The sequence below is a fragment of the Rhipicephalus microplus genome, chromosome 5 (assembly GCF_043290135.1).
Source record: "Rhipicephalus microplus isolate Deutch F79 chromosome 5, USDA_Rmic, whole genome shotgun sequence".
NCBI classification, from domain to species: Eukaryota; Metazoa; Arthropoda; class Arachnida; order Ixodida; family Ixodidae; genus Rhipicephalus; species Rhipicephalus microplus.
Window position 1 is genome coordinate 133,926,227 of NC_134704.1, and position 72,089 is coordinate 133,998,315.

Sequence of the window (72,089 nt, forward strand, 5' to 3'; positions counted from 1 at the left end):
AAGCTCCTCGTAGCACCTTGTCTTGCATGTGGCGTAACCGAGAGAAGAAAAGATTAAAAAACAAGGAGGGCACTATCTCTCGAACTGTATAATAGGCGATGCTGTCTTATAGAAGTACCTACAAACTGCAGTTGAGTGGGGATATTCTAGATGACGCTGTGCCACAACTCTCCGACTGACAGCTGCGCGGGTTGTGCATGGATGCGAAACAAAAGAGTACTTTCCTCATGTTCCTGGAAAGTCGTCGTACGTGCCGGATCGTTGGTGGCCCATGGACGAAGCAGGGTGGAGGGTGCGTTGTAGACTCTTGCGCTCGGCTGTCTTGGCTCGTATCTCGTCGGAGTTACCCGCGCGCCGTCTTCATTGTCCAACGCTATCGGACGCATGCAGGCCTGTACGGACGGAAGGACATGCAGATGGATGGAAGGGCGGACGCCGCATGGACAGACAGACAGACAGACAGACAGACAGATGGATAGCCGGACGGATGAACGTATGGTTGGATGCACGGATGGACAGACAGAAGCAGGAATGGACGCACGGACGTACGCACGGAGCAACACATGGAAGGATGGACGGACCGAAGCACGAATGGATCATTGTGAGCAAGGCTAGAGCTGACGAGGGAGCGGTGCTCTTTTAATCCTCAAACAAGTAGCCGACCGGACGGCTGTCTATGCCCGCCAGGTATTGTCCCTCCTAGCAGAGGTTGAGACGTCGTGTCGCCACGACACCGTAAGTCGTTCGAGAGAGCACAACAAATACAGCCTCTTCCTTGGGAGAGACAGCGGTGGCTACCGCAAATCGCCCCGCTAATTAAGCAAACATATCGGCGGACCCTTTTATGTATGCTGTCATGAGCTTGGGACCTCTTGACCAGCGGCACACACGACGAGGAAGAGCCCCGCTGGCGCCATCTTGGAGTGCAGTGACCACGCCTCAATATTGGACGTTCACGTGGGCCGTGCATGCTCGCCCCCTCACCAGTTGTGTGTGATCCGTGATTGGACATTAGCATCTGCACGTGTTCGCCGATCTAGGGATCTGGGGTGAACATACTCTTTATTTGAGCCACCCGGCTCATTCGAGGGAGTGCCATGTAAAGGAACACCAGATTCGAGAGCTCACCAAGTAAGAAAGAGCTCGTCATGCACGAGAGCTCACCATGTACATAATGTAAATAAACCTTCTTCAAGTCTCTCTTCCTCTGGCCTCGATCACTTAATTCCGGACCTCCGGTGCCGGCAAACCCTGGTCCCAACAGGATGTACGAACGCTTTGCCCAACTCACCATCATTCACCCTGTGGATATGCTTTGGTTTGTTTTAGTTCTGAAACACTAGCATGAATGAGCGTCGTTATATATACCATCAACCGACTTTGTTGTGTGGGTGTGCGGGCCGCATGTGCAACACTAGCACAAAAAGCGCACATGCGCTAACAAACGTGGTCGAACTACACCTCTCGTTCTCTTCAAGAGTGACGTCCTTCTGGTCGCCTGCTTCTTGCGCTCATTTGGGCTTGGGTTTCGGTAACACTGTTGAGGTTGGTTCTATTTGATTACGTCACACTAGTCATTAAACACGGCTTTTACATATCTAAATGCTATGACAATTTATTCACATTAGGACCTTCGATCGTGCCACGTAACAAACTCAGTGTAAAATATAATTATACAACTTTACTTAAATAGTGTTCTTAGTCCTTAGTCACGTCCTCAGTCACGTGTCCTTAGTCACGTGAAATGCCTTGCGGCCGCAAAAATGTTACCTCTAAAGTTGTAGAACAAATATCTTATTTCGCTTATTTTACGAGATTTGGGGCACATTTCTTGAAACACCCGTAGTATACACGCACATACATACATACAAGAAATACGACAGCGAAGCCAACACTGATGGCAAACCATTACTGATGGTGCTCATTCTGTCATCATAAAATGAAGAAGAAAAACCTGTGTGTTTGCAGACAAGCGTAGTTAAATGGAAATCTTGCGTGGGCAAATATGATCAATGAGGTAATGTACCCGTCGGAAAACCATTGTATGAAGGTATGTTTACATATATTTAAGGAGAGAAAACAAGAAGAAATAAAGCATTCGGTAAAACCACATGCAGGGGGGTTTACCTAAAATGCTCCTGAACTACTTTGGCGGCTTAAGCGTTGCTGAAGACATGCCGCTGCCGTCACGCTCTTGTTTGCTCCCAAGTGCAGGTCTCAGCGTACGTGGTGTATGTAAATGACCGCTGTCAGGCCGACGGGGTGATCCTCCCATGAAGCAAGCACCTTAAGTAAGCCTGGCTATGCTGCTGCGTTGCAACATAGCGTGGCTTTCATCTCTCGGGCAACGCTTACACGAGACGAGATTTGGCCTAAAGCTCCAAGTGCGCCAGGCTGATGATTAAGTTCTTGGTGCAACAAAAAACGCTAAAAAAGTGCGTGCGTTATCAGGGTTGCTTAGTAGTGTATATAAACAGGGTCACGTTCGCTTGCACTGTGAAAAAGTATTTTCATCTATTTTCTATTTCCGAGAACTTTGCAATAAACTTGAACAATAGGAGTTGTAAAATAAAAAATGACAGCATATTCACGGAGTGAATGTTGATGAGTAGGTGAAACTCTGGAGGTACATCAAAAATCGGTAAATCAAGCTTGAATTTTTTCCTGTTGATGCCATTTCCACGGAGTGAATGAAGATAAAGAAGCTCAGTCTGTCCATCCGTCCATCCATCCATCCATCCGTCTCTGTCTGTCTGTCTGTCTGTCTGTCTGTCTGTCTGTCTGTCTGTCTGTCTGTCTGCCTGTCTGTCTTGTACTAGGAGTGGCTACGATGGACAAAGGGGCTCTGCAACACTTTTTGGACATGGTCTAAAAACGCTGCTGCTCGGTTGTAGGGGTCTCGAATATACGCGAGCCGAATGTATAGGAAGCCAAAGCAACGCATGGTGGAGCTGCGATTGTGGACAGGCCGCGCCATCTTTGGCAGAAAAGTAGAAGTCGGGGATGTATATCACGCTTTTTCCCTTCCCGCCAATGCGTTGCCGCTCGCATACGTGCTCGTGCAGAGAGCGCGCGCTGCGTTTGAGTCACCTCACAATGTACCACCTGCTGTGCGGCTTCACAAAGATCGCTGAGCTGGACAAGCACTTCCGAGAAGTGAATCTGACAAAAGGAGTTAAGCTCGTAATTAACTTTATGATGTGGAGCAGACGACGGAAGATGAGGACGCCCGTCACTGCGAAATGGATTTCTCAGGTCCTCCGTGATAATACCATGTACAACGTATGCCTCGAGGTAAGTCTAAATATGCCGACACATAGAGTTTTGTACAATAATACCTAGAGTGGAATCTGTCGCTAGTGTCTACGCAGACACCTTCAGCGGCGCTTGTACCCGCATGAGAATGATAGGAAGTACAGGCTTCAGATCTTCAACGGATGGATCACGTTCCTGATATTCGCTACGCTTTTTTACGATTGTAAAGCAAAGTAATATGAAGTTAAAATCAATTGAAGCTTGCTTCGTTTTTGTACGCAAACATTATTGCAAATGGTTCTTTTGACTAAGCGGTAGAAAAATAAACCTAAACAAATTTAACCACCAGGGTATGCATTGCTCTTCCATTGCGTTCCAGATTTAGCATCAAGATGTAATGAAGTCTTCTTCACAACATTTCAAAACAAACATTCTTGGTTTGCCCTCAAAAGTACGCAATATCTATTTATGGAAATTACAACACAGTATGAAGTGAGAAACACTTAACTTTTTGTCTGCTGTGATGCCAGGTGCGTCTGTTCAAGTGGTCTGCCACCAACGCACCTCTCATTTGGTTGTGAAGTCGAGAGGAGAGCGTGGCGGTTGGTCTACTTCACGGCGCCGTGGTTTTGCTGTTGATTTAAACGAGTTATAACAAGACCTGCTAACAAGAAACGTGAACTCGATGTAATATCCTACACTGGCATGGAACGCTACATCTATGCGCAGCGATGAGTGGATGACGATTCGCTAAAACTGTCAAACACAATTTATACAGCTGCAGCGTTGCAGTACTGATGCTGTTGCTGAGGACCTCACATAAATGGCTCTCACCCACACAGGAGGATGGGCCAAGAACCGGGCAACAGGACACTTAAATGAAACTAAATTGAAATAAAGCCGATCTTTAAAATTAGTATTGTGTTGGCGAATAGTGTTGGCAAATACCGTAATAATTCAATTTTTGCAGTGCTTACCCGTTAAGACGGAATATGACGTCTTCATAACACGCCTACAAGCCAAGATCCTAAGGCGCTTCGCCCCTAACATAAAAAGTGAAATGCGTGTAAAACAGGGACAAACAATCAAATACCCAACGTGCGATGCAAAACATGTATATTTATTGCCTCAACTTAATGCAAGGAACAACCATGGCCTTGACCTGAATTCCTGAGACATTACTGTCAAACGTTAACGTGTATTTCCAAAAATATTACCACGCAGTTGCGTTTTACTAAAGTACGCTGTTCAAGCCGATTGCGAGGAAGTGGCCAATAAGTTGGTGGGCTAGCTGATAGTAAAATAACATAGAACTGCTGTGGCATAAATTTTGTTCCCAGGTGAAGCAATAAATGTGCTAGTGGAGCTGGTGCGTGACTGATCGAAAATAGATACCTAATAGCGTGTCATAAAACACGGCTAGCATGAAGTAATGGTTTGTTTTGGAAGGGTATACTTTCAAAACCGCCAACACTGTCTGTAACCCAAATATGTTAGTTAGATAACACGAAAAGTTTGTTCAGTTCTCAATAAGCCGCGAAAAACTTCGCAATGTGAATCATGGCCTTCTCGTACTCCACGGTAACGAAAACGTCTAGCCTTGAAGGGCGCGGCTTCCTCGTCGGGAGTAGGCACGTTTTTAAGACGCCCCAATACTCTCTCAATGCTCTTGTTTGCGGCCAGGCTACGCACTATAAGCCGAGATTGCGTGTGTTATCTCTGTTAGTGCGCTTGACTTAGCTCCGCGGCTTGTCCAGGTAGAGCAGTATCTGGATGCAATGCGACGTGATGCTTGCTTCCTCTTTATTTCCCTCGTTCTTTCACTACTTTTTTCTCTGTCGCTGATGATCTCTCTATCTTTTTTTGTTCATGTTCTCTGCACTACTATTTCCTCTTTTCCTTCATCCTCACCATCACAACAATCCTCCTTATGCTGACATCACTTTGCTATTGCCTTTCTAACCCCTTAAGGCTGCTATGCAATGTTTGCGAACCTATATGGCCGAGTGGTCCAGACGCTCTCTATCAGGTCGAGCTTAGGCGCTCGGTTCGAATTAGGCCGAGGAATATTTTTTTTTGTGCAACACTTTCTACTTTCTCCTTCTTACTATCTTTTCCTCCCTTGGTGTCTTTCTTTATTTCTGCCTTTCTTTCTCTCTTTGTGCCCATTCCCATAGTTCCAGTAAGTTGCGCGATTTGACCAAACACTGCGGCACATAGTTGTTTATGATTACGATAGTGTTCAGGTATGGTCCTACCTTTTACACCATCCTATACACGGGAAACGCTTTCTGTGGCAATGAAGAGAAGGCTATACGTGGGCGGAGCAACTGCTCTTGTACTCCTCCGCGAAGTATACAGTGTGGTGCGGCTCGCGTTTTGAATGACGGCCGCGTTCATGTAATCTTACTGCACACAATTTGATATCCCTGCTTATACAGGGATTTGTGAAAAACATTCAACACAAGACCCTTCGGTGAGTCGTCAGAATAGCTGGAGAGTGACGCGCGGTACCCTACAGACGAAGATTGGGTTTTGACTGCAGATAAAACGTGCGACGTTTTCAGACGTGCAAATACGTGAAATGACTTTTCAGAAATCAACGACAAATAATGGCGTCTCCTTGGCACATGCAGCGTCTATAGAACCTAGAATACACTTGGCGCTATACAGCGTTCGTTACATCATCTAGTATCTATAGAAAATAATGTTGTTTTTTATTTCTTTCACGCAGAAAACACGGACGCATTCGTGGCAGTATATTCTACAGCGGTGACACATACCCACTATGGCTCCGTAGCCTTCCCTTCATTGTCAGAGGAAGTTGCTCCCAGGTATATATAGCAGCTTCACTGTGAAATGCAAAATCGTTCTAACTTAACTTTTCCGATTTTCGGAAACTTCCTTAGTGGGTGTGTAAGCCAAATGGTCAAATAATGCACGCAATGATTTATATACATCTTCACCACGAAGCACTACCAAATGACAAACAAGCGCACATGAACTAGCTTAGACGCTTGGACCTTGCAGAAACCAAAGATGAAGCACAGTATTAGCGGGCACGAGACAGGTCAGTGTGTGTAAAAATAACTACAGCTGCCTTCCTTTCACGAGTTGCCTGATGCTTTATTTTGGCTGTGCGTTCTTTTTTTAAGCGTCCCACTTTTTTGCAGCGCAATCTAATCCCTCGTGGCAAGACGTAGCATCCCAAATAAATTAGCGTACACCGGAGACTGTAACCGCGTTGATTGTTATTCGCAGCGGCTTTACGAGTCAAGCCTGGAAGGTCATTGCTCTTTCGGAACTTGCTTCGAGAATTCTCTGTGGTCATCATTCTGGATAACGGACAGCTTTCGAACTGCGATGCCTCTTCGAGCACGTTTTAATCCATGGTTGGAGCAGCACGAATGGCGTCTACAGGAGAATTTGCTGCACGCGCTTAGCTTCTGCAATATTTCTGTGGTGTACTTGTAGCGTTACTTTTTAGGGGTGAAGCTCCTTCAAGTGGCACCCGTTCGTCCCTCGAAGTAGTAGTAGTAGTCATAGTGTGTAGCCAGTCTTAGATTTTGACCTCAAAGGTGGTGCTGGTGGTAGATTTCTTCTGTGCGTTGTTGAACAATAAAAAATTCGCAGCATGCGCGTTAACTAAAAGTCGAATTCTCCTGCCTCTCATTCCCACTTTGCAGCCATTGGCATGTACACTGAGCACTATCTGACAAGAAAGGGTTGCTACGTTATACTCGCTGGGTGTAAATTCCTTGGTTTTAGAAAGGTTTAGCGAGCGTTGGGCCGCAGTGTCATGAATACAGTGAACTAGTATATACTATGAACTCGAGGTGGTTATAGGTGGGAAGAAGACACGAAGTGCAAGCCGCAAGAAAGTGTGCGTGCGCCTCCTCTCGTACAGTCCTTGGAATGTCCGCTGGATACGGGTGCTTCTATATGAGGAATATATGATGAAAAGATGCGAGATGGTGGTACTTGGAGTGTTGAATAGGTGGACGAACGGGCACACAGACAGATGCATGGACGGACGCACGGATGGCTGCACAGACGGATGGACGCATGGACGGACGCAGGAGCGGATGCATGGACGAAAGCAGGGATGGACGCACTGATGAACGTGCAGACGCACGAACAGACGCACGCACGGACGGGCGGATGGACGCACGGGCGGCCACACAGACGCACGCATGGATGAACGGAAGCAAGAACGAATGGACGGACGGATGGTTCGCCCCACTCTCCATCATTCACTCCGTGGATATGCTGCCATTTTTGTAACCTCACTTCTCAATAAAGAATAACGCATGGTTACACCATTGCAAGCCTCCGCAAGTGACGCCTAGTTTAGTTATTTGTGTGCTTACTTGGATTATATGAAACCAGACTTGCAAAAAAACTTACGCAAGGCAGTGTTTCCGCTTGTAGATTAGCTAAGTCAGGCAGTGGTATTTGTTTTCGTAATACCGTGTACCATTCGGGCTTTTACTGCGATTGAAACGATTTAGGTCTCGCTTCACTACTTTTTGCAGAAGTATTGCTAACACAAACGAGGCATCTTCGTAACAAAAGTAGTAATAGACAAAAATGGACAATGAACAACATGCAAACCTATCAATAAATGAACGAATAATAAAAAAAAACCGGTGACCGTATAAACAAGTGTATTAGTGGACGTCCGCCACCTTATAGAGAATTAGCATAATTACAACGTGTTGTTCGTGTAATAAGGTTGCCTGCAAATGCAATAAGAAAGACCGTTGGGAAACATATGAGTGAAAAAATGTAGCCGAAAGGCTTATACTAATTAAAACCAGCCAATGCACAAATTATGGATTACCTCAGCCATGGGGGTGGTCGACGACAGGGATACATAGAGTGCACTGAATGCCGCCTATTTTATTTTATGTCTATTGGATCGGCCATTCATTTCATTTCCCCATATTTAGGTTGTAAGCTTCAAGTGCTTGAATAATTATGTTTCTCACAACACTTCATTGTTCGAAGAAAAAACACCCTGTACTGAATGTTCTGGCAGTGAAGCACCTGAAGTATCGGTGCCACATTTAAATTGAACATCTTATGCGCAATGACCCGGAATAATGCTGAAAAAGTGAGCTGGTATGTATAAAAAAGAACAATGTAGTTACAAATCCGCGAGAGTGCAATCGTCACGTATTTTAAATGATGCACAAATACGACTTTCATGTCCATGCCCACCAGGCAACACGCAAAAAAAGCTATTTAGAGGAGAAACACTGTTTTGAGTGGTCCATCAGGCAGAGATCTCAATGTGTTTTACAAGTATATTCTCTAGCTTCCCTCCTAGCTGTTAGAAAACAAAAATGTACCCTAATTGTTCATTCTAGACAATAATTGCATGCAGGGCCACAATTCCAGCTTTTTAGGCACATACCTCTAGTATTTTCAATGAGCATCATTAGCAGCACATCTGTTCTTTCACATGTCCTAAAGGAAATCCGCATAGAGCCAGAACATGCTCAATTTGAGATACCTAATTACAGTTTCAACCTCGTTCATTACTCATTAAACTGCCCACAATTTTTGATCGTGAGGCAGATAGGTTCACTAATAGGTTGCGGACTTTCTTTTCTACTTTTTCTATCTCTCCATGGTCTGACACTGCTACAAAATGCCTTAGACAACAAGGTACTTGCCGAAATAGTAGATGACTCTGCAAAATTGACAGGCTACAGAAATACGCACGAAAATATTATATCACTCTTTTTTCTTGGCCCTGTCCCGTGTATTTACTATATAACACGTTTCTGGGAAACAACAGCTGCTGTCAACGTGCCAAAATATTGAGGAGGAATTCTTTCAAACTCAACGATGGTGAGCTTTGCTGTCTAAAAGTGGGTCTCTGTAGGCGCTGTGACTTGCTCACGCAGTCTTCGGCCAGGGCAAGGAAATTAAAATTCGGTTTCATCCCAGGGGGTAAAGTCCGCCGTAAATTTCACAAAACCACACAAAAAAGTTATCTAAACCGAAGGCTCCCGAAATCAATACTATCATCCCTTCGACAGCTATGCAGTGTGTTCTCTGGTTCCCAGTTCCGACATGGGTGGAGCCACTAGCTTGATTGGGGAGGCCACTTGGTGTCTTCTAGACTTGTCTCTCACAACTCTAATAAAGCTCTTTGTGTGTGTAGTATTTTCAAAGGTAACGGCAATATTCGAAGTGAAGTTTTGCAGTGCAAGTGGCATATTGGTCATTCGACCATCCACAACAATTTGGCAAACAGTTGTCAAAGCAAACGTATTGAACGGCTCATTTTCTTTATTTGTTCCGTAAATAGAAAAAGGTCTCGCAGAAAAGAGTTACAAAGTCTTAGAGAGATACCAAATTAGACCCCTTCCAAACCTCGAAACCTGTTCAAGGTACTCGGCAGAGATGAGGATTCACCAGCCTCTGTTGACAATTGGCTTGTGTTTTCTTGTGTCCAATTTGTGGGTTGGCCTTTGTTTTTGTTGAAGCTAGACTACCACCGGGGTCTTGCTAAGTTGATGGATACATCGCATTTATTGATGTTTCACCACCGCTTTTCTGTTCCGCCGTATCTGTCTCTAACTGCCAGCACTGGCATTATAGTATCGCTCCGCTTGCTCGGAAAGAGCATTTAGCTTTCAGCTAGAATTATATAAAGCAGGCAGCCACAAGAGCAGTTTAAAACAGCCGGGTAGATAGATAGGTAGATAGATAGATAGATAGATAGATAGATAGATAGATAGATAGATAGATAGATAGATAGATAGATAGATAGATAAATAGATAGATAGATAGATAGATAGATAGATAGATAGATAGATAGATAGATAGATAGATAGATAGATAGATAGATAGATAGATAGATAGATAGATAGATAGATAGATAGATAAAAAAGGAGCTGAGAAATGCTTGCTGAGAAATTGATGTGAAAGGGGATCTAAGTGGTGGAGACAAAAAGACCTTCGTGGTGCACAGAGGTGGCTGAAATAAATCAAAAGCTAACAAAGTTGTGTAAGGAACTTGTGTACATTTGCACCTATCAGCCGTATTAGAACTGACCAGTGACTTGTGGCAATTGTGTACTTTCACATCGTAAGTTGTACTGCCTAACTTGCTGTGTCTTTATTGTTTGTCTTAGGGCATGTCTTCTCTACTACGAGAAAAGGTGTGGCCGTTGCTATCATAATGGTACACACCATTAATACACATTTAATACACATTTTAATAAAAAAGTCACGAAACGTCTCCTCACCCTATAACTCTCAGCCAGATAAAATAGGAGCCTGTCATCATGCTTGATATGTGATAATGGAGGACAGCTGATCAAGCAAAGAAGTGTTAGACATGCGCCGAACTTGCTGCTTTAATTCAGCGCAGCCGCTGTATTTCCACATCGATTCTTACAACCTGCGTGCTAAAAGGAGCCAATAAACAGTGGGTCGCCTGTTATATAACGCTCAGCAACCATCTTGAAGACCCCAGCACCAAACTCATAAGGCAGTTCTTCGATTTTGGGGGGAAAGTGAACTAGACAACTGGTTACTGAAGCAGGCTGCCACGCCCTCCGTCATGAACGCCACTTCTTTTCTTCTTTTCTGAACGCCATTTATTTCTTCTCCTCTGGTCACCGCATCTTTACACTCTCTCCCCAATCTCCTAGAAGCACTGAGCTGTGCTTCCGGCTAGAGCTGCGAGAATGTCCCCCCCCCCCATATTCTCCCCGCATCTTTCCCCCTCTTCTTTTTCCTCTTCTCTTTCTAAAATAATTCCGAAACCATGGTCCTTCGTGCTCCCACTGAAGCTAGCCGGAACAGACGTGCCAAGGATCTAATTATGTGTCTGATTGTAATTTTCCTAATTGTTGGCTGCTTTTTAAAATAATCGACCGATTTACTATGATTTCGCTCTAAGGCACAACAAAGCTACTCTGTGTAACTGGAATTATAAAACGGGAGGTGACGAAATCTTTTTTTCGTGCCATTGTTTTTGTGAACAAGTTGTGCATATAGCGCAGCGTTTCTGAAGAAGTCACAATAGGGATGTGCCTAAAAATAATTAGCTGCGAGGGATGACAACTAATAGATGTGCTGACTAAACTGTATTTGTTACAATACACGCAGGAGATTTAACGAATTTATTCATTCAAAAAAGTGAGAGTGCCCTCATTTCTCTTCAATGATGAATTAAGCATAACTTTTCCATTCACCGGGAAAAAGCTATGAGTGAAAGGCAGCGTACCATCGATGTAACAAGCCTGCCAGGAGACTTAAAAAAAGAAAAAAATCGGCAGATCCCGCGCATCTGGAAATCGACTTTATGCGAATTATGCGGAGGGAAGGAGACCTTGTTGCAATTTTGTTATTGTTCGACACGTCATAAAATATCTCGAAATATATGTACCAATGTTGCAGCACAGACACACAATGAAGAGTTGCAGATGTTTATACAACTATCTGTTTGCACTTGCGCAACGATGCCAACTGAAACATGTGCATCAGCAACACAGAGAAGCTGATATGAAGCGCCGATGTTTGCGAGGATACTGGCACTGAACACTGCTACATAAATCAACTTCAGTGCATGATAAGTAACCACAATTGACGTAAAACCCCACGTGATGGCTTTATCCAAGGAGTAAATATGTACTGGTTATAAAATCGGATAGGCAGCACTGCAACCACTATTGACGTTCGACGAAGATTAACGCCTATTTGAAGAGTAGTTCTGAGAGCTGGCGGAGAAAGCTTCATTGTGACGCAGAATGCTTGAGTTTGATTCCAGCTGGAAACCTGACATTTATTCTTTGAATTCTTCGGGTCGACGTTACCAATGTCGGGTATTTATTAACTCTCTTGCTTTAAAATTGCCCATGTGTGTTCTTGTCATTCCTAGTGAGATACTAAGTGTCAATCACTTGTGGCACATGCTCGCATACCCGTGGCACATACCCACCCATCGGTATGTGTACCACTGAATGGCGGAAAGTATTTGAAGACGCACGTGACGACACTGTTACATTGTTGATGTCTTGACCGGCGCATCATGTTCGTTAAACTGTCTCACCTGCCATGCTATTTTTATTTCGCGCGAAGTTGAGGGGCTGACCACGAGACTACCCAAACGTAAGCGGGTAGATAGATAGATAGATAGATAGATAGATAGATAGATAGATAGATAGATAGATAGATAGATAGATAGATAGATAGATAGATAGATAGATAGATAGATAGATAGATAGATACGCTCAAAGTCACCGAAGTTCGCTAACAATCGCTTCACATTTATTAACAGCCATAAATTTGCAATTTGGCTATTACGTATATAGACCACTTTGAAATATGAAAAAAACGAAGGCTTACTAGCAGTTATGAACGACGGGTGACCGTGAAATTCAGTTGTGGTGCCATTGAGTGGTACTCTTATCTTGATTTTTAACAATAAACTTGCCTTCTATATATGGTCGTTATTGAAACTTTTCAGCGGCCAGAATAGCAAATGAAGTCAGCAAATGCGTGTACACGTACCACACACGTTAGGGCTGGTGGACTACAGTAAACGCATTCATAGCCAGCTTCTTGGTGACGTTGACTACGCATAAAGACGGTCAAACGAAATTATATGATGTAATAATTATCCAAAGACTACCAAATTACATGACAACAATCTGCCGTCAACGGTGAAAAATCAGCGCAGCTTTCGTTAAGTCGTGCAAGGCTTGTTCGCTGCAGAACCAGTGGGCACCTAGCTGCTCCTGGGACAGCCTTGGCAACGCTTTTACCCTCTCAGCTTTTGTTTCCTCTTCTCTATATTTATATCTTCACTCGATACCTTTTTCTTCTTTCTCTCATCAACACCCTCAGATATCACCTCCAGTAGCTACCCTTTCTTACCTTCTTGCTAAACTGTGTTATACACAGGTATGTTATAATAACGTTGTGACCCTGAGCAGCCGACTGCTTAGGACACTCGTCTTCAGATCGGCGAGACGATGGTTCAAATCTTGCACCTCCAAGAGATTCTTTTTTGTCAGAAATACGTCTTGTGTCTTCATATCTTTGTGTTTTGGTTTTTTCACTCTCTTTATCTAAACACTATCTCAGCAACCCGAGTTTTGCACCTGGCGCTGGACAAATCGGCATGCGCGACGTGAGGGTGAAGCAAAAGAAGGCGATGTACAGGACGGAGAATACGACGACATTTTGATGATGATGACAATTTTTCATCATCTACTGGTGGCACACTTTGAGCTTAATAGCTCTTCTGTAAAACATTGGAATGTAGTATGCAAATTATTATGCAAGCTTAATCCTGAAGACCTTTCTCTGTGCAAGCCACCGAAAAGAAATGTGCGGCAGGTGCCCTTTGCCTGACCTGAAGCTACAGAGCATCGAGGAGCGGTTTTCCGAGAATTCAATAGGAATCTACTGGAATGCTGCAAACTTTAACTGGACGTGTTGTGTTAGCACTCTGGTTACTATTTGAAACAGTAGCATTCTCTTCTAAATGAGGCCATATGAACTTTATGCAAAACTCAGTAAAAATGCAACTACAGCCATCAACCTGAATGCGATAGTTAGACTACAGAAGGTAAACCCCGATTTCACGAGAGATGCTGCATGAGCACCTCCCCTAAATGCAATCTTGCTTCAAGCACGTAGCCCTGCCGAATAATTTCTGTGCCACTAAAAGCATACATAAGCCAAATAAGTGCATGTGTTTGTTTTTGATTTGTTCATTTGTTTGTTCTTGATTTGAACATTTGTTCTTGATTTTAACTGATTGTTTACCACTCGTGCTGCAGCCTGCTAGAAGAGAAGCTTTTGAAGTTTCTGTGGAAAACTGCAGCGCAAAAAAGATTACAAGAAAACAAGAACATAGTAAAGAACGCTGAACTTCAAACGACTTTAAAGACGCTCAGAGTCAGGTATAGTATCTGGTATGTATTGCCGTAAAGTGCGGCCTGGTAAGGTGCGACCTTCCGTTCCTATTAATCGATCAATGTAATTTGTCTTTGAGGAAGTGTATTCTCGTCAGATAGAAAGCATAAAAGGGAAGAATATTCACGATGCCCTCAATTTTTATGCTTTCATTCTGTGGCACGGATGCTTGTTCTTGACACCACCAGAGCACTTCTTGAAGAATAACAAAAAGAACTAAGAAACTGCTCCCACTGCACAAGATAGTTTGCAACATCTGACGCGGTCCTTCAGTGTTAAGTTTCAAGTACACTATCGGCGTTGCCTGGGAATAGCGTGCTTAGATACTTTTCTTTTATTAATAAAAGTAACCTTGTCAAGAACAAGAAGCAGACCAGGTGATGGCATGTCAAATTTTTCCATGCCAATGCTTCCTTCCTCTCTCCCCTTCTGTCCTCAATACACAAACACACAAATACGCACACACACACCCCACACACGCTCGCCAACCTGAAGTTCACTGTGCCCGTGGACGGGACAAGTGCGCCTCGTTCCGTTAACCACGGCGTACCACAAGGGATCGTCCTCAGAATTGCGGTACTCCAGTGTTTCTAGAAACAGCTGCATCTCCTGTGTGTGCAGTTGGATGCGCTGACGACGTCGCACTTTATGTGCTTGCGCCAGCCAGAAAGTACTCAGTGGCGCGTACCTGTATGCAGGAGGCACTCCAGTGTGTGGCCGCCTTCGAGAGGAACATCGGTCAGACGCTCTCGGTGGCGAAAACTGAGGTCCTTGCCGTGCACCCTCGTGCTCAAGCCCAATGACGTCTGGCGTGCCTTCATGTGGCTAGTGCACAGAGAGTTTGGCGCAATGACGTCCGCTATCTCAGCCACACAGTAGACAATCACCTCTGGTGGTTCCTGGTGGTGCGGCTTGTAAGTCATAAAGTGCGTCACCTGGAATCGGCCATGCCCTGACAACTCGGCTGTGGCAACGGTTGTCCCGCTCCCTTCGCCTGCAATATGTACGAGATGATGGTTTTATCTACCAAAAACTGCGCAATGCTGACCAGCAAGCTCCAAGAGCCACAGTGGTGACTCATCGACCAGGACGACCGCTGCACGATTCGCATGGATCACGCAATGACTCCTGGCTCTCCTCTGGCCGAGAGTTTCGCGGGAGTTCGCTCGTAGTCTGCGTCGCTCATGGTGGATCGGCGCGCACTGTGCCACTTGGAGCGTCTCCAACGTGCACCCGATGCTGGCTTCCTGCATGAACAGTTATACTCTGCACCAAATACTCTTGTGGAAAAACTCCTAGACGTCTACGATGGCGTTGTGGCTGACGATCCCGCGCAGTCTTCGCTCTCAACACCCTGACTGTTGAGCACCCTTTCGAGTCAGGCTGAGCTTGCCGGGAATACGATTGAAGTTCCACACTCCCCCCTCCCTCAGTGTCATGACGCAGCAGGTTGTGGCGCTAATGTACGGGTACCTGGTCAGGAGGACACATGTGTTTGCCGCTGGGTCTATCCTGCGGGATCACTCTGCTACGGCCTCCTGCATAGCTGCTCATCTCAAAATGGAGTAATAGTGTCACCTATGGTATTGGGCATCCTCAACGACAGCAGAGCTAGGCGGGCCTCAGCGGACTGCTGACCTCCTGTGTGGTACGCAGGCCGTCCCGTGCGCAGCAATCTTCTGCAATTTAAGGCCTCCCTGATCCAGCTCGCGAAGAATGAAGGAACGTGGCCCACTTCATGTTTAGGGCAACACACTCGTTCAGCTGGCGCTTCAAGCATGCGGTTGTGTTGTAGTCCTTCAATGGCTCCCTTAGCACGTCGGCATCGCGGGGAACGAAGCTGCAGATGAGCTCGCCAAATGGGCACACTCCATTGCAACCCCACTGATAGACTACGACAAGCTCATTCGACTCGGCACGCAGAGCCCAGCGACTGGTTTCACCCGTCATGAGCAAGGGCTTCTCCTAGCCCTGAAGACCGGCTTGATGTGGTCAGCACAACGGAGGCATAGCAATATCGCATAATTGCATGAAATGCGGCGGTTTCGGCATGGTAGAAACACTGTTCAGCCTCTTTGTGGGTGGGTGTATAACATACATATGACAAATGTCATGTGTCGTAAAGCATATGAGAAATATTTCATCAATCGTCCTATTTGTGATATTAGCTTTTTTCTCGGAGTGCGTGCCATTTATGGGCGACCAACACAGCAAATTGCAAATGTTCGTTACAAATTTGTAATTCGTTAGTGTCCGAAGAACGAAATGCGTGAACAACAAGTTAAAGCACCACGAAAGCCTTCCGAAAGCCAAAAACGACAGAGAGAAGGAGAGAAGACCGGGAAACAAAGCTGAGGCCTAATCATAAGGAGGGAAAATATGCAGAAACAAAAATGCAGCATGCATGCCACTCTAATATGCGTAAAATCTATTAGAGATAAAAAAGTGTACGAGGAGAACGAAACAGCAAAAGCACTTCATCACGATTAGAGGAAAAATGAGTGAATATGTGTTCTTTGCTAGGCCTGTCTTTTGCAACCATCCATATTCCCGCTTCTACAATAAACACCTCTCACCCGTAACATGATTGGGGGAGAGTGCTGGGTAACGCTTCAGAGCACCGGAAAAGTACGGCGGAAGACACATCTCTGAAGCTTCGCCGGAGCTGCAGACTCGCAGGACTTTCGCCGCTATCAGTCATCATCAACCATGACGGCGAAATCCAACCAGCTGCGTCTAACACCTATGGACACCATTTCAGGTAACCACGCCCGTTCTCTGGGAAACATAGAGAGGACGTCGATAAATGGCTCAAACACTATCTGTATAACCACTGGGACACTGCCGGCCAGCGCAACTACATACCACTTTTTCTTGAGGTAACCGCGTTGATGTGGTACGAGAACCACGAGGAGAAATTCACTACATGGGTAAATTTCGTGGACGAAATCAAAAACTGTTTTGGAGATCCGACCATGATAAAGCAACGTGCTGAAAAGACCATGAGCCAACGTGCTCAAGTCCCTCGGGAGATATGTACGTTGTATATTGAAGAAATTCTTAAGATTTGCAAGAGTGTGAATCCAAATGACTGATGAGGATAAGTTTGGGCATCTCCTTAAGGGCATTGTGGAGGATATCTATCACTACCTTATAGAAAAGGATGACTTTCAGTCGGCCAATGACATCATTTGACATTGCTGAACATTCTAGGTCCCTAAAGCTCGGCGCATTTCGGCAAAGTTTGGTAGACTCCCCTACGTCACGACGGTCGCTAGCGTCGACGTAGTCCCTCCACCCAGCGATCTGGCGTCAGCAATACGAGAAATAGTGCGCGAAGAACTTGATCGGCGGGACGCTGTTGTGCCGTCGATAGAAGATGGTCACGGTTCGTATACACCATACGGCCCCCCGCTTGCGTTCACCAACGCTGCGGGCTTCGTCGACTCAAGGACGCCGGTACAGTTGCGCCGTCATGCCTATATGTCTGATCCGCAAAACGACTCCGTGCAAAGGTCATCCCCCGATAGGGCAGCGTGGCAACATTATCCCGCTGACCATCTTCTGCAGCGAGTGGGGCGTGAAGCACCTGTGTGGTTTTACTGCGCCGTTCGTGGACATAGAGCCCGCTTCTGCTCAGAGCGGCATCGGCCACCTCATGCGCGGTATCAACGACCCCCGGCATCCTCACGCCACGCAAGTACTCGGAGAGAATATCGCTGGCCACCGAACGGCTACTACCGAACCAACTTCCAACAGACCTTCTGCAGCGATTCGTCTTCTTCTGTGCGCAGTGTGACACCACCAGCCTCCTCCTGCCAGCATCGGTCAGCATCACCAGGTCGTCGGCGTCTCACTTCTCCTCCACCAGAAAACTAGGCGCCACGGGCGATGGAGGTGAGGTCGCCTGACATCTTTAACTGCGTACAGATGTGACTCCGCCAGTTTCCATGCTACGAAATAGGGTCAGTATGCTCATGGGTGGTGACCCACATCCACGTTTGTCGAGACAGGAGCAACTGTTTCCGTCATGAGCAGAAATGTTTGGCGAAGTTTTACTGTCTGGTATTTGTGAAGAGCCCACGTGATGCCAACAGACTATCGCAGCTGTTGATGACATAATTTTGCCGGCCCAGTTGATAAATCCAGTGCCTGTTGATGTTTGTGGTATCAGAGCAGATAACGTTGACGTTATAGTTTACCCAATCCAGCTGAGCTGTGCGAAGAAGGATGTGGTTGTGCCGCATTGCGTGATTTCTGCAAGTAGTGGCAAAGCCTTCGTATGGGTGATCAACTCCTCATTCGAGCCAATTGTACTGCCTGGTGGAATGAGGCTGGCTGTGTTTGAATTCGACGTCAGGAGCAACTTTAACATTGCAGTCATTTCCAACGACAGGAAAAAGGAAAATGCGTCTGATGTGGCTTGTCTTAGTGATGACAAACTCGTAAATATAGTGAAAAAGTCGCTATCGCCGGAGAAGGGACAAGCGTTAGTTCAGATTTTCTCCAGCCTTGCATAAGTTTTTGATTTCGCACTCAATAGCCGCAGAATGTCTGCACCACTTTCAGGCACTCGTCATGAGGTTGATACTGGTTCCGCTCACCCCATTCACCAGAGACCATACAGAGTAGCTCCGTCGGAGCGTAAAGTTATTGCTGAGCAGGTGGAAGAAATGCTCTCTAAGAAAGTTATACAAGCTTTGTCAACGGTACGAGCATTGTCAACGGTACAAGAGTCCAACAAGTGCGCCACCAGGACTTTTATATCCCATACCGTCTTCATGTTTTCTCTTTTAGGTCGTCGGTATTGACTTTATGGGCCCTTTTCGTCGATCTATCACTGGGAGCCGCAAGATTATAGTCTGTGTAGACCACCTCACTCAGTATGCTGAAACCGCAGTGATCTCTGCCACGACAGCCGATCACGTTCGTGACTTCCTGCTACGCTACATCATCCTCCGTCATGGCCCCCTCGTGCCATCATCAGTGACCGTGGCGAGCCGTTTGTAGCCGACGTCGTGGAACAGTTGATTTGCGGGTCTGCTTCCCAGTTTTGTCACGCCACTTCACACCATCCACAGACCAACGATTTCACTGAGCGTGTCAACAGGACGCTCATTAACATGCTCGCTATGTACGTTGATTCCAAGCATAACAACTGGGACGAAGTTTTACCGTTTATGACCTACGCCTACAACACTGCGCTACAAGAGACCACCGCCTTTAGCCCGTTTTACCTTCTATACATCCGTGAGCCACGTACTACGCTCGACACACTTCTCTCATTTTCAGAGCAAGAAAACCCATTCCTTGCAGAGACTCTGTCGCACAGAAAAGGCTCGGCACATCGCGCGTCTCCGGACTTTACGTTCGCAGACGCGCATCGTTCAAATGCTCCGTTCAAAGGCTCGTTCAAAGGCTCGCTACGATAAGCGGCATCGACATGTGTCGTACAGCGAAGGTGCTATGGTGTGGCTGTGGACTCCATACCGCAAGAGTGGCTTATATCAAAAGTTTCTGGCCCACTATACAGGTCCCTTCGTCGTTTGCCTTAGCGACGTTACGTACATGATATCACGCCCCACATCTGCTGGCCATCGCTCCAGGAAAACTTACGTCGTATATGTCGCCCGGCTGAAGCCTTACAAAGTGCCACACTGACTAACACGCCCAGTGGGCATCGTCTGCAACGGGGGAAATGATACGGGACTTTCGCTGAAGTGGGGTAGAGAAGAAAGAAGTGAATGTGTTCTGTGCCAAGTCTGACTTCTGCAAGCATCCATCATCCCGCCTTTACAATAAACATCTCTCACCCGTAAAAAGTACGTGATACACTTTTCGTACGATACACGTCCTAAGATAAATGAAAAACAAATAAGCTCAGCAGAGAATCACCAAGCTATAAGTAAAAAATTATCGCAAACGCGCGCTGGAACATAACAGGGATACGTGCTGGACAAATGGACTTGCTTAAAAGAGAGGACACAAACTAGCACATTGAAAGTTTAGCGATGTTCTACCAGAGATCGCCAAGTTGTCTCGACTCTGATTTGGCCACTTACTCAAAGCACCGTTCTGACCCCATATGAAGACATGAGAGCGCATATCTCCTTATTAGTGGACGTCTACACACTTTGATAGATGGGTCCGGCAAACTAACAAACACGTCGATGTCCTCAGATAAAAACGGTGTTAATTTCTTTAAATTTACAAGAGAAAGTTACAAGAATAAAATGTGGTATGTAATAGTAGGTGGCTCCGGAAATTTGGACAACGTAATAATAATATTTGGTGTTTCACGTCCCAGGACCACAATATCATTATGAGAAACGCTGTGGTTGAGGGCTCCTAATATTTCGACCACCTGGTGATTTCAACAGTGTCATTTCAACCACAATGCCTTCTGTATAGTGTTAAGCCGCATAGTTTTACTTGTTCCTTTTTTCTGTGACCAAGCAAGTACTCGTTCTCTAAACCCATCCTATTTCTCGTGTTTCAAGTTCGCAAAGCTGTTAACACACACGGACAAAGAAATACTCGTGAAAACAGAGAGAGCGCTGGCTTTTGAGTGAACAGTTATTTACATTAGGTGGAACATCTGTGTGTGCATATCATCGATAAGAAAAACGAAACATGCATGAATAATTGACTTTTTTTTCAATGCGAAGCATTTCTTTGCGTACTCCAAGCACTTCTGGCGTCTATCGCAAGAAGGGCTTCTAGTGTCTATCTATTTATCTGTGTTAAAAAAACGCTGCCCTGGAGAGTGTGCGTCATGCTTTGACGTAGAAAATCGTTGTGCGGGGCTGATTTAGTATTTCAGGGTGCGCGGGAATCGTCATGATGGTGATAGCGGTAAAACTATGAGTGCGCCTATGCGCGTGCTCGTGCGCGTACCACGTGAAAGGCTCCCGAGACACGGGGACGGCTCGGCTAACCCCAGAGAGCAGTGAGCAAGGACAAGTGCGGGCCACGCCCGGGCTGCTCGTTCTGACCCTCCGTGTCCGGGCCTCGTCTCGGCGTTGAAGTCCTCGGGTGCGTCCTGGACTGGGCATCGCCCCACCTCGCCCCCACGTTGGTCTGAAGCGGCGTTCGTCACGGCCAGCTGCTGTTCTGGTCTCGGAGCGAGACGCTGTCCCAGGTCTGTTCGCGGCAGACGGGCGGTACGCTGTTCTCGGTGGTGTACAGGCAAGCCAGGCGTTGACCACCGTACTGGGATGCCCCTGGCGGTTATCTTCTAGACCGGGCCCCGCCTCGGTACGAACTCCGCAAGCACAAGGCACACCGCCTCCTGACTACCAGAGAACTCAAGGTCAAGCGCAACGTTCACGCCCCAAGAGTAGAATGTGAGTGGACGAACAAGAACATTAACTCCCTTTCGCGTAGGACCGTAAACGCGTGTATATATGTGTGAGTTTATGTTGTGTGTATCCCTTTGTCCGTCTTCGTGTATATAAAAGTATCTCGTTGTCCTCGAACGTCCTCTGTCCTCATCTGGCTAACCTGCGCCCACAGTTGCCCACAAATTTTGGCGAGCCTTGCCAGGATAGATTGGCCTTACCTTCTTGCCGAGAGCCAGGCGGGCGGGACGAACCGATGGATTTAGAGAAATTGCACGCGATCGGAACGGACATGGGTCTAACAGGATCGGCACTGCAGGAATGGGTTGACGCGGAGCGCTTTATAGAAAGAGACCTTCGTGCGCAAGTTCGCGACGAGCAGCGAGAAAAGATAGCGCTGGAGGAAAGACGGCTGCAAGCCGAGGAGGGCGTTTTGCTGTTGAAGCTAAAGTTCCAAGAGCAGAAGATTGGTTCGAACGCGGGAGAGATAGGGAGACCGGTAAGCGATGACGCAGCGTCCCCAGCTGTAATGGATAGCTGTGGCCCGCACAAGCTATTGCCACCGTTCAACGAGATGCGAGATGACCTCGACGCATATCTGCAGCGTTTTGAGCGCGTCGCGATGTCTCAGGTGTGGCCTCGGAGCAAATGGGCCTTTTCGCTCAGCTTGTGCCTGACGGGAGAGGCGTTATCCGTGATTAGTCGACTTGACTCTGCTTCCGCCACCGACTATGATCAGGTGAAGACAACATTGCTGTTACGATTCCGGTATACGGCTGAAGGATACCGCGAGAAATTTCGCAAGGCGAGACCAGAGGACAAAGAGACGGGGCTCCAATATGCTTCTCGCATAGCAGGTCATTTTGACCGTTGGATGGAGCTGGCAAATGTCGAGAAAACATATGATGCTCTTCGCGACGTAATGATTTCAGAAAAGTTCATGAAGGGATGCTCACCCACCCTGAGGGTATTTCTGAAGAAGAGGAACTGTAAGAAATTGCACTCTTTAGCGCAGAACGCAGACTGCTTTCTGGAAGCCCAAGATTTGTTCAATTTGGGCAAGGACAAGCTGTATAAGGAGAGCTCAGCAGATGCTCGTAAAGCAGAAACTGCTAAGCGCTAGTTTAAGGGCCAAAGTCTCTGTTTTTTGTGCAATAAGACAGGGCACCGGGCGTCTGTTGGTCTCGGAAAAGAAATAACCAGTCAGCAACAGGCTGGTCGAGTGGCAGAAACGGTTCATCTGCGGAGACAACTCGAACCCAGGAAAAGCAGTTGGCGTCGTGCACGCTGTCACCCAAAGAAGGAGACAACGCTGAGACACTGGAGAAACCGGATGAAGGGTACTTCGTACTCCAGACTGGGGAGACTATCCCGGTCGTGAATATGACGTCGATGCATACCCCAACTGTGGCTGATGTCGGAACTCTGCCTGTAGTGAGAGGATTGCTTGAGGGCAAAACCGTATCTGTACTTCGAGATACGGGATGCAACACGGTAGTGGTACGAGAAAGGCTTGTCCCGAAAGAGAAGTTTACGGGCACTAAAAGTCCGGTTTACTGCTCGACAGAACAGTGCACAACTTGCCGGAGGCAATCGTTTCTATTGACACACCGTTCTTCCCCGGTGTCGTGCGAGTTAAATGCATGAAGAACCCTCTATACGATGTCGTGCTAGGCAACATCGAAGGTGCCCGACCTACAGAGCTAGAATATTCGCCCAAGTCTCAACAGCATCGTGAGAGGCATCGTGATTACAGCGGAGGGAAGGTAGACAGAAAACTCGCTAACTCGCCCGTGCCCATCATCGCGGACGACACGCAAAGTGATGTCGGAAACGATTCAGGCTACTTACCAATGACAGTAGAGACAACTTGCACACCTCGTAGAACCGCAGTTCAAGTACCACTAGGTGATAGCGCTGCAGCAGTGAAAGAAACACGCGCCACAACCAGGCTACCTGTTCTGAAAGCCACTGCCACAATCATAGATAAAGTGACGCTTGAGGAATACCAAAGAAATGACCCATCGTTACGGCATTGTTATGAGAGTCTTTGTAAAAAGTTAATAGTAAAAAATCGCGAAACCTGCTTCTTTCTTGTAGATGGTATCTTGTATCGGAAGCACAAGCTACTCTCGGAGAAGGAACTCGAACAACTGGTCGTACCGAGACAACTGCGAGAGACTGTGCTCAAACTAGCCCATGAAGGTATCCTCGCGGGACACCAAGGGATATCCCGAAAAACTGACCGTATTCTTGCCGAATTCTTCTGGCCAGGTGTTCAATCAGAAACCAAGAGGTTTGTGAAGTCCTGCGATATCTGTCAGCGGACTGTCCCGCGCCATTTGGTTGGTCGGGCTCCACTAGGTACCATGCCAATCATTGAGACCCCGTTTTCACGAGTGGGCATCGACATCATCGGTCCTTTGTCACCGACATCTTCCAAGGGCAACAGGTACATTCTAACCATGTTGGATTTTGCAACGAGATATCCAGACGCCATCGCACTTCCTTCGAGTGAAAGCAAGGTCGTGGCAGAGGGACTAATGGAAATGCTGTCGCGAGTTGGTCTACCACGCGAAATTGTAAGCGACCGCGGGACAAGCTTCATGTCGTTGGTTATGAAGGAGTTCAGCCGGCTACTATATATCAGGCAATTACCGACAACTCCTTACCACCCGATGGCAAACGGGTTAGTGGAACGATTCAACGGCACGTTGAAGCAAATGCTCCGCCGAATGAGTCGGGAACGCCCGAAAAATTGGGACCGCTACCTCGGCCCCCTCCTTTCGCGTATCGGGAGATGCCACAAAAGAGTACCGGATACTCGCCGTTCGAGTTGCTTTATGGCCGATACGTTCGCGGCCCAATGACAATTTTGAGAGACTTGTCGACTAACCCAATGTTGGATGACGCGACCAAGTCAACCTACGAATACATCGTAGAATTGCGGGAACGTCTGCAACAAACCTGTGAAATAGCATCTCAGGACCTTGCGAAGACACATGTTCGTCAGAAGACTTACTATGATCGCAAGGCGAAGAAGCGGAACTTAAGCGTGGGTGACGAAGTTCTCGTGCTGCTACCCGCCGATCACAACAAACTGATACTAACATGGAAGGGCCTCTTTACTGTGACAGACAAGAAAAGCCCATTGGATTATGCTGTGGACCTCGGTCACAGAACAACTGTCTTCCACATCAACATGCTCAAAAAGTACGAGCTGCGGAATGCCTCGGACACGTCAACGACGAGAGCTGCTGCTGTAACGTCAATCCATCAAGTGGAAATCTAAGGCACAGAAAATTTAATACATGCCCCACTTGCACAAACGCAGAATTGGAAGGATGTGGCTGTAGCACCTAGCCTTAGTAGAGAACAAAGAACTCATGACGCGGGTAATACGTTGTCTACTCTATGAACATGCCTACCCTTCTTATCCCACCGTTTCGCTGTTCTTGAACTGGGGGGAAGGTGTGGTAAAAAAACGCTGCCCTGGAGAGTGTGCGTCATGCTTTGACGTAGAAAATCGGTGTGCGGGGCCGATTTAGTATTTCAGGGTGCGCGGGAATCGTCATGATGGTGATAGCGGTAAAACTATGAGCGCGCCTATGCGCGTGCTCGTGCGCGTACCACGTGAAAGGCTCCCGAGCCACGGGGACGGCTCGGCTAACCCCAGAGAGCAGAGAGCAAGGACAGCTTCGGGCCACGCCCCTGCTGCTCGTTCTGACCCTCCGTGTATGGGCCTCGTCTCGGCGTTGAAGTCCTCGGGTGCGTCCTGGACTGGGCATTGCCCAACCTCGCCCCCACGTTGGTCTGAAGCGGCGTTCGTCACGGCCAGCTGCTGTTCTGGTCTCGGAGCGAGACGCTGTCCCAGGTCTGTTCGCGGCAGACGGGCGGTACGTTGTTCTCGGTGGTGTACAGGCAAGCCAGGCGTTGACCACCGTACTGGTATGCCCCTGGCGGTTATCTTCTAGACCGGGCTTCGCCTCGGTACGAACTCCACAAGCACAAGGCACACCGCCTCCTGACTACCAGAGAGCTCAAGGTCAAGCGCAACGTTCACGCCCCAAGAGTAGAATGTGAGTGGACGAACAAGAACATTAACTCCCTTTCGCGTAGGACCGTAAACGCGTGTATATATGTGTGAGTTTATGTTGTGTGTATGTCTTTGTCCGTCTTCGTGTATATAAAAGTCTCTTCTTGTCCTCGAACGTCCTCTGTCCTCATCTGGCTAACCTGCGCCCACAGTTGTCCACACTATCTATCTATCTATCTATCTATCTATCTATCTATCTATCTATCTATCTATCTATCTATCTATCTATCTACTCAAACGCTTATGTCTGGGAACTTTCATGATGAAGCCCTACACTTGGCGTGAACCAAAATTAGTATGGGAGGGTATGATGATTTGACGAATATGACACGCTTGTCGAGGCAACAGCAATGTTACAATCCCGTCGCGTACGTCGTCAAACACTTGCTGCCCGACAGTGGCACATATTCTCGGGCGGGTATGTGTCACAGGTGATTGACACTCCGCAACTTGCAAGAATGATGGCAACATGCGCGGGTAATTTAGACGCATCAGCGTTTGAAAAGCGAACATTGGCAGATGAGAACAATAAATTTCAGGCTCATTGTAGGAATCGAGCCAGAGCATTCTGCATAGCAATAAAGTATTTTACCACAAAGCCGCGCCGGGTCTCAGAACAACTTTTTAAATAGACCCTAACGTTCGTGAAACATCAATGGTGGTTTCAGTATTGGCTGTTCACTTTTATAAACATTACATATGTACTCCTATTATTCAGCTGTCTTGTTGGGTTAGCGTCAATCGTAGGTAGCTGCCATCCCTTTAAGTTGATTAATGTAGCAGTGTCTAGGGCTACTATCCTTGCGCGTACCAGCGCTTCATATCACCTTATCGCTTATGGTGTTGCTATATCTATGTTGCTGTCGTCATCGTTGCGCAAGTTCCGACAACCAGTTACATGAGCATCTGCGACTGTTCAACATACATCTGTGCGTGCAACATTTGTACATACAGTTCTGCGTCATTTCATATCGTGTCGCAGAATAAGAAATTGACGAGAACGTCTGGATGGCCAGAATGTAATAGAAAAAAAGAATAAAATTTACCATTGAGTTCAAAAACCGGACAAATGACTGATTAGTGCATTCAGGGTTGAGCACGTTGCATTAATTGCTTCGTCGTTAATTCTAAACTATGTCTTTCTTTTTTCGCGGAAAGCTGGAACATCGTACAGATGCTGCTTGAAAGAAATGTTAACAACCAATCACTTAAAACTGGCCTCCGCAGTTTCGAGGTCGTCTGTATATCACTGCGTGTGACGCAAGTGCAAGCGAAAGACTGGGATTACAGCGTCAGAGCCGAGTAAGATGATCACCAAGCTTTACCTTCGAGGTCGTTGCGCCTGTATTCGTGAAGATATGTTCGTATGCACCCAACGCAAACATTGTTATACACAGCTTTTCCCCTTTTACTTACCTGTTCTATGTTCATCAGTGGTGTGATTATATACAAATTCCGAATCCGGACAAACGCGGTCTGTTTCATTGAGTCACACGCGATTGGCCCATACGAGCCGTGACGAATGCTGTGGCGTTCTGATTGACGTGGGCTGGGGCGTCACGGGACTGTTTTTCTTCGGTTTTCGGAGGAAGGCGAAAAGACGGTCGGTGAGACCGTCCGAAAGGAACCGGCTGGATTGAAACGGCTGCAAGGTGGCCTGGATTGGATTTAAATGTGAGGGCTTCGCGACTTTTCAGCATCCTGGTACTTAGACAACATGGCGTTTTCCACTGCCACGGTTCTTCGTCTTGCCTGTGCGGAAGCTGAAACCGAGCAGAGGCGACGGCGCGAGGTAAGAGATGCATTAGAAGAGTTCAGCAAAGAAGAGTTCCGGCAATGTTTTTGTCTTTCCAAACGAACAGTGCGTAGCTTGTGCGATGAACTTGACCCTACCATCGGATGCCAGTGAGCCAGTGGCATTTCCACAGATAGGAAGGTGTTGTGCGCGCTGCGATTTCTTGCCATCGGTAGCTTCCAGAGGAGCATTGGGCGCGAGGAACACATCAGCATGTCTCATCTGGCGGTGAGCAACACCATCTACGAGGTGACGGAGGCGATCATCACTGAGGCTGCTAGGAAAAGTGTGGTGGACTTCCCACTGACCACAGTTGCCAAGGATGAGGCTAAGGCGAAGTTGGCGCAACGTGGTTGCATCCCAGGTGTGCTGGCGTGTGTCGACGGCACGTTGGTCGCCATTCGCAAGCCAGAGGGATGGATACAGCCTGGCCGACACGACGAGCTTAATGGCCAGAAAGGGCTAATATGCCCTGAATGTCATGATCGTAAGTACCGTTAGGATCCTTTCTTACTCGACCATCGGAGTAATTGTTCAGTTTAGACGTCAGAGCTGGAAAAAGTACTAATTTGAAGAATAAGAGAGAACCTGCGGAGAAATAGGTGCGTGCTAGTTGGTGGCTCACATGGCCTCGGTAATAATAACTGGCAAGTGTTTTGTGCGTGAGCCAGTTGCTGTCTTTGTACTTGTGTGCGTGCGCAATTGAGTTGTGCATTTGAGAGGTAATCGGTAATATGGGCAGCAGACGTAGGAGAAATATATACACGACAGGGAAGTGTTTCCAACAGGAAAGTGCTTACAATCACAATTGCATGAGCTGGCTTTGGCATTTGCGAGTGTTCTTTTCCAAGAGCAACACGTAGGTTTTCACTTATTGATCATTCAGTGGAAGTCGTAGCCATGTGTACAGCAGAGAAGGGGTCGGTGCCCCCTCCTCCTCCTCAGTGTGTTACACCCTGTGTTTCCTTCTAAAGGAAGCTTCTTGTACCAATGACTGTACTAGTACGCATTATTTCTTGCATATACATAAAAAAAGGATTTAATCTAAGTATAAATGCAGAACTATTTTATATCGCTCCTCATCGCAGGTATGCAACGCATGGCTGCGCATCCTTGTCATGGACCCATCATACCCAGGTTCGTGCCACGACTCCTGGGTGTGGGAACACAAACCACTGCATGCACGCCTAGCTGCAGATTTGCCTGGCGAATATCTGCTTGGTAAGTATTAATGTGTACTAACTGGGGCAGAGCACTCAGCTTTTATGTTTCTATTGCAGGAGACGCATGGTATCCCCCTGATTCATGGCTGTAATTCCAGTCCTTGGCAGTCAACCGTGCAACACTTCCGAAGACCGATACAACAAGGAGCACGCATCCATGCGCAATGTTGTGGAAAGCTGTATTGCAGTGTTGAAGAGCAAGTTCCGCTGCCTGCAGCACTTTCGAACGATGCTCTACAACCCCGATCGGGAAGCGCAAATCATTTATGATTGCGTTGCTCTCCACAACATTGCGTTGCATGCAGGTGACTGGTCCTTGAACGAGTATGTTGTGGACATGCCACCATCTGAGTATGACGATGGAGAGCCAAGGGAGAGCCATATGCTCACACCACGCAACGTGCTTCTCAGAGACGGCAGCTGCACAGCGCTGTCTTGGGCCTTTTTTGAAGTACACAGAAACGGTGAGTTTTCATGTTTTCTTATTACACACATAATTTATTTATACTTATTCTAGGGCAACCAGACATGACAGGACTGTGTTTGTCACATTTGAATACACAAAGTACTTTTTCGGGCTTAAATATGAAGCAAAGTGGCAATGTGAAAATGCTGCATTTTCTTTAAATGGCACATGAAATATGCAACAGAAACACCCTTTTCCATATCAGTGATTACAGTCACAACTGGCTAGACTGGAGCAAGCATATATAAGTGGCACTCTGTGTTGAATGTTGCCATCATAAAATTGTGCGATCAATGCAGCAATGTCATACAATTTCTTTCATCAGAACGCATAAAAATTGCAATTACATTAGTAACAAGTTGCATGAACACATGATACATAAGTCCGTATCTTTCCATAGTGACTGACTACAAGCATTCAATTGTGCACGCCAGACTTGACGAGCAATTGTTCTCGTCAAGTTGTGCTGGTTTTTTGTTCATTGTCCAAAACATTGTATGAAAGTTGAAATTACATTTGATTTGAATTCTCGACTGCAGTCATGCTGCAATGCTAGAAAGAACGCAAATCAAGGCAGCAAACAACAGGCGAGTTGTTTTGCTAACATACTGCATGAATATTTGGCTCAGCAATCTCGCGGCTACCAAACCACACCACGTTCAAAATTTATTCCCGCAACGAGTCGTTTACAATGAAAACTAGATGAAATCAATTGCTGGCATGTTTCTGTGATGATGAACATTTTCATTTGTGAAATTGTGTGACATGACACTTACTAGCTTAGTTCTCTAAAAAAATTAAATGTAGTTGTTGTACCTTAGCCTCATCGTGCTGAAATGAAAATACCACGTTCAACTGCAAAACAGTCTGATGCAAAAAGATATCACATTACTACACTATGTGGTAATTATGTATAAAAAAGCGCAGTGAGCTAGGAAACATAGTGGGGCAATACAAATATCACAGAAACATTCACAGAAAATGTCAACTATATACTCATGGTCTCCGTGTGAATCACTAGACACCTTTGAAATGGGGGGAAAACACTGCCACTGGAGCAGCTCGAACATACATTAAGAAATGCATATATTGAACATAAAAAATGCTGTACTCCTTGTACGAAGTAACTGCTAACCTAAATCTAGTAATATGTACAAATTGCAAACGAAAACGTATAAAATAGAACTTGAACAGCAACATGTAAACATATCGAAAACACTAAACGATTATGAATGATAACACGTTAAAGACATTGCGAAAAACAAACTAAACTATGTATATGTCTCCCGAAGCGTATAAAATTGAACATGAACAGGAGCACCTAAACACATTGAAACCGACAAATCAATAATGAATGAGGACAGGAAAAAACATTAAACACATGACGAAAAATTATACTAAACTACGTATCCCTTTCTCGCAGAAAGCCCTTAGCCATGGCCCGTGCCAAGGAATGGACTACCTGCAGGACGCCCTCCTGCGCCGCTGCCGTCTTCTCCTGTGCTGCTGCCATACGCCGTGCTGCAAAAGCGATGTGGGTGGTTGATGTTTTTATCCCCCGCAGAACCTGCGATGAATCATCGTGGTGGAAACGTTTAAGTGAGCTGCCGGTAAACCCTTAACCCTCTCGTGGCTGGAAGCTGCTGCTGCTGCCAAGAATTGCAACGGGCACAACAATTTCACCTCAGTTGAAGGTCAACTGGCCTGAAGGCATCCTTTAAAAGTGTGAAGCTTCGTGTACAAGCCATGCCCTCCTCGTGCGGACCAACCAACATTTGTTGGAACTACTCTTTATTCATCTCCCTAAATGCATCTCTCACCATCAAACAGCCCTTTTCCGGGCTAACCAACCTTTGCCCAGCAGTTTATCAATGCAGATATCCGATACCGTGCCCTCGATACAATGCATGGTTCTTGCTTATACCCCAAGTTGGTTTCATTCATCGTAAAAGAGAGAGGAGAATGTTTACGCCCCTTATGTAAAATGTAAACAAAGGGTCTACTCACCTTGAGCACCTTGTCGCCCTGCTCATGGTTCTGGTTTTGGGCTCAATAAAGCACTAAGTTCTCAGATGCTTGCGTGTTATTGTGTCACTGCCATCTTCAGCCGCTTCAGTGGCCTCCACCTCCATTGCCACCGCAGCAGTGGGAACATCCGCCTGCTGGAAAGTATCGTAAGCATGATCTTTCAGAGAGTGGGTATTCGGTACTCTGGCTATCTTACAACCTTACGTACTAAGCATCTGCGGAAATGTTCTGCAGATATTAAGTAGTCATTGATATCATGTATTACCAATTCAGTGCATACACTTGCCCACAGGCATTGCGTGTTTTATGATAAATAAATACCCCTTGTGCTGCAAACTGAGATTTTAGTTAATAAACCTACCCACTTTTGAATTCTTTCTCCTGTGCTATACTGCCGTTTAACAAGGTTCCGCTAAAGGCTCCCCTTCATATATCAAACTCAGTCTTGGCACCGCTCAGGAACCCGTGATACTGTGGCGACAGAGTGCTTACCTGTTGATAGGTGAGACCAGAGACGCCACTGAAGCGTGTCATGCCAGTCAACTGTAGAACCCGGCCGCGGAAGCCAGGCAGCCAACCACCTCCAGTGTCCCCGAAAATATACACCAATGTCAAAGAACAAATCGCCCGCGCCAATTGACGGTCACTCACATTTGTACCTCTCTGATGGCGGTGGCGTCACGGGGTCCTCGTGCACCAGCATGCGCCACCAAGCATGCCACTCCTGCGCAGGCACTTCATGGTCCGACGCGTCGCTGAGCTTTTGCCACAGCCGCCGCCGGTCGGCGACGGTGACGCCGTGCTGCAGCTCGATGGCTTTCGCCACGAGCTGGGGGTGTTCGTCCATAAAGGCGAGCACCAGCGCGCGCTGAGCCTCGGAAACACGGATCAGCCGCTGCTGCTGTTGGCTACTGTGGCCGTTGCCCTCCGCCATTACTGCGCTAGACTGAGCCAACAACTTGGAAAGTTGCGCCGTTTCGGTTTGTATAGTGGTGAAGATATGGGAACAGTAACTGCTTGAAACGGGGTTGTATTTAGCGCCACTTCTTACCTACCGCTAAACTTAGCGTCATTTCAAAACAATAACGAGAAAAATATGTGTTGATTGTGCGGTATTCCTGATTAAACGTTTAAAAACTAATTCCACCACATTTTGATCGTGGGCAATAATAGTTAAACATTTTTCAACACGTTACAAACACTTTTCACTTTGCTATACTGTTCCCAAGTCGACGTCACAATGACGACGCAAGCCTCCATTTCCCTCAATGGCTGTTCACTTCCCCTCATTCTCGCGACCGCTTCAGACCGCCCACTTTTTGACGTCACCGACAGACCGCCTCCGTCCGGATTTGGAATTTGTATATAATTGCACCACAGGATTATCTGCGCAGCTCAAAGGAAGACGCCATCCCCATATGGTTACCCTATTTTGCCTAATTATATGAGGGCATCCCTAGGACTGTGCAAACTGTGCAAATGCATTTGCTCCTACAATTTACATTTCTGAAATTGGGTGCACTAACGAAGGGCAGCTACTGTTTTGGAGGACTCAATCATAATCCTTGCCTGAAATGTGCAGATAATACATTCAACACTAGCGAGAAAACACTTTTTTTAAATGCGAAGCATTTCTTAGCGTACTTCGGCGACTTTGAGCGTATCTATCTATCTAGCCGCGTAGCTTTGACGCATGCGCGTTTCAGCGCGTCCAGTGCCCTCCCGAAAAAAGGAAGACGCAGTGTTGTCTGGATAACGCATCGGATAATGCAACATGTCGCATTTCGGTGTCGGTTGCCGTTGGGCCGTGCCGACGGACGCTGGTCGCGCCTGTCGTAAGACATGAGCCACGCCAGAACGTACTCACGTTTTGCTAACGTAGCGTCGCTGTGCCCAGCATGCGCGCGTGTCAACGCTACATTGAAGTATATTGGACCCTTCATGATGCACTCGCAGCCGTTTTGCTAGCTCCACAGATACCAAATTTGGTGCTATGTGACGTCAATGGACGACGAAACGTATGACTGGTGCAATGCATGATAATCCTGACACACGTGTCATGCAAGAACATGACAACATACCACGCCCATAGCATGCTCCTGGCCGTTTAGCTAGCTCTACATATACTAAACTTGGTATCACGTGACGGGATTAGATGACGAAGGTAAACGGCACATCTAAACCTGATAATCATTACACAGTAGTCAAGTAGGGCATTATTTACCTTTACTTCGTAACGTTGTGCTGATTTTAAAGTGACATATCAACATTTCTCATTCGTGCTTCACATTTCATCGATTCGCACTGTACGTAGGATGTGCCAATTTTTTTGTTATTGCAGAAAAATTACATTCGGTCACGAACTGCAAAAATGCAAGAATGCCTAAACATGCGATGCTATAAAGTCATCAACCTATGGATCAGGTGTAAAAAGCAGCCTCCAGCACAGTACCTGGTGGGTTATAGTAATGAAATAATAATATTTGTAGGTATTCTCATTTAGAAGTTTGCCTAGGTTGCAATGATAAAAAGCTGTTAAAGTTTGATGCCACTATATATTACTTTTCAATGGTTGCTAAATCCCACGCCTAATCTTGGTCTATTTTGCTGGCTGGAGGTTCTGGTACAAATTCTTGGACGCATTTTTACTCGTTTGCACATCGAATAGGTAACATGTTTTACATGAACAAACCACGGCAAAAATAACTCGATTCAAGTGACGCGTTACACGATATTGTTCCCGTGAATTATTGTTGGGGGATGTTACATCATTTTCACTCACGCAACAGACTCGCGCTTTGTATATTTTGTTCTCTGTGCCAAACAAACTATTTCGCACTTTGTGAGAGTGAAGTTTTAGTCGAAGAGGATGAAGCGAGCGTATACTGCTTCGTCATTACAATGAATATTGTTCCTTTTACCAGGCGGAACGAAATTCTCAGAGATTCACGCTTAGGAAGGACAACATCATATATGTTTCTAGATTGCTAACTACGTGTTAAAATGTTCGCTGAATACTATCCAGTGGCCGCGCTAATAATATCGGGGGTTTTACGTCCCAAAACCAAGTTTGGAACATGAGAGACGCCGTAGTGGAAGACTCTGGTCGTTTCGACCATCTAATGTTCTTTAACAAGCGTTGACACCCCTCTGTACATTAGCCCCTACAATCTTACCTACATCGGAATGCGACTGCCATGATCGGTAATGAACCCACAACCTTAGTTTCAGTGATCGAGCGCTTAGCCACTGTTCCACCAAGGCCTACCATTATTTAAGTGTTCTCTATCATACTCATAATTAAATAATTGGAAGCGCAAACCAACGGGACACAAGAGAAGAGACAAACAAGCGCATTTGTACCAACTAGCCCGCCTGTCAATCCTTCTGCACTTCTCTAACATAAGCGGATGTTTCGAAATTGTGACTTGAAAAGAGAAAGAAAGAAAACAAATGGTGACGCCAGAAACTTACAACTAGAAATATGACCCCTCATCAACAAAAGTCACCTCTGTAATAATGTGCATGATCATTTTTTATGATATGAGTAATGGGGGCAATGAGGGAGCGCCTTCTCCTTCTGATGAGCAAGTCTTTATGAAGGCCATTTGGAATACCCTTGGAAAGAGAAGAATTCATTACACGACCCTTGTTGCTCGCGGCTCTTCTGCCATTACACCAATAATGTAGAGACAATTCAGGAAGACATAAATAATGTTCTCGCGAGATAGTTCCCTTGTGTCTTGTGAAAACAAACATCAATGCTATTCGCAAGTGAGGATAGCTATATTGCATTACAGTGCATGAACTTTTGAGTTTAAGTTTATTCTTTTTTCTGAATATTATAATCTTCGATTGTTAAGACCGAAGTCATGTTTTGATTCACCTATATGTCCAATACTCCGAAGCACAAAAATTTCGAGAAAAACACGGAATTCTGTAAACTTTCATGTCGGCAATTTTTCGCAAAACGTTTTTCGTAGTAAGTGTACGCGGAAGAGTTTTAATTCATGATGACTATATTATGCCGATTACGTGAGCTATCGGGAACATTGCGCGATAAGCGTGGACTTCTAACTCAGTGCCCAAATAATTTTTCATTTGTCCTTAGCTGTACCGTAAAAGTAACTATACGATAAGAAGCAATTGTGTTAATGAACAGCTGCTTCTTCTACCTTAGAGGGTTGCTGCGAGTTTTCAAAGGAGAATAGTGATGTTTCGGCACTGTAAGATGCGTCTGTAACACGTATGTTCTATTCGCTTTTGATATGGGTTGAGGTCAAGCTCAACTGAAAAAAAAATTGTCAGTTTAAACACTTTGGAAATTTCTTCTTTCATTCACCATTGCCTTTCTCTTGTAATACTGCTAAAAATTTCCACAACAATACCTGTGTACACCGAAGCACCAACAACAAGGGAAGTTTTGTTGTTTTAAATAAACTGCGTTTTTTATTTATTATGACGTAATGATGCCGCGAAAAATCTCTTTGGGGTTAGAGTGTTCTTCAACAAAGCTGCGAGAATTATTCGCCTGAGGGCATTATACAGGATAATGAAAGAGAAAAGTGCTAACGCTTCTGCTTTCATGTATGCAGCACCTATTTCCTCTCATTCAGGCTAAATTGCTGAATGCTTTTGAATTTTGTTCTTTTATTCGATAGCCATCTTACGGATACCAAGAGGGACCATATATTAAGTGATGTCAGCAACTCCCCTTCAAATATAGCCGTATAAGTACTCGATAGACTGTTATATACCCATTGTCGAAAAAGATCTCTGGACACTCGAGTGGTTCTGAGACGCTGCGACCTTTTAGGACGCGAATCTACAACAAAACAACGTGTTTTCGTTGTCATTTCTCAACGTACACGTGTACCTCCTCCTTAAGTAGGCCCAAGCCGTTTCGCCCATGTTCTTGACGTTAGTGTATGTCGACGAAAAAACTGTTTGCTCCCGTAAACCTACGTTTACGTAGGATCATTTGCACTCTGGTCTGCTTGACTTGTTGTATTACTGGATTACAATGTAATGGCAGTGATTGCTCTTGTGTTTTGCGTTCTATTTATAGATGCATGATTTTTACTACTGAATGCTCAATATAGACTGAGTTTATGCCACGGCCATCAACAATCGCAAACATTGACGGCACACAATGCTCTTCCTCATTTTAGGATTAACTCCCTTTTAAGTATCCTTATTTTTGCGTACTTGACTTCCTAACTGTCCTGATTTTGTAGCGAATTATGATTCGTTGCTTCTGCTCCAGGCGCTCAGGATTGCATGCCCTCTTGATGCTCTTCCGCCTTTGTGGGCTCACACAAAGTTACAAGAAGCGTGACAAAATCACTTCCTCGCTCCGGCTTGATTCTTGTAGTGCTTCTTTTATTTTTGCTAGTGTCCTCACCCTACCTCTTCATTTGTACAGAGACCAGCCGCTAAACTAAAAGCAAGTGAAACGTAGCGTTAATAGTGATCTCACGCCACCGTTCATGTGCGGTGAGCCACGCGCATAAAGATAAAACTGAGGGGAACAGTGCAAAAACGAGACGCAGGAAGAATGATCAAAACAACACGAATGCTGATGAAGAACTGTGCAATTTTATTACAACGGGGAATATATAGCTGAAAACAAAACTAAAAATGCAAATAAACCATCACGTGTCCATAAAAGAGAAAAGCAAGAAAAAACGTCTATGAGTCGAAATATCCAAGTTTACCGCTCGAAAACATAATCTCTTTTTCCAGGAGGGCAAGTGAACGCTCATGGACGCATATGTTTTTATTCATTTTGATGTGGAAATCCCCGTTCATTTCGCTCTCTGTGCTGGTGCGATAAGTTGAGAGTATCTTGCAATTTTGAAAGACCGGGGTGCAGTCGCATGAGGAACAATGGGCTGCCAAGGGGCTGCTCGTTGAAGTCCTAAGAGTATCCACGTGCTTTATGAGGCGGACGTTCGGACAGCAAGCGGTCTGTCCAGTACAGGTGCTGCCGCAGGACAATGGACTGTCGTACTACATTGCTCACACACTCCATGTACTGAGCCTTTAGTTTCTTGACGCACGCATGTTCTTTTGGGTCGTCATCATTTACTTTTTTGTGAAGGTGGGCGAGCTTACGGCGAGCTGAGGAAACGAGCCCTAAGCCTTCTTTGCTAACAATTTTCTTCTGTGCACGGCTCACACCGTGTACGTGAGGGATGACAGCAATTTTTTGTCTTTCCTTGGTTGGGTGTGTCTTGGTGCTACGTCTCGAAAGTTCGCTCAATTTATTTGTTTTCATTGATTTGAAATTATTGGTATGTGGGGTTCAACGTCTGAAATCTACCATATGATTATGAAAGACGCCGTAGTGGAAGACTTCAGATTTTTGACTAACTGGTGCTCATTAACGTGCATCCAAATATGAAAACATGGGCCTAGATATGTTGCCAAGGCACCGAGTAATTCAACCGGATATAGCCGGCGCATTTTAGTCATTTGAAGTGGGCACGAAAACTTCTGTGCACTTACTGAGGGTAGGACTGATTCAGAGCACTCTTGAGAACACGTAAGGAAACTTCGAATATCGTGAGCTTTTTGTGCATCTAATTGAATGGAAGAAGGCCCTTCTGAGACCTCCGCGCATACACCAAGCAAGTGAGCAATCCACCAAAATAGAGCAGCAGGCATAAAAGTCTTAAGCAACCGTCACTGGTGAGTTCCTTGGTTAACGTGACCGCGTTAAATACAGCCGCGTACACGCCGAATATTGCCTGAAATTCTTCTTCGATTAAACTGTCAAACCTGAAGAGCACCAGGAGATCATCCACGACTCTGAAGACCATTAGTACACTATGGCCTGAAAGGCTGTCCTGTAGCTGCCTGTGGGGGTGAGCAAGAAGCAAATTGCTGAAAAGAAAGTAAGGCAACAGTCACTTCATATACCCTGATTCTGAATATACCGACTACTTTCATGTGCGACGTACGTAGAACGTAGGTAAAACCACAGCAACTTCTAGAAGGCTAACATTTTAGTGTCACACAAATTGTGAAACCTAACTGGGCTGTGTTCATCGGTGCCCACGCTGACAGCTTGATATAGGGGATCCTGAGGCTGAATTAATGTAGAATTTCACATCCACCTAGAACACTCCAACCTGTGAGTTGCCAAGTTTGCCTGAGAACAAGTGTTCTTCATTTGGTCTTCTAACTAGGAACGGGTCATTTATGGTTAATGCCAACAGAGACCACTAGAAGTACATACCTAGTGAGTTCTGCCAAGTGTCCCTTTTGCTCACAATGCCTCTGAAAGAGCATGCTGTGCAGAATTGCAATGATCATTTTTTAGAGTTTAGCATGGAACAAAAAATTTTGGCGCATTAAACATGCACAACTCGATTATTTAAATCAATTATGCCACTTAGTAATAACCGTCAGTATGTTTCTGCTTCTATAAACAAAAAAAAACTAGAAGCTATAGTTACTTGAGCATAAATATTTTATTCATTCGGGACCACTTTCCCTGTGTGTGCTATATGTGTAAGCACGAGAGTAGCAGATATAGTAATGATAGCGAAAGATCAAAAGTGAGAGCTTTCAAGGAAAGTGGCTGTAAACATCATAAATGCGAACGCAATGCCTGCCTCCAGGGCAACAGATTCTTTCTGGAGAAACATAAAGGCTCCTCATGAGGGTGGTAGAGTGGAACGCAGCGACTAAACGGACAGCTATTGGTAGAAAATACGATTTCGTGATACCGTGAGGAACGTATATTGGCGCGAAGAAGGTCATACGGATGTGTGATTCCACCATTGGTAATGCAAATCGTTCATGTACAAAAAATTAGCAGACTTTAAAATACGTTCACCAATCACACGTAGAATTGTGTTTGTCTTGATAGCACGCCAGTGGGTCAGAGCGTTCTGATTATGGCAACGTTCTTGTAGTCAATAAATGCTGCAAGGAGCATCGATTGGCAAGCTCACTGATGAGTCGACTCAATCACACTCACTAAGACTAAAATCAAGCCGCGAGTTGGAATACCAGTGAGTGCGGTTAAAAAACAAATTTGGGTGAATATGAATGCGAGTGCATACAGTTGAGTAAAATATTGATGAATATTTGTCCGAGTGAGCTTCAAGCGCTATACATATTCCTTATTAGGTTGGTCTGAAAGACCTCCTCCTTTTATTTTAGACCTATAGCCAGGACATACACACATAAATTGATACGCAGATATTGGACCATTACTCTGTTTTAACCACTTTGCGCAGAACAATGATGAACATCACTCGCTATGTTTGATCTGACCTACCTTCTTTAATGGAATACATTTAGTTGGCTAGAAAGCTAAGCTACTTCTATAAGCCGAGTTGATTGAAGTTTTGGACTAAGCCACCGAATTGTTTGAATTTTTCGAGTCACTGTGTTTGAATAAGTCGTTTTGAATCACTATGGTTTATTAGGCGCCGTACAAAGTTCCAATTTTGTAACTTGAGGATTTACATAGACATTCTAATTACACACCTATAACGAGCCCTACCCTAAAGATGAATATTTGATATTTGATTGTGTTGAAGCTTATTACAATAGCCTAACACGTCATGCGTCATGATTCTTGCATTTTGACCACGTAATGTCGCTGTCATAAGGGCTGCCTACAACGACCCGAAATCGTATCAAATATGCCTGCAATCACCCCCGAAAATAAATTTACTCAAAACGCTTTCTTATATGCTTTCAGCAAAACAGATCTGTTAGCTCTTTTTTTGAGTGTTAACAGCACCTGAAAACTTAGTTTTTCGAAGAGCACACTGATATTCGCCTCCAGGCAACCATAAGTTGAGCTTTGGCTCAATTGTTACGAAACAGCAAAGAAAAAGCTGAAAAAGCGTACAAAAATGAGACATTGCTTCAACCTAACAGTTGCATGAGATACACAGGAAATTCGCGGAAGGAGAGTAGAAACGCAGTTAAGATAAGGGCCAGTAAAATCTCAGGAATATTAGTGAGAATAAATTTTTGCGTACATTGAAAGAACGTTTCGTGAACAGCTGGAAATGTCGTAACACCTGGCCAAGCAGATCTTTACAGCGCACTTAGTTCTGCGTAGATTCGAAGACTCCGTCCCTGCCCACGAAAAATTATCTTTTTCGTCTACTTTTACTTCTAACCTTGTTGCAAATTACTTCTAAACTCATAGCAAAAGCCAGCGCCATTGGTTACCAACGTTCAGCGCCATGAGTGAATACGGGCCCAGTATCATGCTGTTATACTGGGACGCTGGAGCGACATGTTACTGGGAGGTGCTGAGTACTCTGCGCGAAATGGCTTCACATTGTTAAAACGGGGTGTCCAATTACTATAAATAAATATATAAGTAAAATAAGCTTTATAGGGCTCATTCATATAAAAATTATGATAAAGTATAAAAAAACTAAGTGTCTACAGACAGGAATTGAACTCGATACCTTCTGATTACGTACCGACTATAAACTCTACCCACTACTATGCCACGCCAGAATATGTCGGTTGAGTTTTAGGATGGCTATTTGTCCAGACAAAGCGTCATTCGGCTTCATGTTTACAAGTTGCACGGCCCACCCAGACTCGACATTTCTTTTTCAAATAACAAATTTCTTTTTTATTCGACACTGACGAATGGCTTCCAGACATCAAATGACGTGCGGATATTGGCAAAAGCACGAAGTTTTTGAAGAATCCACGGCTTAACTCTGAAAAATCTCAAATTCACTGGAGAAGCAGCCACATATTATTGGCTGTTGCTGCCGATATATTTTTTTGCTTTGATAGTCGCTACTCGCACTTGCTACTGGTCAACATGTTCATATGATTTATAATGACTTGTTCGGTACATATGCGCACACACGATAGAGTGTGGAGTATTTTTCTCGCGCAAACGACAATATAGCCGTATACAGCCGGCTTGCCAATGTACAGATTTGCAGTTATATTGATACGTTCAACTAAAAACCACCCAAAAATACTAATGCAATCCACTGAAAGACTATGCCAGTTTGTTAGTTCACTAAGGCGTTCCAAATGGCCATCTCAAAATTACGTGTTCTTACAAAGAAGTCAGAGAAGTACCGGCTACTGCGCTCGGAAGGAAGCTTTCAGTGTATCAAATATGCCTGCAATCAATCGATGTGTCGTGGTTTCAGCCTCAAGTGCTGAAACCACGACACATCGATCTTCGTCGCTCCTAGTGCGGGCTACGCAGACGAGAAGAAATGGTTGATTAGGCTCAGGGATATGTAAACTGTACATAGTCATTACTACATTGAAAGTTGTGCGTACCTAAAGCAAAAAACGCCGGTAGCATGTAAACCGACGTGGACGGCACGATAGGCCTAATGCTCGCTGCGTGGGACGGGGCACTGTGTAAGGCCACTTTCGACGCAGCTGAACTGCGATGCTTGATGTTTCTGCATTTGAGCTTCACAACATTTTTAACTGTTACCTAAACTGTACCTTAAGTGGGTAGAAAGTCAATCATTGCCATACATGCGTTTTCGGGGTGGCGAAGTTGAGGGACAGCTGCTTTTCTGGCCTCCGTTGGCAGTATACAGTGGGCGGGCCAGTGTACGAATTTGCAGTTATATCATTACCAACAACTAGAAAACCACCCGAACAAATACTAATGCAATCGGCTGAAAACGTATGCCAGGGGGTTCGCTCACGAAGGCTTACCAAATTATCAACTGTAAATTGCATATTCTCGCTTACATATTAGTCAGGGAAGTGCCGGCTAGTGCAGCCGGCAGCTTTCGGTGACAGCCTGCGTAGCTGAACGCGCTACGCATCGATCGTCAGCGCTCCTTGTGCAGGCATAAACACAAAGCAAAATAGTTGAATTAGGTTCATGCTTCTCTAAATTATACTTTACTGCGTTTCTGACATTTTAAAATTGTGTTTATTTAAGGGAAGAAGTGCCAGTAACATGTACACCGATGCGGCCGGCACAATAGGCCTAGTGCTCGCTGGGCCGGGCACAGGGTAAGACTACTCTCGACGCGGTGAGTTGGGATGGTTGAAGTTCCTGCATTTGAGCTTCGGAACATTTCTAACTGCTACCTGAAGTAAGTAGAAGAATAAGCATGGCCAGACATCTATTTACGGTGTGGTGGAATCGAACGAGAGCTGTGTCTCTCACCTCTGCTGGGAAACCTCGCAAAGCGATCGAGAGAGCTCCTTTACGTTTCGTCAACTTGGCGGTATAAACGATTTCCAGTCTCTGTTAGGAGTGGTGCCCAGCTCCCGGCTTATAAACACTGCAACATATAATTGTCACAGCAATACACGAGTGATGCAAATATGGTGTACGTGGGGGCATGCAAAAAACGTGCATCAATTCCTGGAATACGTACGCGCACAGCAATAATTACGTATGTTTGGGATCTGTCAGGGTAGCATGAATCATTTCGTTGAATCAAGCGTTCTATATTCAACGACACCGAAGCAAACCACGGCACACGATACATAAATGTGCATGCTGTGCTGGTAGATACAGTGCATTCTCCGGTATGCACCAGCGCTTCGCAGTGAAAATTTGAGCATGTCCAGCGCTTCCCAGTGTGCACCAGCATAACAGCAGTAAAGCCAGCGCCCCTACCAGTGCGCCACAGCAATTCCCCAATGTGCCCACGAAGTGCTAGTAAACCCCCGCTGTACCAGTGTCCCCAGCGTGTACCAGTGCCAAAAAACGTACTGGAATCATGCTGGGAATGCTGTTTCTTGCAATAGGGAATAGGGATAGGAATAGGGGATGTTGTTTCTTGCAATAGGGATAGCCTTATTATTGTGTCTAACAAAGGAATTGAGCCCTTATTATTTACACTTCTTTCCTTCGCTCATTCTTTCTCTTCTTTTTTTTTCTGCACTTTGCATTTCTCTTATTCCCTCTTCCTCCGCCCTCAAGTGTAAGGTTTACAACCGAGCCAAAGCTTCATAAACCTCCCTGCCTTTCCTCTCCATTTCTCTCTCTCTCTCTCTCTCTCCTTCAATCGTAGCGACGGCCTGATTCTCGCAGGCTGGATGCTTTCGGGTAGTGTGCAAGGAATTAGTCGCTAGCTACGTGGACAGAGTATGATCACGTGCTACGTGACGCCAACACACACAAAAATGGTTGTCCACACTCACCGTCATGGCTACTGGTGATGCTGACTAACGCTCTCATGTTTAACGCACTGTTGAGGGGTCGGATAGATTGTCGCCGTAGTAGCTCACTGAGTAAGCCATCGAACTCGTTATTAGAAGGTCGCAGATTTTATCTCCGCCCATGGCATAACACATTTTCGTCCGCCTTCCTTTTTGTACATTTAATTTACACTAACTACGAATAACCTCTCCTGTACTTCCTGGATATAATTTTCTGACTGTTCCTATATAAAGCAAGACGTCTAAGATTTCAATGTCTATTTTTCGTAAAGAAAGCTATGTTTAAGCTTGATACAGTGAGCCTGAGCCTGCATGCGCTTGAGAGAGTAGAGTACTTCACAAGTGGTTATGACTAAGAGCTTAGTCTTAACCATCACAGCAAGTTCACGCTAACCAACGACGTGCTTTCCTTTTACATAAGCTCTACCCCAAGCGATAAAGAAACTACTACTCTGAATCCCAGCGTCTCCCTGTTTCCGTATGGCATTTACGTGCGAGCTGGCTCGAGCTCTCCCATTACATCCGCTATTATAAGATTGGGTTCACAAGAAGAAAATGCCTCGGAAAACTGTACAAGTTGTATTCGCAGTGAGCGCAATTGATTTCAGTCTGCTTGAATTAGTTAGCTGGGTCCTTTGACGGGCTGGCTTACTTTCCAAAGCTACTCAGGTCATGAGAGATGCCCTTGTTTAGACTTCTCTTTGCAAAGTGGACCCGGTTCAGTACTTTAACGTGCTCACGCCTCTAATAATTCCGTGGGCCTCTATGAATTTGCCTTCATTGGTATATAAGCGCCGAGGCCGGGACATATGTTAACTCAATAGAGCTGTGATCCTTTGAAGCTGTGCTGCCATATATTGCGCGTCGGTTTCAGTTTTTCGGGCTCATCAAATGTTACAATGGCGCGATCATGTGCTTCCTGTGCAGGCTCTAGTGAACAACCATCCCCATCACTCCTCGGCTCATTAGGCAGTTGAAGCCCTTCAGCTATTTCGTTGACTACAGGTCCGTGTGAATGCATTCTGCTTTTCCGGGGTTCTGAATTATGTAAGTCGCAAGGAACCCTGCCAAGCTTCATTAAGTGTCAAAGAACCTCCCTTCGCCACCCTTCCCGCCTGCCATCGCTTTCATGCAAGCATATTATTTAGCTCACGCTACATTCATGCGCAAATAATTCAAAAGCAAGGGTATATGAAAACTTTATTCGCTGACATGTGGCTGAACTCATTTTCCTTGCACCAGAAACTTGGTGTGAGGCTCAGTAGCACTCAGGGTCAGCCACATGCCGATACGGTATTTCGCCGATTCCTCTGCTTATTGTTCAGATGCGCTTGTGTCGATTATGTATCCTCAAAAAGCATACTTTGTTGAAAAGAGCTGCAGTATGTTCACTGCTATATCTTCTGCGTGCGTCTTCAAACACAAAAAATACGCTTGAAAATGATGCAGGACCTGTGAGATTCAAGTGCAATAACTTAACTATGCGACTTATTTTGGTTACAAGCTGCTGGCGGAGTTTATTGTGTTGCTCGAGTGTTTTTGTTGTGCACTGACATGTGGTTATTCACATTCGCGTGTGAGTGATAGAGGCTTCTCACATCAATTACAGATTCGAATCGCCATTTCAGTGACTTGCCGATGCAAAGTCAGTCGTTTTTGGAAGCCCGAAATAAGGCCTGCGGAACCAAAGCTCCCACCGGCCAGCTTTGAGAATCATCGACTATTGTATAGGGCCACTGTAACATGCGCGTCAGAGCATTCATTTATTTCCTCACTTTCCTTTCGTTCTTCTCTTTCATCTTTGCACACCCCATCTCCATTGCCCTGGGGTAAGGTAGCTAACAATATGCCTGTCTCCTTGATCTCGCTGTCTTCGGTCCTGTTTTCTTTCTTTCTTCTTTCTGAACGACTGCCTAACTACTTTTTGACTATAGGAAGTCTGTCACGTGCTCCTCATAACTGAAAGTAGTGTCGGCGCGAAGAAACTGCGACACAAATATATGTACAAAGCAGCCCTAACCAATATAATTGGAGTAAAAAGCTCACAACGGCGGAGAAAATTACATCCACTGCTCTGCCAAAACTGTCATAGAGGAGATGCTTTTCGTAAAAGCAACCGCAGTTCCGCAAGAATTGAGGGATTCCCTTCTCAGAAACGACATCGGATCAGTTTTGCGTTATCAAAGCAGTTTGGGGTTGAATAGTTGTATTTTAACACTATACACAATGTTACGTGAATGACTAGTTGATAGGATAATACACAATTTACAGTGCATATTTACAGCAGCAGTCCTGTGCGACTTGTTCATCCCTGAGAGCACGCAGTAAGAGATCTACGTTCTCGTCGTCGTGTGCACACGCACATGGTAAGCTGGCATTATGAACCCCGGAGGTATATGCCCCGTCTCGGCATGTCTAGACGTCAACATTCCTGGAATGTCTACCGCACGAACAACTATTGCAGGCCACCTCGTTCTTGTTCTCTTTAGGAGCTCAGAATTCGCCCTCACGCTCCCATCTTCAGGATAGACTTCCTAAGGATGCATTCTACCCTAATCGACCGTTTCGCTAGTATCTTTTGGATCGAGCTTCGTCTTCACCCTAATGCTCACTGCAAACTGCAGAACAATCAGCCTCAATTCCTGCGCAAGATCTCGAGCAACAGGGGCAGCACGCAATGTTACTGTGGCTATATATCCACTGTGGCTACTACTGAGCTGTGCTAAAGCTTCCACATGTCTATAAAATCACTCTGGTTCTGGGTTTTCGTTTCGTCAAACTATTGTGCAAATAAAGACTGCGACATATGTTATGAAATTTACAAAGTGTTCCGTCATGAGAACTTCATATTTATTTAGACCATATCACTTTTTGTAACTATGACTTTGAAAGGCAGATTATAATGTGCACTACGGAATCGAGGATTTAGGCATTCAGAGAATGCCTGTGGCCACTGTCTTTGCTGGCAGTTCCCAAAGCTTTTGTTGCATGGAAGTTTTGGTTATCGGCTCTAAATGCGCTGTCCTTTTCCAAGTCATTACCGTTAGCTAATGACTGGACACGAATTGCTGTGAGAAACTATTCTCATAGTTTCAAGCACGAAGAACATAAAGCAGAGTGAACGAAATCTCCGAGGGCTGCATTGGGCAAGCGTGTTGCCTATACAAATGACATGCAATTAACACTAAGTGTAGCGTTGGTTTCAATACTGCGCTAGACAGCACGGTGACTACGACAAGTTCGGTTAACTAATAGTATGAAATGCAGTGGTTTCAATGCAAATGGCAGTAAATTGAGTCAGTCTAAGGCAGACTTGTATAAAACACGTTGGAAGCAATGTATCCCTAGTAAAGAAGTATATTTGACTGTAGTTCATAACGCCTCAACACCTTGACATAAGCAGTAACATTTTTTACCGCAATCCTTTTTTTTCTCAAAGCGATCAATAAATTATAAATTGTAGATTTTCGTGCGAGTTTTTCCGCAGATGAATTTTTCAAGCTTTCGATAGACGAAGACAAGGAATACAAGAGTCCCATTATTCTCATTTTCTTGAATTCTCACTAGAACATTCATTGTGACCTACAGATTGGCGTAAGCCGCCACCTTTCTAAGGAATGAAGCATGTCACCTTTAGAGTATACTAGTAGTATTGAATAGAAGTGCAGTGCAATTACGAGTGTACACTATTCCTACGGTACAACATGGCGATTCTTTCTAATGCACCCTTGTCTCTAGGGTTTCAAAAGGCGTCTCGATGATGAATTCCTGGAAGAGGGTAGACGAAAACTTTGATTGATAACTGATGCTGATACTCAAGACGTTGCTAAGAAAAAAAAAGCTTTATCTAGGCCCCTTGAGCATACAAGAATGCCGATTCATCATATTCTAATGTTATCTAGGTATTGCGTCCCAAAACACTCTTATGATTATGAGAGATGTTGTAGTTTAGGCCTCCGGAATTGTTTATGACCGCCTGGTCTTAGCGTTCGCCGACATCGCATAGCACGCGGGCCTTCTAAGATAGCGCCCCCCCCCCCACGCCCCGCCGTGGTGGTCTAGTGGCTAAGGTACTCGGCCGCTGACCCGCAGGTCGCGGGTTCGAATCCCGGCTGCGGCGGCTGCATTTCCGATGGAGGCGGAAATGTTGTAGGCCCGTGTGCTCAGATTTGGGTGCACGTTAAAGAACCCCAGGTGGTCGAAATTTCCGAAGCCCTCCACTACGGCGTCTGTCATAATCATATGGTGGTTTTGGGACGTTAAACCCCACATACCAATCAATCAATCGATATCGCCCCCCACAAAGAAGGTGACATTCACGTACTTTAAAAGCTACATCATTGAAGGAAGATAGATCTGCGAAAGCTCGTTGAATGTTCGAAAGTTCGCCATACGAGCAGCAAACGTGCTTGTATGACATCCGTTTCTTGTTTTCATCGTATTTTACTTGTAACGTACCTTCTCAAGTACGCTTGAGCAGGTACGACACAATCGAGAGCATGCTTTGGCCCACTCAAGTATAATTAATCGATAGCCTGGCCTTACTTCTCGTTGTACCTTTCAACCGGCCTGCAAGGAAGCAAACGTAAAGTCTATGCTAGTCGCATTCACCATTTAGCACTTGCCATAAATGCACACTCCAAGTTCAGTTTCGAAGCGGTCACTGTATCATATTTTTCTATTCAGAGAATTTTCAACGCACTTCTTTCGCGTCTGTAATCTAATGCGTGAACCTACGCAGTTGCTCATTTGGTGCTCTCTTTTGCTGGTGATGGGTGCGCCTTCATTTTACTGACTCGTCATGTAATTCACACCTATGCTTTTGCCAGCAATATAGAATGCGTCAATGACACTCATCACACTGCATACCATTCATAGAGCTGTTTTTTTTTCGGCTTAAATATTTTGAACAGAGGCATGGCCGTGTGATTGGGCACTGCCTTGCCACGCAGACTTCAGGGGTTCGATTTTCACTGGAGCTAAAAAAATTGTAGCATTTTCATTTGCATCTAGATTTTTGTTCACGGACCACGCTGATTTTTCCCTCACAACCAGGTGCATTAACGCCACTACTTTTGCTCAACGAACTCTGTAACGCTATTGCAATGAAATATATTTAATTGCAGAACACTTCCCAAAAGTTTAGAGTGGCATAAATTGTGAGTAGGCTTGTAAATTAAATCTGAACATTTGCTGACTGCACGTTTATACCCTATAAATAGTTTTCGTGAAATTCCAAGTTACACTTGGAAAGTTAAAATGGTGGCGTGCAACTTTTTTGTCGAAATTCGAAGTACTTGCTGTTGGGGATGTACAAGAATGCGGACTTGGGGAAGTTGTGAAGGGTCTGATTATATCTCCGCCGGCAAACCAAGGCGAAAGAACACAGTCAATTGCGCATCTACTTCCTGCAATGAAATTGCCTGCTTTATTGTTATGGCTTCAGGGAATTTCATTGCTGCACACAACACAGTCAAAATACTTTTGTACGCAGATTTCGTATTGGTTAGGAGTCCAACAATATCGACAACTACCCTTGAGAATTGTTCCATGATTATAGGGACCCTTACCATTGTAGCCCTCTTCTTGTCGTTGGATTTAAATACCTTCCAGTACGTCTGAAAAGTTTGTAGGGACTCCGGTATATCCCTGAAACAACCTGGCCAGTAAAATTCCTGAAGTATCCCCTTCTTAGTTTTGTTTACTCTGAGGTACCCTGCCCACGAGTGATCGTGGCGAATACTCAGCAGATCCTTCCAGTATTTGACTTGAACTACTATCTGATCAAAGTTTATGCCATGTTTATCTTTGTAATGGCGATAGAGGATACCAACTCTCACCCAGATTGTGATGTTTTTTGACGGTACACCTTCGCCTAGGCTGCTGCGCTCGACCTTAAGCGTTGAGTAATTTTTCTGTGTGGCCCTTAGTGCGTCTCGACCAACATTCAGTAGTGTATGAAAACAAGCTGCAATTGGTCTCGCCAAGGTGCCCTCGCACTCACTTTCAGTGTGCCCTTTACGCCCGGCACCTATAGGCGGGCGCACCACTTCAGCGTTAGCTCCATCTTTTTCCGTACTCGCAGGTTCTTTGATCTGTGTTTGTTCCTCTACATTTCCCCCAGTAACTGATTCCTCTACATAAGGTTCTTCTTTGCTGTGTGCATAACGCAACTCTGCCGAAATCTGCGTTCAGCGATTCCGATTTATTGGGAAAAAAAAGGTAAAGGCAACGCTTTTGATGCAGCTGCCACAGTTTCGAAAACACCAAATGACCTTTTGACTTCAACTTTTGCCATCGGCAGACACATGAAATCCTCGCTGACTACTTGGCGAATCCAAGCGCATTTATAAATGTAATCCTTACTTGATACGTACTTTGGGTGGACCCCATTCATTGTGCTCACCGAATCCGCGAGTACTTTGCACGTCTCGCCATTTGTAATTAGATCTTCCCGCATGTCTCGCGGTCCTCTATGACAAGGCTGCTGCCCAGGGTGACACTTTCGATAGCCCTGATTGCTGACGCCAGTCTCTTTTAAGCCACGACTCACCACATACTCATCCACAAGCTGCCCCGCCGCGGTGTCCTAGTGGCTAAGGTACTCGGCTGCCGACCCGCAGGTCGCGGGATATAATCCCGGCTGCGGCGGCTCCGTTTCCGATGGAAGCGGAAATGTTGTAGGCCCGTGTGCTCTGATTTAGGTGCACGTGAAAAAACCCCAGGTGGACGAAATTTCCGGAGCCCTTCACTTCGGCGTCTCTCATAATCATATGGTGGTTTCGGGACGTTCAACCCCAGATATCTATCTATCTATTTAAGCTGCACTGCTTTCTTCACACAGACGGCAACTTGTCTATCTCTCCCCCACAGGCGTATGTAATCCGGCGAGCACTCATAGAGCTGCTAAAGTCAGATTCAACTCTGAAGCTCATTGAAGCCGCCCTCTGCATCAGAGCCTTTTATCTATTTCAACTAAGTTATGAGTTAGGCAGAAATCAAACTCAACAAAACTTTCATTCGCTTTTTTTTCCTTCTTGTTCTAAACTTTTTCCTAAACTCTACGGTAGAGAGCTTACATTTAGCGTGCAGGCTTGACTTCACCAGATAATAGTCACTTGGTTCACCAGCGCTAAGACGAGCAACAACCTGTGATGCCTCCCCCAGAAGCAACGCAAGCAATCATTGTGGCCAGGTGTCGTAGGTGATTGAATGTCTCTCACACATGCGTTCGAAATTCACCAGGTAGAGATCAATGTCCTTCTTCCAATGAACGGCTGAAGCAAACTAGTCATCTTCACATGGTCGGGCAAAGCGACTATCAGCGAGACAGTCTGCTCAGAGACACCACTTGAATTTTCAAATGGGCCTGGGATCCTTTGTTTGGGTTGCGTAGTACAATGAAGACCCTTCATAACCTTCACCAAGTCCGCAGTCTTATACATCCCCAACATTGCGTAAACGCAGAAAGTTGTCATATACTGATACTCACCAGCTGCCTCATTATTTATATCACGCTATATTTTTATGGCTGTTGCTGAAATGAAATAAACGTGGTAACGTGGGCAGTAATCATTTACTCCAGAGTGATTTAGGATCAATTTGCTGTTTGGTAACCGTAATCGGTTACTTTTTTCGCTAATGTCTACAAGGATTACTCAAGGAAGCGCATCATGTAGAAGAACTGAACAAAACTATTGAGCGTTTCCTTGCGGCAGATTTCAGGAGCCAATAAAATTGCTAACTTTTTAAGAAAATTATGTCGTGAAATGCTGTTATTTCAGATTATTGCCTCGGACCAAAATGAAGAAGATCTATCCGAATGTTCCGGTTATCATGTTATTGCATATTGGGTTGGCTTTTGCCTTGGTTATAGCATATTCACCCTGAAATAAAGTATTTCTACAAAGAATAAATGAAAATTAAGCGAATTACTCCTACAATACATAAGTATTCCAGAGCGAACATCAGAAATGAAAAATATATCAGCATTTTGTTCTCTGGTTGCACGCTTCAACGATATATTCTGCATTGTCCGGCATTTATTAAAGAAGCTGTTTGCAGGTTATAGTATATAAAGTCCTTAGAGCATATTCTAAATTACGCAACTGCACATGAGAGCGTTACAACTACGCCTATTAATGAGAGTTAGGCACACTTTTGCGTATTTGTGAATAAATGGAACCATATAACGTTCGTTATCTCTGCTACGAACTTGTTTAGAGGAGTCTTACCTTTTGACAAAACCTTTGTTGCAATTTCTGATACCATTATTAATGCAGGTTAGGAAATGCATTGCCATTGTTCAGAAGTAATTACCACTGTATTGTAAAACCACGTTCTTCTTAAGAAACTGTGAACGAAAGGAATAATGCAGAAGTAATGCAAATAAGCGCCCTTTTATTTTCATGCAGTGAGCACGTATTCGCTTTCAACGTTTGCATGTTCCGCATGTAAACAAACTGGGGCACTGTGATGCAGGTTTACGGTTTAATAAATTGTTGCTCGGAGGGAAAGCCTCGGAGCTGAGAAATGACGAAGCCGTTTAAGATGCGAAAAGAAAAGTAGAAACTTTAAGCCTAATTAACAAAAAAAGAGATGAAGTTGCGATAAACTTGTCATAAAGGTTGTCCAGCTAGAATGTTTATGAAAATAAACAGTCACCGGTGGCGTTGATGGTGGCGGTGGCTTGGTGGGTTTATTTATTTATTTATTAGAATACCCTCAGGGCCCGTAGGGCATTACAGAGGGGGTGGGTACAACATATATAACACACAAGAAAAAAACAAAATAAAGAAACGGGTTGAGGCGGCGGACGCTGGCGATGTCTCAGCAGGTGGAGTCATGCGCTGACCAACACGGCGACGCTTGGCGGAAGACGAGGTAGCCCTTGCCTTAGAAAGAGCAGCGGCCGCTTGCTGATGCTGGCTCGTGTCGAAGAGGTGATCACCACGCGGAAGGTTCGACCCTCCATGGGTGGTTCAGGATTGAAGTCGAAGCCTGGACACCTGGGGTGTGACCTTGAACAGTCATGGCCGGAAAGAACACCTGAGACGTGACCTTGGACTGTGACGGCGGGAAGTCTGGAAGGTCGCGTACCTCCGAGTACACCGTGCGCAGCTGGAGCGTCCTGGCCTTGCCTGACTTCACGCGGTCGGGTCCGGAACCCGACACCGCAGTTGCGCGACACCCAGGATCTGCACTTCAACCAACTCAATCTCGTTCTGCCCCCGACTGGTCTTCCTCTTCTTCCCTCTCGTGCATTGGCAGTGCAACCTTTCGCGCAAACTTCCTCTTCCTTTTGGCGGGCCGTAGTTTCATGCGTGACGTTTCGCGCCAACGTCATCATCTTTCCGCCGCTCAATCGAGAAGCACCGCGGCCGTCGCCTCCGAGGACGCTGTACATAACACCACGGTGCCACTACGTTTCGCAAACACCACCACGTCACTATAATACACAGCAATAGGCCCCTTTTTGGGAGAGTTTTTCTGCACGAAAAACAGCTGCTCAGTTCTTAGATGAACTTACTCAAAACACACACTCACACAGCTCATTACATCGTCCAATGGTCAGCATTCACTAACCACCATATACACACGAAGCAAGAAAAAGTATGAACTCATCTAGCAGATAATGAAAATCCCCAAATTAGCATGTTAAGTGCATAACCTTTTTTCATATATACCCCATTAGGTGAAAAAAGAACTACACGTCAAGTCAATGCTATATTGTATGAAACTTCAACTGTTCACATGAAACATCCTTCCGTGGTCCGCAATCAAGATCCAAAAGAAACCTCAAGGAATTCGAACTTGACGCTTAAGTTATAGCGTCCAAAAACAGGACGTTTAATGGCCCTAATCAATAGACAAAAGAGAGGAATTCGACGCCGGTGGACAAATTATCGACCGTAAGCTCGTCTGAGCCTAAAGCTGTCTATAACCAGACGCCCAACCTCTAAATCAAAAGCACACACGCTGGAATGGCTGTATGCCAGTCGCAAGCGCTGCCTCCAGGCGCACCAGTACAACCACGCCTGAATGACTTCATCCTCCCCAGGAATGCCTTGCTTGAGCTCGTAAGCTGACAATCGTTCAGGCACCTTTAGAGAAGCGACCACTTCAACCGAAGTTGCCAGAGAGCACCAGTCGGCGTCCTTTCTTGTACAATGACCTGCTTGACCACTACTGCCTTCGGGTTCACTTTCCATCACTTCAGCTTTTTGTCTTGCTTGTTCATCAAAACTTTCAACCCTTCTGCCTGGATCGTCGTGACTACCCTCTTTACCACATAGAGCTGACCTACATTGCCAGTCTACTCTCTGATCTTCCACAAGTGTTGTTTCTGCATTATGCTCCAGTTTTCTCATGGAAGCATCATCTATAATTTCTCGAACACTCAAGCCCTCTCTCTGCATGGGCGAGTTATATTCATCGTGAAAAGCTGTGTACGTAGTGCCTGTTGCTACATTCAGTGGCCCAAAGCAATACGCAGAAACTATATCGGAGCTTTCATTACGGCATTGGCCGGCGTTAGCTAGGAGACCTTTTACTGCTCCTTCAGTGGAGCTCTTCAGGGACAATCCTACCTCTGCATGAAGTGTGCTTGACTTCTCGCAGGTTTTAACACACCCTTTACTTTGAATGGAACGTTCTTGTTCCATGCTCACGAAGCATGCCCATGCTTCAATAAACTCCCCGAGTCTTCTAGTTTCTTGGCTACCCACCTCTCTGTCATCTTCCCTAGTTTCATTCTCTAGCGAAAGGTCATGACGAGGTACAGGGTCAGCCTGACATAAATTCAAATCGTTCGTGATGTAACTGCTGTGAGAGCACACCTCAGCCACTGGATCACTCCTTTGTATCCTCACCTGCCCCGTTCTTGCCATCGCAAGCTCGAGTCGCCACTCGAGTTCCAGCGTCTCTAATTCAAGCTTTTCTTTCGCCGCTTTTCGCTGTGCAGCCCGTTGCTCCCGCTCTATCTCTTCATATCTCTTCACACCTTCATACCTATCTCTATCTCTTCATTCCACGCTTTGAACTCCTTTCCCTCCAGACCCATGCGTTCAACCAATTCTAATATCTCCCACGTGCTTGTCATGGTTCGCATCGCGTCCGAAAATCCAGATAAAAAACAAACGACTTTATTCTGTCGCGGACGCCAATTTGTGATGCAGGTTTACGGTTTAATAAATTGTTGCTCGGTGGGAAAGCCTCGGAGCGAAGAATTGACGAAGCCGTTTAAGGCGTGAAAAGTAGAAACTTTAAGCCTAATTGACAAAAAAAGAGATGAAGTTGCGATGTAAAGACACCGAGTCTAAGCAGACAAACTGAAACTTGTCCTAAAAGTTGTCAAGCTAGAATGTTTATGAAAATCAACAGTCACCGGTGGCGTTGATGGTGGCGGTGGCTTGGTGGGTTGAGGTGGCGGACGCTGGCGATGTCTCAGCAGGTGTAGTCACGCGCTGTCCAGCACGGCGACGCTTGGCGGACGACGAGGTAGCCCTTGCCGTAGCAAGAACTGCGGCCGCTTGCCGATGCTGGCTCGTGTCGAAGAGATGATCACCACGCAGAAGGTTCGACCCTCCATGGGTGGTTCGGGATCAGAGTCAAAGCCCGGATACCTGGGACGCGACCTTGAACGGTCACGGCCGGAACGAACACCTGGGACGGGACCTTGAACTGTCACGGCCGGAACTCTGGAAGGCCGCGTACCTCCGAGTACACCGTGGGCAGCTGGAGCGTTCTGGCCTTGCCTGACTTCACGCGGTCGAGTCCGGAATCCGACACCACAGTCGCGCGACACCGATGATCTGCACTCCAGTCATCTCGATCTCGTTCTGCCCCCGACTGGCCTTCCTCTTCTTCCCTCTCGTGCATTGGCAGTGCAACCTTTTGCGCAAACTTCCTCTTCCTTTTGGCGGGCCGCAGTTTCATGCGTGACGTTTCGCGCCAACGTCATCTACTTTCCGCCGCTCAATCGAGCAGCACCGCTGCAGTCGCCTCCCAGCACGTTGTACATAACACCACGGTGCCACCACACTTCAGAAACACCACCACGTCACATACTACACCACAGGCACACAGCTAGCTTTCCAAAACGCTCGTGGGCACAACAACAACAGAATGAGGGCCAGCTACTCGCCAGCCGTTGCTGCGTTTGCGATCGCGCCACGCGCAATCTGAGACATGTCTAGCTGAAAGAGGACGATGCACTTTGTTCGTACGTCTGCAGCAGCTGTTACACACCACGCGCGCAGCATTCGTGTCCGGCCCGACAAACAAGGACGGTATTTGCCTCGCTTCTATCTAAGTGCTCTATCTCTCGGAATTTTCTAGGCTCCATAAGCGGCCTTCGTGTGGAATGCCGGAAGGCGAGCGCAGCTTCGTAAAAAAACATTACAAGTGTTCGTCGAAACGTGGGAAAAAAACAGGGCTAAGGAAACATGTTTGGGAGAAAACAAGGACAGAATTTCCATGACAATGGTGAAACTTGTTATAGGAGATGATATGCACTTGCGCAAGTTTGCTGAAAAGCAATACAATTCTATCGATTTGTCGATAGTTAGGCAAGGACTTCAGTTTGTTAAATTGAACATTCGATCGGTTCAATTAGTATCTTTTCTAGAAACGTTCACAAACTATAAAATTGTTACCTTTTGTCCAAATAAAATTGTAAAAACAGGGCAGTTAGCATTCTAAACAATACCGTGACCTAGGTGCCTCCGTGGTTTCAAGTTTATTGAAATTTTAAGAGTGGAGCATTTTGCTTTCACGTTATAAACAATTCCAGTAGCCTGTATTTTCATTTTCTTGTCCAGAAAAACAGGCTTTAGACCCCAAAAGCTCGTGGAAACCTCACTGAAGCTATTTTATCCCTGCTGCCCGAAATCAGGACATCTATCAGACACGCTTCTGCGCAAAACAGTTAGGTATAAAGGCAAATGCGCTATACGGCCTGGCACTTTGGCAAGAGAGTAACCCTAGCCCCCTTCCCTACACGAAAAATTGAATGCAAAGGAATCTTAAAAAAAATGGCAGTTCCCACGTACAGTGGGAATCTATATGCGAAGCACGAATGAGAAAGGTTGACATGTCATTTTAAAATCAGCACAACGTTACCAGGTGGAGGTAAATCATGTTGTACATGACTTTCGTGTCATGATTATCTTGTTTGCATGTGTCATTTACTTACGTCATCTATTCACGTCACCTGACACCAAATTTAGTATATGTGAAGCTAGTGAAACGACCATGAGCACGCAATGAGGGTGGTATGTCGTCATGTTCTTACATGACACACGTGTCAGGAATATCATGTTTGCACCAGTCACATACTTGTGTCATCCATTTACGTCACTTAACACCAAATTTGGTATCTGTGCACTTAGCAAAACGGTCGCGAGTGCACCATGAAGGGCCCAACATACTCTCATGTAGTGTTGACGAGCGCACACGCTTGGCACAGCGACCCTACGTTAGCGAAACAAGAGCACTCTATAGTCTAACGCCAGTCATCGGCGCGAAATCCGACATGCTGCATTTCGCGCCGATGTGTTACGCGGACAACACTGCGCGTTCTTTTCGTGACGGAATAATGCCGGGCGCTTTAAAATGCACATGTGTCAAAGCAAAGCAGCGCGACGCGCGCCTGCGAGTATATGGCAGGACTGGCGCCTTACGTCGCAATGTCGGCGGGTTGCGTTGAAACGCACGCCGGCGAGCACATGCACCACGTCATGTCGAAATTTATTGCTGCCTTGACTGTGGATTGTAGTCATGTTCTTACCTGACACACATCTCATGACTATCATGTTTGCACCCGCCACATACCTTCGTCTTCTATTGACGCCACGTTATACCAAATTTGGCATGTGTGAAGCTAGCGAAACGGCCGCGAGCGCATTATAAGTGTGGCATGTAGTCATATTGTTACATGACATGCAACTCATCATTATCATGTTTGCACCAGTCACATTCGTTCATCATTCAATCAGGTACCGTAATACCAAATTTGGTATATGTGACGCTAGCGAAACGGCCGCGAGTGCATCATGAGCTTCGCATGTATTCATCTAGTTACATGACACGCATATCATGATTTTCATGCTAGTGTCTGTCGCTTGTGTTCACCATGCAATCATGTCATACCATAGCAGTTTTGCAACGTGTGAACGAAACCACCGCTAGAGCTGCAGGACCATGAAAAGTAAATCATGACATTCATGACATCCATGGCTTGATTTTCATGTTATGAATAGTAAAACATGTTCTCCATACAGTCATGTTATGTCTTACCAAGTTGGGTATCGATATCATTATCGGAACGGCCAGGAGAGTTAAAAGTCGTAGGTGGCTGCATAGATAGATAGATAGATAGATAGATAGGTAGATAGATAGATAGATAGATAGATAGATAGATAGATAGATAGATAGATAGATAGATAGATAGATAGATAGATAGATAGATAGATAGATAGATACATACGCTCAAAGTTGCCGAAGTTTGCTAAAGAATGCTTGAGCGTGAAACAAACCTGTACCATGTAGATGATGTTTACTTTGTTGTCATCATCCAAATTTGCTTGCGACATCATACATCCAAAACATAACTTTCGGAAGGTGACCTTCAGGACCCGCAGTTGTAATTTCTGCGTTGAATTTTACACTGGCAACCTCGAGCCGTAGTGAGTGCAATCATTTATTGCTGGCAACCTAGCAAGAGTATTGTAAACATCGCTGGCACATTGTTACTGTGTTTGACAGCATACCAACTTAGTCAGCTAGAGCATAAAAAGTCAAAACAGCACTCACTAGGGCATCAAACTTTTCGTTCGTAATTTTACATTACTTCAGCGGGATGAGTGGCGCTGCCGTGAAGGAGTTTGTATGAAAAGTCAGCAACTATACTTTGATTGTGAGAGCGCATGCTTATGCCACTTTTCAACTCGTAAGATCAGACCCATCATTGCCAACTTGTATAACACTTAAGAAGTTTAATCTGGGATGAGTATCAGCTCTCCTGTTGCAAGGCAAAGCCTCTAGCTTTAAGTTCGTAACATCATTTTTAAATATGATGCGGCTTTCGTAAGTGTATTCATGTGACACTAGACTTCCTGGCCTTTTTGACTGTATGCATTTGTTACTTGACATGGGCACTCAGGTTGACGCACTGTTTTTATATATATATTTTACAGTTGTTGATAGAGTTTCTCACTACGTATTTTACTAACACAGCAAAAAATTCCTCTGAATGTGCTCACTTGAGTTAAAGACTTTTTTTTTGTGCAGACCTTCATTTACATCTGTTAATACTGACTTTTCTTCTGCTTATGTGACATCTGCTGTATTCCAAGGAAGTGTGCTCAGTGGAGACCTGTAGCAATAGGGATTCCCCAGGGGTTGCCCCCCCCCCCCAAATTGCCTGTTGTGAACTTTCCTACTGAGCATAAGTAATAAAGAAAGTAATTTTTCATGGCCATCAACACGTGCATTCCTCCCCAGAAAAATATTCCTGGCTACGGGGCTGTCTATGAGTTTGTTTTTTCTTCTTGCTTGTTCATCATACGCGCTATTTTTACCTTGCATTGTCGGCATGTTTAGAAAATACAGCGTGCCCCCACCCCCTCCAAAGAACCTTCCTGGCTTCGGGGCTTAATTAACGAGCTTTATGAGCTCGTTAATTCTTCTTGCTCATTCTTCATTATTTGTTTTTGCCTCGCATTGTCTGCATGCTTATGAAATACAGGGTGTTTCAAGAAATGTGTCCAATATTCTTTACAAATTAGAAAAGGCTGGTACTTGCGTGCTAGTTGTGGCATTCCCTTTTCTGTGACAAAAGGAATCTTCAGATAGGCACAAGCAATAATTGCAGCAGTAATATAGCAAATAAGACAATTACCTTTTTTACCAGTTGTAGATGCTGGTCGAGTCAAATGGGCAAATTCAAGTCCTTTCTACGAAAAGTCTATAGTCACTTTGAAATTTTGGAAAAGCAGCCACTGATAATCACCACGGAGTGATGCAAGCTGCCTAATATTGCTGTCGAAATTAAAACCGATGCACGAGACAGCACATCTACCATTCATTTCGACAACGCCCTCAATGACGACACTGTTTTCTAGCCGTTATGAAGCGTCAATTTAGACACTTTGCTTCGTGCCCGCTTATCGACGCTCACCTAATCTTCGCCCCCAATACAAGAAAAACAGTGTCGCCATGAAGGGATTTTTGGAAGTGAATGGTAGATGCACTGTTTGGTGCATCGGTTTTGGTTTCGTCAGCTAAATTGAGCAGAATGCATCACTCTGCGGTGATTACCAGTGGCCACTTTTCCTAAATTTTAAACTGGCTATAGCATATTTGTAGGAATGGATTCGATTCGCCCATTCGACCTGATCGGCTATTACCACTGGTAAATAGATAATTTTGTAAGTTTCTATAATTACTGCCATAAATAATGCTTGTACCTATCAGAAGATTCCTTCTGCCACAGGAAGGCAACGCCGCATGTAGCACGCAAATGCTTCGTTTCTCTAATTTTTAAAAGCATTTGACACATTTCTTGAATGATCGGCTGATTTTATCTCTAATGAGTCATTACATGCCAAATCATGCAACGTTTTTGCGACCATCACATATATGGCTGATGAAACTTCCACATGTTTCTCGAAGTGCAAAACTCGTCCTCGTCATTTATTTTTGTTGCCAAAATTTTCTGCCCTATTTACGAGTGCCTATTGTTTGGCACCAAGTATGGTAAATAGTGTAAAACAACAATTTTTTCAAAAGAAGTATTTGGAATGCACTCGATAAAAGAGATTTCTGGTAAGGTAATGAAGTTAACTAACTTTAAAATAATACCTTGATTATGTATATGAATTCTTGAGGGCTTTTCACACGAGCATTATTGAATAAAGTTGCCACATATGGGAGTTCTTCATGGAACATTGTAAGTTCTAAGGACTTAAATAAAATATGTGCTGGTGACCTGTCAACATGCTACAAATGAAAAATAATTTATGCTTTGTTGTTATAGCAGTTATTCTGAAAAAACTTGTGAGTGTCACTTTGTTTGGGAAAACCTCGGTATGAAGCATCAAAAACTTGCCTGGGTGGTCGGACTATAAATATGCGCAAAATTTCATTTTAAAGCTCCGTGGAGAAGCTAAATATAGGTTGAATTACTAGACGGTGTTATTTTTAAAATCAAAAAATATTTTTATAAATGTATCTTCACCAGCTTTTCACCTACTTAACTCAAGCGACATGACACACTTGCAAGCACAATTTTCAACAGAATCCCACTGACCTGAAAAACAGAGAGTGCATTCGGTGGTCTCTACAGAGCAATTGAAATGGGAATAGGGTTATCATCTGCATTCCATTACCAACGGAGGGGCGCTATAAGGACTGGGTTCAGTGTGGTCACTTCGTGGTGAGCCATGCCACCTTATAGATATACACTCAGACATCCTGCTTTCTTGAGGAGTTCTGCAAACGCCGTAGGTGTATTTCATACACTTGATAAGAATATTTAGTCTTATTCAGTACATATGTCTTACAACATGCTAGAAGCATTGATGCAGTACACTGTTCAACGCTATCGTAAAACAACCATTTCTTATTTTTCCGGATTTCAGGAGAGCACCCTGCTCCCTGAGACCCAAAGCCTGTCATATGAGTACAGAAGCGAAAAAACTTTAATTTAAGAGCTAGTAGCCAGGGCGATAGGCTCGTTTATTGTGTGCGTAAGGAATAATTGTGTACTGTATACTTTTTAACGGCTTCATGGCTCACCTGAGAGTCATTACCAGTGGCGTAGCAAGGAAGGTAAGAGGAGCTGCTTAACCCCGCCCCCCCCCCCCCCTAGAACAGTCCAGGTATTTGTTATTTTAAGGCCGTGGATTGTCCTTCTACTGTGACCGGTTCATGACTGCCTAGTTTATCGATGACTCGGCAGAAGGCGCTAGTGTGAGTGACAGGCAGACGGATTCACGATTACCGATAAACCCCTCTAAAGCTTCGTCCACACATAATCGTTCAATTCGTAGGTACGCTGTGATTTTCTTAGTTCTGCATGCACATACCTACAAGCACACATACAAACACACAAGAATGTACATAAAGTATGACCAAAGCCGCCCTCTACGCACACAGCACCCCGACGCGAAAAATCTCTTTTTGCTACGCTACTGGTCTCCACATTCTGGCGCATTCAATGTAGCCCACCTCTGTTGGCAATGGAATGCAGATGATAGCCCCATTCCAATTTTAATTGCTCCGCATCAAGCTTGCTGTGTGTACCTCAGGGCTGTGGAAGTCTGTTGAAGATTGCCCGTGTGACTGCTTCATGCTGCTTGAGTTAAGTAGGGATGAAGCTGGTGGAGATATATAACTTCAAAAAAATACTTCTCGAGTCTCAAAAATAATACCCTGTAGCAACTTCACCAATATTGAAGTAGTACATATTTGTGCATATTTTTATTTTGTGTGTATTTGTGTATAGTTTTTGTTCGACCACCAAGGCAAGATTTTTGATGCTGAATACAGAGCTTTTGCCAAAAAATTGATATTCACAATAATTTTTTGTTATCTGCTAAACTTCAGTTTGTAAATTATTTTTAATTTGTAGTGTGTCAAAGAGGTCACTAGCACATATTTTATTTGTGTCCTTGGAATTCGCCTTGGAGTTGCCAGAAAAAATCCTAAACCTGGCAACATTATTCAATTTTGCTCGTGGGATAAGCTCTAGAAGAATTGATATACATAAGTAAGTCGTTATTTTTAGTTAGATCACTTCAATATCTTGCTGGAAATGCCATTTATTGTATGCATTCCAAAATGACTTTTGAAAAACAGTGTGTTTTGACGACTTTTAGCTCAGTCGGCGTCATACTACAGACTCTCATAACTAGGCAGCGTAATTTCGGCAACGGAATTAAATGACCAGGACGAGTTTCGAACTTCCGGAACCGTGAAATTTTTTTCCGCCATATTCGTGATGGTCAAAAAACGCTGGGCGATTTTGCATAGCATAGCCCTAATCATTCTATTTTTAATACATCGAATTTCTCCTTTGCTTCTTCTGCTTCAACTAATATTGGTAGCCAATATTTTGGTGTGTTTATGAAGTTGTTTGTGCTTTCAGCCATTTCATTCTGTATGATATGTATTATCATTATTCATGTGTGATCATTTATTTTTGTGCTGAAAGCCAGTGCCTCTGAAAAGGCCCATTAGGAGTCTTTAAATGAATAAATAATTGTGTTCGCACTGCTTTTGCTCTGTACTCGCCCGGAGTGGTTGTGGTGACAAAATGTTTCTCCTCTTTTCAGAAAAGAAGTCTGCACAATACTGTTACAATAGGATAACAACATGAGTGCTTTGGGTATCTGGAAGTTATGATATTCCTTCTTCGTATTTTAACTTCCAGATACAAAGCTGCCGAAATGAAATAATTTTTCAAAATTTTCGTTCCCACAGTTTATAGCATGTCTTTGCTGTATTTCAATTTATGATCATCGGAAAATAAGATTCGACTTCAGAGAATAGGAAACTTGTCCTTGTTGGTTTTTAAACAATTGAATTCACTTCGTAAATTCTAGCACGTGCAGGTACAGTCAAAAGTTCCCAGGTGATGCTGCCAGAGAAGTAGTTGGAATAGTGGCCTGGGAAATTTTGAATGACCTTGTACTTGCAGAACAAAGATCTGCTTATTACGTATGCCTCATGTTGAATCTAATGGAAGAATGTTTGTTATTTACGGACATGTAGCAATAGTATTATGAATACTGTGTGAGAAACGGCCCTACGGAGCAGGTGTTCTTCCGTAGCAGCCGTTACCTTATTTCTTCATAGCGGAGATCTCCATGAAACTTGAACGGGCTGTACGTTCTATGTGTTCTACTTTATCTCTGGGCTACTACTTTATTTTTACAGAAGTAGTTGGCAGCATTTTACCTACGCATTTTTACGCAATCAAGAAAAAATGCCTTTTGCCGTGCATATTCACATAGATGACAGAGGTATGTCCAAACACATTTTCCTGATTGCTCAGCAACATGCAAGTGAGTGCTCCACCGAAAGTACATGGGAGCAAGCAAACAGTGGTACTTTTCCTTCGCAATTAAACACACGAAAAATCAAATACAAGGAATAAAGGTGCGCGCGATGTTACTGTACTTTGGCTCATAGCTCAAGAATGGCTTAGCTCAAGCAGCTCAAATTTAGTGCTTAACGTGAGACCATGCGCTCGTTTCCTGCCTTCTGCAGCGGCGTTCTAGTTTAAACGGCCCCTTTTTGCATTCCGATACTAAAAAAGTGGTAGATGAAAAAATATTTCCATGTTGCTTATGTTAACGCAAACGCACTAACCAGCTAGTTTCGAAAAATTGTAAAGCCGGCGTCTGCGTCATTATCGGCTTCGTAGATTGTGGGCGACAAATCATCATCTTGCCTGTGTGCGAAAAATCCAGAAAGATGGAAATAATAGTAAGTGTCTTGTGTTTAAGTGAAAATCAAAGCATGAACATTTGCGTGGCAAGAAGCAGTTCTCTGTTGCAACACAGTGCCATGCTATTGTTTCAAATTGTGTCGGAAAAACACTAATTGTGTATCACCTTGTATGAGAAGTGTTGTTCAAACATGTAATAATGTGTGGCAGCGTAAAATGGTGTCTTGTCCTAGAACATATGAATTGCGCAAAGAGGTGATACCTAAAAAGGCCGCCCTTCACAAGGCGCTCAGAAATAATTATTCATCATCAGCTGCAAAAGCATCCCTAAAGTGTGCAGTTGTGCAGGTTAATGTATTGTCTTAAGGACGTGTAGTGAGAACTCAGGAATCCTACTAGCAGCAAGCATTCTAGGACAGTTTGAAAAAAAAATTTTACACGCACAAGCATCAACTTCTTTAAGGAACGGCTGAGGAATGCAGTGCAAAAGAAAGGTAGGCTATCAGCTGAGAGAAGGATGTTCACAGGGTATGATTACGCTATTGAATTCTACACTTGAAGGTAAAGCTCAACCGTGCTTTAAGTTTTAGGTGTCTTTTATATACTTGTCTAAACCTTCTAACAATGCACGCTGCAATGTAACTGCATCACTGAAAGCATATGAGTGCTAGCATATAACTTACCCGTCGACATGCGTGAATGTTCAGATGGTCTCAGTATTCCACGTTAATGATGGCGTGCCTAAAGGGCATATCCGATGTAAAGCGGACGCTTTGCAGCTTACAGTTTCTTTTTTGGGACTTCGTGCAGCTGCGATTCTCTACGAAGAACGAATAAAAAAATGTCCACATAAATATAGAAAAAAAGTGAAACCGTTTTATGTCCGTTCATGATTATGATGTACGTCACTTGTGCTGTTGTCGGTGACGATGTGTAAGTAGGCAAACCAGCGTCGGTTTTTTTTTTGGCCAACGTTAACGAGAAACTTGTACGTACCTCGCACTCGGTACTAATCTCAGATGTGTCCGTCTCCTTTGAAAATGACCTGCAGATCCAACCTCTTGATTAGTCATTAGCAGGCGCAATCAGAGACAGTGCTCTCAAAAGAGCAATAAGCAGTACCACAAATTTTGTATTACCACTAGCATTATGTTCTGCAGTTATCTCCTTTCATGTAGGTTCATCTGAGTGGCAGCTCATGGTTCGTATACGATGGCGAATATAAGACTCACAAGAAGGTACATGGTGCGTAAGAAAGTGGCGTGCTGATTGCTGCAGTGCTTACCTATTCAGTTTTTGTCTTTAGCGTGTAGCGCCCTCGTTCGGGCGGCGCGCAAACCGGAGAGCGCGCGATGGCGACAGAAGAAAAAAAAGAAGGCGCTAGGCCGTGGCACGTGAAGCCACGGCTCGCGTTCCTGGCTGGCATCGGTTATCGTTCAGGCGTGTCTTTCTTTCGCTCCTGGGCATAAGCCTACAAGTGGTGACCTCGGACGAAGACAATGAGTGACTCGAATGCACCCTCAACCGAACAAGCCTCACGTCCGCAGGACGTCTCGGCCGTGCAACTGCGTCTCCCATCTTTCTGGCCACAGGACCCGCAAGTTTGGTTTCATCAGGTCGAGGCGCAATTTTCCCTGTACCGCATCGCCTCGGAAACGACACGCTACTACCACGTAGCCTCCGTCCTTCCTCCTGACGTTGCCAGCGAGCTCTCCGACGTCCTCTCCAACCCCTCGGACACTACGCCATATCAGCACCTTAAAACCAAGGTGCTGGAACGATTCATGCCTTCGGAACGCGTCCGCCTACAGCAGCTCCTTGCAGAGGGGGACCTTGGCGACAGGCGCCCCTCCCAACTACTGCGCCGAATGCGACAGCTTCTTGGGAAACACGACGTCTCTGCCCACTCAGCGTTGCTTCGCGAGCTCTTCCTCCAACGCCTTTCTCAGCCAATCCGCCTGGTCCTCGCGGCGGCCGGCGACGTCAATCTAGACCGCCTGGCGGAGCTCGCCGATCAGGTTCATGAAGCGACCTCCCCATCTGTCAACGCTGTCTTACCACCAGCAGACACAGCGATTTCGCGCCTTGAGGCCCGCATCGACGAACTCGCCGCCTCCATTGCCGCACTCCGGAGCCCCCTGCAGGAGACTCGTTCGCCTCGTTCGGTCGTCGAGCTCTTCCACGCACACGAGATGCTCGGAGTCCCAGCCCTCCACCCCTCTGCTGGTACCATCGGCGTTTCCGACACCGAGCCACGAAGTGTACACCCCCATGTTCGTGGCAGGGAAACGCCTGCCGGGATCACTGACGGCGGCGTGTGATCTCCCTTCTCGTCCCAGCCGCCTTTTCATGGTCACGGACCAGCTATCGGGCGCCAGGTTCCTTATAGATACGGGCGCGGAAATTAGCGTTGTGCCCCCGACTAAGGCTGATCGTTCAAAGTCACAGGGGCAAGTGCTTCGTGCTGCCAACGCCTCGTCTATAGCAACGTATGGGCTCCGATCTCTCACCCTCGACTTCGGCCTTCGCTGCATTTTCCGGTGGGTTTTCGTCATCGCAGACGTGGTTCAACCGATCATCGGCTCGGACTTCCTCTCATACTTCGATTTGGACGTCAGCGTGCGGCGGCGCCGCCTCATAGATGGTAAGACTCGTCTCTCCATCTCGGGAGTCCTGTCCGACATCGCTCCAATGGCCATCCGCATGCTGATACCTTCCTCACCGTTCGAAAAAATATTGGCGAGTTTCCCGGAGTTAACTAAACCGTGCAACCTCACTCAGCCGCCTAAACATACGGTGACACACCACATCGTCACCCGGGGTCCACCGGCAGCCGCTCGACCACGCCGCCTGTGCGGAGACCGCCTAGCTATTGCTAAACGGGAGTTTGACCACATGCTGCAGCTCGGCATTATCCGCCCGTCGTCAAGCGCTTGGGCTTCCCCGCTGCATTTGGTGCCAAAGCGTGATCCTGGTGACTGGCGTCCTTGTGGGGACTATCGAGCGTTGAACGCCAAGACTGTCCACGACAGCTATCCTCTACCTCACATCCAGGATTTTACATCGCGCCTCGACGGCTGCACAATTTTCAGCAAAGTGGACCTTGTTAAGGCGTACCACCAGATTCCTGTCGAGCCCGCCGACATACCTAAGACCGCCATCACGACGCCCTTTGGGTTGTTTGAATACGTGCGGATGCCTTTTGGACTCCGCAATTCGGCTCAAACTTTCCAGCGGTTCATTTCTGAGGTCACACGGGGTCTTCCTACTGTGTTTGCGTACCTGGACGATGTCCTCATCGCCAGCCGCACACCTGAAGATCATGAGCACCATCTACGCGCTCTGTTCCAACGTCTTCAGCAGTACGGCCTCGTTGTGAACGCCTCTAAGTGTACTTTCGGCGCATCTGAGCTCGAGTTCTTGGGCCATCACATATCATCCAAAGGAATACGCCCTCTCCGGTCCCACGTTAAAGCAATTCAGGATTATCCTCAGCCTACAACACTGCGCCAATTACGCCAATTCCTGGGGCTTGTGAATTTTTCCAGGCGCTTCATACCACACTGTGCCGAACTGCTACGACCGCTCACCGACCTCCTTTGGTCGACCGCCGGCCCGTCCTCCGCCATTCCTTGGTCGTCAGAGGCCCAGGCCGCCTTTGCTGCTGCTAAGCAAGCGGTCGCTAACGCCGTGCTTCTTATTCATCCACGCAGCAACGCCCCTACTCGGTTGATGGTGGACGCATCCAGCGTGGCCGTCGGAGCCGTCTTACAGCAGTGCATTAACTCCGAGTGGAGACCCTTGTCGTTTTACTCTCGGAAGCTACTTCCTGCTGAGACCCGCTACAGCGTCTTTGGCCGGGAACTACTAGCCATCTACGCTGCAATACAGCACTTTCGGCATTTCCTGGAAGGATGCTCGTTTTACGTGCTGACTGACCATAAGCCACTGGCGTATGTTTTCCGCACTAACTCATCCAAGTACGTGCCCCGTGAACTCCGCCATCTGGCTTATATATCGGAGTTCACGACTGACATCCGCCACGTGAAAGGAGCTGACAACACCGCCGCAGATGCCCTTTCTCGTTTAGCCGCGGTTGACTCTCCACCGCCAACCATCGACTGGGCCTCATTCTCCTCGGCACAGCAGGAGGATAGAGAGCTCAGCAGAAGGATTCATAAGTGGTGGCATATTGTGGTGCCTGCATCGGGAAAATTATGTGACATCCATTAGGAGCGCAAGGAAGCATTTCCTTGGTGTGAGAACCCTGTTGATTTTCACTTGTATTCGACTATCGCAAGCTTTGAAAATACCGATGCAGAATCCCTGATGACGTTGCCAGATGTTACCATGGGGGAGAGTCGAAATTTTGCGAAAGAGGCCTAACAACTTTTCTATGCATGCTAATCTATACATATGAAAAATTATTCATTTAAACGCAAGCTTTTTTCATCTCTCTTTCTCTCTGGGTGTGTATGTATGCATCTTACTCTCCGTTTTCGGAGCAGAAGGCACCTGCAGGTCTCGGAAATGTGGGACATTTTATTTGAGTGAACGTGCGCCAAAAAAAAAAGAAAGATGAAGTACAATGTATTCAAGTTGTGCAGACGTAGTGGTGAGAACCCGCCAGTCGTCAAATAATCTGTTCTAGGGTAAGGCACGTTGACATTTGGTGTAACGTGTGGCACCGAAGGTTATAGTGTTATTACTGGTTCTCGTGAAAGCTCTTGGGATAAAGTTTAGTAATCGCCTCCAGTGCGTAATACTAATAGAGTGATCTCAAACGATAGCCAAGCGTCCCAAACATTGCAGTGCAGTCTGCGTCGCGCATTGATAACAAACTTCATGGGAGACACCCAAATACGTTAGTCTGAAAATCAATGCACGCGGCAAGGCCCGTTGAGTTTGACAAGCTGAAGAAATCAAAACAAACAAAGGAGCGCTACAATACAACATTGCGAGTTGTTGGCACACATTTAGAAGAGCACAACGAGGGCTTACGTATGAATCAAACTGAAAATGCCGTTTCCCGCACAGCACGTGCAATCTGCATACTTTGCTTCAAGTTTCAGCCAATCAAATACCTCTAAGCATGCTTGTAACAATATAGGATCGATTAGAATTGCTAATGAGGTAGTGGCATACAAAATCGTCAAGCAGTGATGAAGGAATCAGGAATCTATAAAGAGACATCAAAGTAAATTCTAGACATTATGCAATCACAATAATAACATTTCCTTTCTTCTTTTTTGTCCCAACGCTGCGTTTATGATTATGAGAGGCGTCCTAGTAACGTGCTTTAGAAGGTTTTACAAAATGGTGCTCCTTAACATGGATTGGCTTCGCACACTAGACAAGCCTCATTTTACGAGACAGGACGTAGAAACACGGAGAAGATGAAGAAGTGAGGACAACCCATACGGGTCTCTAGCACATCACACCCATCTAATTAAAATCTCTGCAACCGGAAACAAACTTTCCGCCAGCAGCTGAGCGGAGGAACCACTACTGTTGCATCGTAGAGTCACGCCCGGCGTGCGCCTTGATCCCCGGAGGAGACGTGTCAAGTGCAAGCATCAGAAGAACGTTTATAGTTCGTTGAATAGGCTTTTACAGCCAAATGGGGGGAACAAGAAGTGCGTACCTCTTGGGCCCACGGGTGACTAGCCGTAAGGTCATCTAATAAGCAGCGATAGGAGCACTGTACTTGGCATGAAGTTTATGAAAATGGTGACTTTGCGACATCTTTTGTGTTTGGCGGTCTTGATAACCTTTGATTTCTGGGATACGTAATCATCTTGCAATTTACTTGAGACTAAGGCCCAAACAACGAAACATTCCTTTACTTTGACCGCGTCCTCTCCTTACGTGAGGCTTCCTTACACCCAAGTACCGACGGAGGAAGCAAGCGTACTCTGAAAGCTCCCTTAACCCGTCCTCGCGGGAGGAATGGTTGCCGCGCTCCTGCGTTCGACATTATCGAATATAAGCTTTGCTCACAAGCGTTTATTCTGTAAAAAAAAGTTGGTTCACCACATCATTTCCAAATTGAAGTGTTAATATAGAGACGCGTGTACGCTTTCTTCCAACTACGATTACTGAATGTGAAAAGCCACCGTAGTCGAGCGCAAAACGTGGTGCATTCTAGCAACACTGCGCGCCGTCGTGCCTGGCACCGTGCACGCACGCTCGCCACTCGTGTCTCCCCGCAGAGGTGGGGTGGGAGGGTTGCCTCGAAAAAGAAAACATCACGTGGGCTAGCTGTGAGGCGAAGCGCTCGTTCCGGGCAAGGAGCGGACCTAACAGCGCACGAAGGTAGCCCCAAAGCAACCTTAAGCTGAGGAAGCGCCAAGGAAGCCTTCACCGAGGGCTCCTCAGTGAGGAAGCTTTCAGAGTGACATAAGGCGGCCTCACAAAAATGAAGGCTTCCTCACTGAGGAAAGGAACGTTTTGTTGTTTGGCAGTTATATATCTACCTGCTGTATACAAACTGCCACACGCGCTTGATTTTTTTTCATTTTTACGTACCCAGCGAATGCTTTGCGCCCGCAGCACCGGAATGTCAAGTGTACCCGATTATTTCAAAATATGCTGGGAAGCTTGAGCACGCAAAGGGGAACAAAGCAATTTCTTATATGACGAACGCATCCACCACCGATAAGGCCGCAATCTTACATGTCGCGCTTATAAATACATGTGAGGCGCCCTACTACTCATCAGCTAACCAACATAGATTTGTGGGGTTTAACCTCCCAAAACCACCATATGATTATGAGAGACGCCGTAGTGGAGGGCTCCGGAAATTTCGACCACCTGGGGCAGCTAACGAACAGCCAACCGTGTGGTGTTAAACCCCACAAATCAATCAACCGTGTGGTAACCACTATATGAGCAACAACTGCCGGGGTTCAATGTCGAAAAACGACCATATGATGATAACAGACACCGTAGTGGAGTGCTCCGGAAATTTAAACACCCCGGGTTCCCTCACGGGCACCTAAACCAGTCAGCATATGGAACTCAATCATTTTTGCTTCTATGGAAAAAGCGGCCACCGCGGTTGGGATTCCAACCCACGACCTCCGAGTTTCCAGTGGAACACCATAACCGCTGTACCACCGCTTTACCACCGTTGTACTACCGCTGTACCACCGTAGTTTGGGACTGCCGCTATCAGTGTAAACCACGTATTGCTAGTACTTGGACTTTTCGTTCTTGTGCCCAAGTTCACCCACATGAAAAGATTTATCTTGTACAGCCCATGTGCTTTTTTCTCACCTGTCGCGAGCACGTGATGATATCAAGAATAATCACATACAAGGCGGCTTTCAACCCTATTTATTCAATTCCGTGATAATATTCGGCTCTACAAATAACTACAAAACTAAACATCTAATCTTTTGTGAGTGTAAAATTGTCGACATTGAAAAGCAGGCCTAATGGGCACTGTGTTCTGGCTTTCTGCGTTTGCTACCTGTCTGCGCTGGAAACGAAAAAAAGCAGTGGCACGAACAGCCACTGCATTGTTTGTGATTGTATTGTGTAAAGAATTTTACTTTCGACGCTGTTATGCCATAAGTGGCGATCGCACATTCTCTGTGGTCGATAATTAGTCTCATTATTTGTGAATTTATTATGTTCGAAAGGACTCCTTGTTCGCATAAGGGCTACTCGACGTTAAGTGATTAATAATTACGCTTCTAGACATCAGCCGGTTATTTTGAACGGGTACTTTACCTGATATACGCATTAATGAGAAATTAATGCGCGAGAGGGTATCGAGTAGAGCCGCGACATGTCTTTCATCTTTTCGCTAAACACGGTGGTCAGCACTTAAACTCTCATTATATCGTAGACGCCCAACTTGTCGCTGATCCTTAAAGTGGAAATAGAAATACAATCTTCATTTTAAAAGCCAGGGGATTACATGCCTGATGCGACAGCAGGCGTGTTCGCAAATGCAAGAATAAGTCAATATATCGGCCCGAAAACACCATTGCCTACGTTGGGACAAGAAAGCACAATCCCTTCTTAAAAAAACAACAATCGAGTCATTTCCTTTTTGATAAAATATTTCATCAAAAAAGCTCATACTTAGGTTTAGCCAATACTGTACCCCGAGAAATCAGCCAGAATATCCAAAAAGAAATTGCGAAATGCCAGATAAATATGAATAAATGTTATAAGAACCTCATCGTGCTAATCATATTCTACGGCTCTCGGCCCACAAGCACGTCCGTCATCTGGGAAGATAAGGGCTGCAGCCTAACGTCAAAGGTTCATCGTATTGAAGAACATAGCAATAAAACATAAATGTAAAGC